At 44.2% G+C, this 60948-nt stretch overlaps 1 protein-coding gene across 3 annotated transcripts; it reads right to left on the bottom strand.

Annotated features, from left to right (window-relative positions):
• Positions 1-19558: 19558 nt before the first annotated feature.
• VLDLR (very low density lipoprotein receptor) lies at positions 19559-51420 on the bottom strand. 3 transcript variants are annotated; one of them, XM_060155020.1, is made up of 19 exons: positions 51261-51418; positions 39018-39137; positions 34542-34664; positions 33032-33154; positions 30759-31130; positions 30534-30656; positions 30321-30443; positions 29768-29887; positions 29538-29663; positions 28860-29031; positions 27954-28172; positions 26092-26210; positions 25342-25481; positions 24878-25019; positions 23884-24030; positions 22580-22663; positions 22112-22192; positions 21101-21270; positions 19559-20209 (listed from the first exon to the last, which is right to left on the bottom strand). In XM_060155020.1, exons 1-19 carry the CDS (start codon positions 51340-51342, stop codon positions 20174-20176), a joined length of 2622 nt encoding a protein of 873 aa, XP_060011003.1. In that variant the 5' UTR covers positions 51343-51418; the 3' UTR covers positions 19559-20173. The 3 variants fall into 3 exon arrangements, with proteins under 3 accessions (XP_060011003.1, XP_060011005.1, XP_060011004.1); XM_060155022.1 differs by lacking the exon at positions 30321-30443 and having other exon boundaries at positions 51261-51420; XM_060155021.1 differs by lacking the exon at positions 22580-22663 and having other exon boundaries at positions 51261-51416.
• Positions 51421-60948: the final 9528 nt, after the last annotated feature.

The following is a 60948-nucleotide window of genomic DNA, read 5'->3' as shown; positions in this document are numbered from 1 at the left end:
TCCATATGTCATATTGATTTTGATCTGGAAATACTAAAGTACATTGAATTCCAGCTAGTGCCCCGAAAAGATCAAGGAACCCCCGCACTGTGTTGCCCACAGACCAGCTGGGGCCGCACTCATCCAAGACTTGCTTTTGGGTTGATGCCAGTTACTGAACCCTAAATTCATGCCTTTTGGGGAAAACCTAATGCTCCAGTTTGCAATGGCACTGATGTTTTTCAAATTACTTCAGAGCCAAGAAAGACATGGCTCTTTCTAAAATAGCTTGCAGATTCCGCATCGTAGTATATATAGTAAAGCCAGAAATTTTTTAGAACTCTAAAAAGAAATGTATGAGGCTGTGCTTTTCTATGAAGCACAGTTGCAAAAGTCATCTTTCCTAATTTGTTAGAGTCTGAAAACTTCCTTTAGAATCCTCAGTGGATTCTGGGTCCAGCAGAAAATACTGCCTGTCATCTACGAAGGGATCCGGTAAAACCACTGGGGGACCTAAACTTTCTTTTTTTTTGACCTAAACTTTCAAACGTCATGATGAAAGCATGCAAACACCATCGTAGCTTGCTCCTGGAAATGGGACTTATCAAAGCGAGATACGCTAATTCTAGAACTAAGGCTCTTGCCGCATCTTCCTTCTTTCTCCGCCTACTTTTCTGCTTTCCTGAGGATGGCGGGGGGGGGCGGGGGGGGCGGGGGGCAGGGGGTGGGGGAGTGTCAAGGAATCACTCTATTCCTTCTGAAGAGATCCAAATCTTTCAGCAGGGCCATATCGTCCATCAATTTACTCATATTTAAGAACTGCATTCTGAAATGACTAACACTGCTTGTCTTCTTCTGTCCCATAAAAACCATTCCTGTGATTTGGAAATATTCTGATAATCTTGGGTCAGAAAAACCAATAGGTGGAATGGAAGCTTAATGATGGCAGAGATCATGAATTGAAGTATCCCAAGCGCTGAGAAGAGTGTCAGGCACAGAATGAGCATGCAAAATATTTGGTAAATAATAACAGAAGGAATGAATAAAGATGCAAGTGCGTTGGTCATTAACTAAGCGAGTCCAGAGAGTGTGAGGTGCTATTGGAAAAGTGTAGTTTCCTCTCTTCTTCCCTCTTGGGTTGAGAGGTGTGAATCATGGAATGCGGGTGGAAGAATGGGTGAGGAGAGGTTTGAGAAAACTTGGAACTTTCAGAGAACAAGGTGAAGGGAGAAGAAAAGGCTTAAAAATGAACAAACAGAGCTTCCCTGGTGGCGCAGTGGTTGAGAGTCCGCCTGCCGATGCAGGGGACACGGGTTCGTGCCCCGGTCCGGGAAGATCCCACGTGCCGTAGAGCGGCTGGGCCCGTGAGCCATGGCCGCTGAGCCTGCGCGTCCGGAGCCTGTGCTCCGCAACGGGAGAGGCCACAACAGTGAGAGGCCCGCGTACTGCCAAAAACAAACAAACAAACAAACAAACAAACAGTAAATACCCTAAGGAATTGAAAGCAGGGACTTGAACAGATATTTGTTCACCAATGTTCAGAGTATCATTTTTACAATAGCCAAAAGATAGAAGCAACTCAAATGTTCATCAACAGATGAATGGATAAACAAATATGTTATGTACATATAATGGAAAATTATTCAGCCTTTAAAAAATGAATTTCTGATACATGCCATAACGTAGATGAAACTTGAACACATCATGCTAAGTGAAATAGACTGTAAACAAAAGAACATACTGCATGATTCTACTTATATGAGGTAGAGTAGACAAATTCATTGAGACAGAAAGCAAAAATAGAGGCTACCAGAGGCTGGGAAAGGGGAAGCGGGGAGTCATTGTTTAATAAGTGTGGAGTTGCTCTTTGGGATGATGAAAAAGTTCCAGAAATGGATAGTGATGATGGCTGTACAACATTGTGAATCTACTTAATGCCACTGAATTGTACACTAGAGATGGCTAAAATGGCAAATTTTATGTGATGTATATTTTTCCACAGTTAAGAAAATAAACAACAACAAAACCTGACATTTTCATATGCCCAGGAAGCAAAGCAAACTCCATCTTTTTCTCTGACTCTTTTTCTCTGCTGTGGTACAGAGGACTTTGGCATCAGACAGAATTGGCTCAAATTTAAGCCACACCCCTGGTGTGGATTTGGTCAAATTAGTTAACCTCTCAGAGTTCTGGTTTTCTCACTGGTAAAATGGAGATGACAGAAATACTGAATTATTATCATGTGAGAATAAATGTTATCATGTATGTAAAACTCTTTAGCACAGGCAATAAATGGTCCGTTGATCTCTCTCTCACTCTCTCCCCATCTCTCCATGCTCACCACCCTTCCCAGCATCCTCTTCTATCTCTTCCATTTTACAACATGTGGTGCCCTGATCCAGGGCCTAGATCTCTAACAGATGATGTTCTCCCAGGCTGGGCTCAGCGAAGAGTTCCCATAGAGAAAGCCATTCCTGATCCAGGTGTGTGTTCTGAAAACTTTCCGTGCAGCTATTTCAAACTTGAGCTCCCATTCCTTTTGTTGTGCCTCTGGCATTGCCGACTCAGCCTACACATTCCTCATTGCATCAGGGAATTCAGAGTCCAACCTGTTTCTTGGAACATCATCTTACCTTCCTTACACCAAAGTGTAAAAGGACTTCCTCAATCCTACGGGTTGAGGTCATTGGAGCCCTTGCTTCATTCTCTCTTTTACAGTTATTTTTATTTAAAAAATTATGTAGGTATAGTTTTGAGAGTCAAAAAGTTCTACAATGATTATGATGAAAAATAGTCTCCTCCCTCACCTCTGATCCCAGCCACTCAGAAGCAGGTGCTATTAACTATTACTGCTGTTATTGCTAATCTTGCACTCCACTTTATAAATGATAAGACTTTATTGCTGTACCCTGTTTTTTCCCTCAAGTTAGATATTTTCAATTGACTTCTTAGAATAAAAGATGAATATTTTACTCACTTAAAAATCTTTCCCAATTTTCTGCCTCCACTTTCTCCCTCCCTACATCTTTCCATTATACAATTTTGGATTATATTAACATTTAAAGTTTAGATTTTTAGAATGATGTAAATCTTATTCCCAATGGTAGTATTTTTATTATTTTTCTTGTACAACTTATAGTATTTTTATTATTCTTCTTGTGCAACTACTTTTAATTTCCTTGGAAATAATAATCACTTAACTTTTTATTTGTTTGGTAAATCTTTTTAAGACTTTAAATGTCTGAAAATGTGTTAACTTCACCGCCATGTTTGACTGGTATCTCGAGTAGCGAATTCTAGATAAAACTAATCTTTCTTCAGCATATTAAAGCCATTATTACATTTCTTCTAGTTTTGGCATTGTTATTGAGAAGTGCAGTGACATTGTGATGTCTGATCTTTTATTTTTGACCTACTTTTTTTTCTGGAAGTAATTATGATCTTCACTTTGTCCTCAGTTTTCAGAAGTGTTGTGGTGCTATATCATGCGGTGTGTGTGTGTGTGTGTGTGTGTGTGTGTGTACGTGTGTACGTGTGTACTGTGCTGGACCTTCAATGGGCCCTTTCAACCTGGCAACTCATGTCTTTCTTTTAGTCAATACTCATAAATTATTTCTTTGCTAATATTCTTTATTTCATTTTCTCCAAACTCTTTCTGAAACTCTCTCTCTGAGTGTTGGATCTCCCAAACTCATCCTCTAGTTCTCATATATTTTGTCTCCTATTTTCTCCTTTGTCTTTTGTTCTACTTTGGGGAAATTTTTTTCACCTTTATCTTTGAGTCCTTCTACGGACCTTTTAATTTTGGTTACAGTGTTTAACTTCCAAGAGCTTTTTCTTATTCTCTGAATGTTCTTTTTTACAGCATCCTGGCTTTATTTTATGCATGCAATAGCTTTTGTCTTAAAGTTATGAATTATAGAGATATTTTTGGACAGTTTCATCTGTTTTCTCCATTGACACTTTCTTCTGAAGTTCTTTTTTTCCTGTTTGTCTAATTTTGTTCATTTTTCATTGTGGGAGATTTTTCAAAAATTTTTGTGACCCTTGGTCGTTTATTCATATGTAAGAGTAAGGGGATCAAATGCTGATTAAAGCTCTGTGAGCAGTAGGTGGGCTTGCTGGCTGGAGGTTTTCCCCGTCCGTGACTCGGTCCAGGACCTGGCCATTCTTAGAGGGAATTCAACCATTGGCAACTAAAGATACTTTTTCTCGGTTAAATTAAAACCTTCAAATTTTTGGTGTGTGTGTGTGTGTACAGGAGTATAAATCTACCTGAATCATTCTGGGAACTAACACAGTTGGGGTTCTTAAGATGGACAGTGTTGACTGCCAACTTGATTACCCTGTTTTCATCCAAAGTCTTTCTGGTTGATTCATTCCAGAGTATAAGCTTGCAGATTTCTATCAGGATTAGGGAGTAAGTCATCTGGGCTATAAGAAAAATCTAAGGGGTTTCTTACTTATTGTATAGGTGGGAAGTAATGGAAATACTCTTTAAAATGGCAAATTTAGAAAAATTGGATACAAAATGAATGCTCATCAACAGGGACAAGGTTAAGTAAATTGCGGTACAGCCATATCATGACATACTATATAGCCTCTAAAATCATGCTTTAGACAAGATAGATTACATAGGAAAATTGTCATCTTGTATGGCTACGTGAAAAAAGGTGAAGGCTATAAGAGATGTGTAAAATGTGATTGTGTTTTTATTAAAACAAAACTAAAAACTGCCTTACTGTAAACTTTCTATCTCTATAAATATTTTAGTAGTAAGACGAGGAATGTGTTCATAAAATAATCCAGAGGATAGAGCTCTTTAAAAATAAGATGGAGGGCTTCCCTGGTGGCGCAGTGGTTGCGAGTCCGCCCGCCGATGCGGGGGACACGGGTTCGTGCCCCGGTCCGGGAGGGTCCCACATGCCGCGGAGCGGTTGGGCCCGTGAGCCATGGCCGCTGAGCCTGCGCGTCCGTAGCCTGTGCTCCGCAATGGGAGAGGGCACAACAGTGAGAGGCCCGCGTACCACAAAAAAAAGAGATGGAAAAGTTTCCAAAAAATTTTTGTCCCATCTGATAAATACAGCTGTAAGGAAATAGTTTTTCCAATTAGTCTGGCTATTTATTTTCTACTTCTAATCTTTTCATCTCTATGGCTCACAGATGCTTCTGCATCATTGTTTAGCCAAATTAGGAAGTGGGGTACAAGCTCTCTGATACCAAGTTATCCAGGACCCTGCAGCAAACTTTAGTGGCATGAACTCAGGAAACCAAAAACCCCTGAGGCCAGGAGGCGAGACGTATAAAATGAAGAACGAAAGTGAGCAAGTTGCAAACATCTTTGGAAAAAAACAGCATTTAGGGGGAAAACATTCAGCCTTTTATTATTAGGATGTTAGCAATAAGCCTTTTGACAATGCTTTTTGTGAGGCTGAGGAAGTTCTATTCCTAGTTTGCCTAGAGTATTTATCAGGAGTAGATGTTATATTTTCTCAAATGCTAGTACTGGATCTATTGAGACAATCATGTTTTCAAAAAAAATCTATTAATAGTGTAAGTACACTGATTTATTTTCAAATTGTAAACCAGCTCTGCGTCCTTAGAATAAATCCCATGTGGTCATGATGTATTAACTTTTTAATATATTGTTGGGTTTGATTTGCTAATATTTTGCTAAGAATTTTTACATCAATGTTCATGAGGGTTATTGATGTTTTATAATGTTTGCCTGGCTTTGGTATTAGAATCTTTTGAAATGACTTGGGAAATATACCTTCCTCTTCAATTTTCTGGAAGAGATCAGGTAGAAATGGTATTTTTCTTTCTTCTTGAATGTTTGGTCGAATTCACTAGAAAAGCCATTTAGAGGACCTTGAATGGCTACGCTCAAGAGCTTGGCCTTTGCTCTGAAACCTTCACTGGTCCCTATGGTAAAGAGATGATGGCTGAAAAGTGTGTTTTGGGAATATGGATCTGACAGCTGTGGGCAGGAGATATGTTGGCATTGAGGGCCTAGACAGAGGCAGCAGGAAAAACATTATAATTTCCAAAAGTTCTGCAGATAAAGCTTTGCTCAATTTTTCACAGGCTTGAGGAAACTCCCCACATAAAAAGGAAAGTGACTCCATTTGATGACAACTGCAGATAGGCTGGAAGGTGCCTTTTCTTCACCGAGAGGCTCTAAGGGTGGTGCAACTGTTGTCACTGAAAAATTTATCTTGGTGCCCAAGGTTTCTCATTAGGCTAAATAAGTCCAGTCTGGCTTTACGCCTGCTTTATGACGTCCCCAAACCAGAGTTAGATTGCAGCATTTTTAAGTGATTGAAAGTTTTTTTAAAAGGAAAGTGATTATTGTGGTCTGAACGCGGTTTGGAAAAGAGTTTCCAGACACAAGGCAGAATGTAAAGAAGATAGAATTTATTAGAAGGAAGGGTCGCTGCCAGAGCAGCGAGCTGACTTCCTAGTGGTCTGGGAGAGTCGAGCCCGAACATGTGCTATTGATCAGTTTTTAGAGCCAGAAAACAAAGGAATGGTCCGAGGTGAAAATTTCGTTTACTGACTGGTCGAGGCACATATACCTTCCTTCTGTAGGGTGGGAGTGGGACAGGCCAGATGCCTTTCCTTATTTGGGACAGGTCCCAGGGCCCAGGTGGGCGTCGCCCAAGTGGTCTCAGGAATTTCGTAACCAGCGCAACATGGTGGGGAGGGGGATTAAGAGTCCGGTAGGGGGTGTAACACTGAAACTTTTCAGGCAGGGTCGTCCTTTGTCCTCGAAGCATCACTGTCCTTGGAGCGCCACAATTATTTCACATTTTCTTTTCTTTACAGGTTTAAAGAGTCATAAAAGAAACACACATCTTAAGGACTCGTTCATAACACAACTCCGTAAATTTGCTGTCTGCCCTCAACACTGGAGATTTGTCCTTTTGAACAAGCACAGTCTTCTGTTCTGGGCATGATATTCTACATATGTCCTTCTACACTGTTAATTATTTCAAGAACAATATTGCAATTTGATCATCTGATTGCAGTAGCCGCTCTCAATGAGTTTCACTTTATTGCATCAGCTCTAGGGATAGGATAGGCCAGTGCCAACCAAGGAGCTTAGTAACTCAAACTGCAAAAATAACAATATGTTATTTGTTTTAAGACTGAAGCCATCATATTTTACAAGCTCTTTTCAACTCATGAGTGAAAATACTTCCCCAAATATAAGTTTCATGAGAACATTGTTCAGCATTTTCTTCTGCACGGCAACTCAAACAATGCCTATATGTTAGTAAAGCAGGCACACCTTTCTAATATAATGCAATGCTGTTGGGAGGGAGACACGATTGACATCAATGGAAAATTCAGTGGATTAGGGAATGACTTTCATTTGGCATCAGTGTGAATGACTTGGCATTGTCAATATGGGTGGTGTTATTTTAAACACAGAACATCGTGCACAGTGATTTTCATTGTAAACAAAAAGTCCGTGATGTCGGGGCTTCCCTGCCGATGCAGGGGACACGGGTTCGTGCCCCGGTCCGGGAAGATCCCACATGCCGCAGAACGGCTAGGCCCGTGAGCCATGGCCGCTGAGCCTGCGCGTCCAGAGCCTGTGCTCCGCAACGGGAGAGGCCACAACAGTGAGAGGCCCGCGTACCGCAAAAAAAAAAAAAAGTCCGTGATGTCAAGCTTCAGTAAAATGCCCTTCTGGGAAGTGAACCTACAAAATGTACACAAGACAGAGGTCTTTTTTTCAAACATCCCTGAAAAAAAAAAAAAGCTCACGTTTGGATAATACACATTTGATAATCTCATCTGGCCCTTTAAATAACTATGTGAAGTGACTTATTCAAATTTTATCGTTGACTCATTTTACAGATGAAAAATTGGAGGCTTGGAGATGCAAGAGAATTTACCAGGATTATAAAGCAAGTAAGTGGCAAAACTAAGATCGGAACTCAAATCTCTTAACGCTGCCTCCCCTGCTATGACTATTAATGGCACACTGCCTCCCTGGCGTGAAAACACAGATGTGATGATGAAGTGATTCCTAGCTTGCAGAACTCAAAATACGCACACCTGGTATGTAACAAAGGGCGAGCTAATATTTCACCCCTCGTATTGAATAGTTTGTAAATCAACTCCCGAATGTTATAGTTCCACAGAGAAAAAACTGTTAGGTTTTTGTTATTAAATAAGGTTAATTAATTCTGTCCATTAATATACCGTTTTGATGATATCTCAGAGAGCTTATGTGTAGAATCTTAGGGAAAAAGGAGACAGTCATGGAAAATGTGAATGTATTTAAATGTATAAACAGGGGTTTATAGGACATTTTTAGAATCCATAGATAGGTACCAGGAGATACAGGGATCCCTGAAATTAAATGTAAATTTTCGTATGTTTTTAAAATTTTTTTGTTTTGTCTTTTTCTGGGCAGATCCTTTGGTTTCATCAAACTTTAAAAAGGAATGTGATTATTCTTGAAGAACAATTACTCTAATAGACACAAAAACAATTGCCCCTTTCCCACACCAAGGCAGCCCCCAAAGATTTCTCCATCTCCTAAGCAATCAGAGAGCCTGTTGTCTGTTTGCCACGTTTATTGGGTACCCATTGAGCACAGCTTTGCCTTGTTACCTAACTGTGTCTATAAATAAGAGAGAGTTCATCTTAATCATCTGTGTTTGTTTCAGAGTACCCAGAATCCTCCTGTGTGTAGTCGTAGTGCTTAGTAAATCACGGATTCGTGAGTGTTGACTTTCAACTCTCTGATAACTAAGTCGGATTTTATCATTGACTCATTTTACAGATGAAGAACTGGAGGCTTGGAGCTGGAAGAGAATTTACCAGGATTGTAAGGCAAGTGGCAAAACTAAGGTTGGAACTCAAATCTCGTAACACTTTTCCCGGAACACACGAAGGCTTGTGGGATCAAGCTTTTTGTAGCCATGCTATGTAAGGTACTTCGTTAGCAAATTAATTCTAAACACTAAAATGAAGTAACAGTTGTGATTATCAAGTTACAGGATAACTTTTTAAATTGTCTTAGCAGTATATAGTAACCTAGATGAGTGTTACCCTAGTCAGTGTAATTCCTTTGGCTGGTTATGTGTTTATTTCAGAGATGGTGCTATTGGCTGGAAGTATGTTCTGTTAGAGTTCCTCATTAGGACGGCCAGGGAGGGTGTCAAAATGGTTTTAATCAACATGACAAAATTACTATGGTCCCTGACAGAACGCTCAGTGGTTTTTGCTGTTTCAGAATATTCAGTCTATCCTCAAGGATGTAAGTTTTGCTATAACAATATGTGAGCAAAAGACCGCCGTATGCCCCCTGAACCTAAGTCCACAAAAGGACCTCCAACTTGTGTGGGGTGTAGGATACGTTGGAATAGGTAAATAACCTCTCAAGGGTACTTCTTTAATGAGATTATGCTCACCTGAAGGCGTCATGCTTGTATGCTCGTTTATAAAATATTGCTTGCGTTTGTGGGTTTCAGATTAACGAATGGTATTCGAGCATTAAAAAGTGCCCAACTTTGTGCTATACATGGGGGGGAGGGGGAGGGTGGGGGGGACAAAGATAACCAAGAGCGAATTCTTACATTAGAGAAGCTTTTATTTCATTCAGTCAGGAAGGTATACACATAAAAATAGATAATCTCTATATAACGGGGTAGATAAGAGACACATGAGCCAAATTGGGTCAACAGGGAAGGCTTCCTGGAGGAGGTGACATGTGAACCGAGTCTTGAAAGAAGAGTAAGAGCCAAGTGAGGAGAGATGAGAAGAGCACACAAAGCAGAGGGAAGAGCATGAGCAAAGGCACAGCTTTGTCTGAGAAGCAGCAGTTTGTGGAGTGGGGTGGAGATTACAAACAGTCAGGTGTTACCAGAGCGTGGAGTTTGGGCTGGGGAATTGCAGGATAGAAGAGAATTGAGTAGCAGGGGTCGGGTCATGGTGGTCTCGAGCCTGAGCCTAAGAATACCGGCTTTCATTCTGTCGGCAGGCAGCAAGAAGTCATCTAAGATAGGGAGTGCCACAGTCATATTTGCACTTTGGAAAGATGACTCCATGGTTTGAATTACTCCAAGCCCCTGCAGGCCATTGCTGTGATGAGTTCTGTACACTGACTAACTAGCAAAACACCGAGCAAGCATCATCTAAAGCCACCTGACCCCACCTAATACATGTCACAATTTGCGGCATCATCTGGAGAGACTCTGTCCCTTAAGCTCCAGATAACATGGGCTTGAACTTCCATCTCGCATTCTGTAGAAAGTCCACGGTCCCCGTTCTAAGCGTCCCTGGGGGGCTTCTGCTGTCTAAGCTCTTGCAGCTACTGAGTTCAGTTCAGTTCCTGGATTGTTCTGTAAGTCCCTTCCCTGTCCTGCTGCCACGTCTACCCAGATCTGGGACTGGGCTCCTTTCCAGGACATTCATCAAAAGCCACTCACACAAGGTGTGAAGCCACACACTTTCCTGAAGAGCTGAAGAGGTGGAAGGGTTCACAGTGCAGAAAATGTCAGCGGTCCCAAATTGCCTGTTAGACGTTCCTGCTGTTCGGCACCTGGAGCCCCAGAGGTCCGTGCGCGCCACGTAGCTCCACCCTCTTCTCCACCTTACTGCTTCCCAGCACTTCCCCACCCCACTCCTGAGGCCTCTTTTCTAGAATGCAGAGCAATTCAGCAGTCTGTCGCTCACTCCCCAAACCCAGCCCAGGACTTCCTTTGTCAACTCCAAAGATTTTCCTTCTCTCACAGCAGTATAGAAATTTCCTTTCCCAGGACATTCCCAGCCCTCCTGCCAAGGCAAAAGAAGCTACAGTTAGTTTGGGTTTTAAGTCGTCTTTTTTTTCACCTTCATGTCACTGGATTTCTAAGAGAACTAGAGATTCCGTCGAAACCGGTGTGCCGCTTTTGGCGAATTGGCACTATTAATGAGGTCCATGGAAATCTTATTTGTTTCCTAGTAGAGATAGTGCGCAGAGTGCTGGGCACGCAGTGCCCACTGCAGGGGAGGGAGAAGCCAGGGAGAATGGCACGTAGCCTCTAGTCCCAGCCTCGTCCTCTCCGGAGGTGACCGGATCCTGAGATAGGAAAGGTTGCTTCTCTTTTCTGAATGGAAACAGGTACCGGGGCTGACGTCTGGGAAGAGGCTGTTTTCTGTTTCTAAGCTGTTTGTTAATATTTGGCTTCTGTTCTGTGACATGCATGGGTGCCCTTCAGAGACCCACCTCACTTAAAGAGCCTTTCCTCGAAAAGAGGACAGAAAAAAACATTCCTTTCCTCAGATTTTGGGTCCTAGGAGGCACTTGTCTTTCAAAACAATGTTCTTTTTTTTTTTTAATATATATATATTAAGGCTCACGAGCTCTTGTTGAATTTCGAGGCACATTAGGAGAGTAACTTACTCTGTGGGTCATTGTCGGATGAATGGGGTCTCCTTGCTGGGTAGATATAGGCAGACATGTTCTGCTTCCCCAGCTGGGACCTGTTACCAACGGTATCAGACAAGTACCTGACTCAGTGACCTTGGGATCCCTTTCAACCGAGAAATACCAGGATTCTGAAATTTGTTGGGGGAAATAGTTCCGATAATCTGCCAATGCCTTTAAAGACCGGGTGGGTAACAGGGAACATATCAATACATAGCAGTTGGATAGATGGAAAATGCTGGATCCTGTCTAAAGCCATTACATTGAAAAAAACATTGTGCGACCCATAGAAAACATGCCTGTAGAGGACATTGCTCAAGAGCTAGCACAGAACTCTGTACAAAAAGGACCCTGCCAGATAGGAGGACTCCCTTTGAATGCGTGAAAAGCTTGCACTTCTGTGGACTGGGATTTATGCTCCAGGCTCGTACCTTCTTCTAGATGCAGACTTCCTTTGTTAGGGAGGAGAAGCGTGACTTTCCCTCCGGCTACCATGCAGCCTCATTGAGTTTCTCCACTGATGCTGCAGTCATGCCTGTCACCCCTGCCCAGTCAGGGGGCAGCCAAACCGATACTCGCAGGTAGAGAGCACAGCTGGGATGGAAACCAGCTAGCTTTTCCTGGAGGAGGGGACCAACTATCATGACGCATTCTCCACTCCAGAGACATGGCTTGTACACGTACTGTGCCCTCACCATCCCCATGGCCGCTGCATGTGGAGTAGAGCTTTCTTCCATCCCCCCCAGCCCAAGCCATGGCCATCTACCTGCCCTACTGCCATAGTCTCCTAACTTATCTCCCTGTTTCCACCCCTGCTTCCCTGCAGCCTATTCTCAACAAAGCAGTCAGCACGATCCTTTTAAAATGAGATGTCCCTCTACTGCCCCCAAACCCTCTTAAGTGGTCCCATCGCTTAAAATCCCAAACCCCAACCACATCCCTAGAAGTCTACATCACTTGGTCTTTGCTGCTCCCTTCTCCCCTCCCTCTCTGCCTTGGTCACCTCCACCTACATGGCCACCTTGCTTTATCATAGATGAAACAAGCATGCTCCTGCCTCAGGACTTCTGCTTCTGCTCTGTCCTCAGTAGGCCACTTCCACAATTCTACCAGGTTCTCTGCCCAAGTCACCTCCTTGGAGGGCTTCCTTGATGGCTGTTTCTAAAACAGCTCATTCTATCATTCTCTGCCCTCTACTCTGGTTGTTTTTCTTTGGATTTCTTATCACTCCCTGACATATTAAATGTCTGTTCCATTCCTGACTCCCAGCTAGAATGAGCACCACGAAGGATGGGGCTTTGGCCTGTTTTGTCCTCCACTGGTTCCCCAGAATCCAGAACAAAGTATGTCACATAGGTGGTATTGAACAAATGCATGAAATAAGGACAAATGAAGTGTGTGTGTGTGTGTGTGTGCGCGCGCGCGCGTGCGTGTGCGTGCGTAGAGGCGGTACCTTTTGAAGGGGTTGGTGCATTTATATCTTTCCTCAATTTCATTAAAAGTTCAAGAGCTTTTTGAGTTCCCTCCTGATGATCAATTTAGGATATGCCAATTATAAAACTGTCCTAGAACCTTTCAGAAACTCTCACTGTAAGTACCCTGACACCAGAGAAGGAATGCCAGTGCTTATCTAGTTATCTAAAATCATCCTCCAGCATTTATGAGCCCTTCTCAGGAAATCACAGGGCTATTTGTTTGGGGTCAGGTAAAAAGGAAAATTTGCTTTTAGCTTTAGAGAAGTAGTCCTTGGCAAATATCACATGTAAATGGACGAATTTAAGAAAACATACATACATGACTATGGGTTTAAACCATACTCTCTGCCCTCGATCAACCAGTAGGCAAGAAATACCTCTAAGTAAGAGCCTAGAGCATTAGTTAAATGTTCAGACCCAATATTTAGCATTCCTCCACATCTCTTAGGTTATGGGCCCATCACATTTGCTGAGCGTGATAAATCCAAAGATCGTGCTAACCTCACCTCCTGGAGTGGTACAAAGTTTAACATCGTTCCCCCCCCCACTGATTAAACAGACCTCTCTGCATAACCGGTGAACTTAAACCAGTCACCTGTGCGCTTTAATCAGCAGAGGGTCACACATACAAGGATTTCTGCAGAGCTCTTGGGTACAGCACGATTGAATTTGATTTCTTGGAGTGAAGAAAGATCTCCAAATGCTAGCAGTTCGAGGGGAGACCTAAGAGGGAACGCTTGCAAGTGGGATTGAGTATGAGTGCAGACCGAAGTCAGATCTCCAAATGGACACAAGTCAAGAATTTTAACTTTTTAAAGAAATGAATTATGATTTTTTTGGCACTGGAGAACAGCAGCTGTTACTTGAATAAAGCACTTTATAAGTGTTGCCTCTCTGTCTTAGGAAGACCCTATGCAAGTAGGTGTTATGATTTTCAGAGGACAGAAGTTTGGATGATAAGCAACCTACCCGTGGCCACAGCTAGTCAGGTGGAGGAGGGAACAAACTTACATTCCTGTCACTGCAAAGCTGGTATTCACTCAACATTTCACTCATTAAGTGAATCTTAAATTCATTAAGGACTCTCTGTTGAGCTTTTAAAGATTTTTTTTTTTGACGGTTTATCTTTCCCTCAATTTCCTTATTTTCTCCCCACTACTCCCTGAGCCAATTCCAAGGTTGAGCACCCAATATCACTCAGACATTTGGGAGCCCTTGCTTGGAAAAAGTTTCGGATGGAATATCTGTGTCTAAAGGCTCATAAAAATTTAGCCTTATCATAAATGAATTTCAACACAGACCACTTAAGAGCTGATGAGGGGAAAGTATCAAAATGATTTTTCTTGCTTGTCAAGGCCTGTCTTGTCCTGTCACCCTGGGGCTTCCTACCTTTAGGGCCTGTTCTCTGTCATCCACAGGGAGGAAGCTCTGGCCTAACATTCTTTGGTAATAGTGGCTTTGATTTTCGTTTCTCTCACGGGAGGGGTGGAAAGGGGGAGTTTGAGAGGGTGGCACATTGGCTGTCTATGGTGAGGCACTAACTATACTTCTAAAGATGGCCAGAAAAGGGACATCTCTCATTCTTTCAACTTGATGGGCCCAGATCTGGTGGCCCTGGTTGCTTCCCAGAAAGGGGTGACTGAGCCATATTCAGTTGAGAAAAGGAGAAAGATTTGGGTAAAAACTTTTGGAAAAGTGCTCTAGGAAAAGGGAAGGCTCACAATAATTCTCTCAAAAATAAACTTTATTTAGGTTAAACGTACAGTTCATTAATAAAACAATGTTTATCTACAGGTCAGCAGGATGGGATGTGTCCCAACATGTGCCTCTAGAATTCTGAAGATTCTGAGCGTGATAACTGGTGGTACGCTCTGGACTCCTGAGGCCTTACGTGCTCTTAAGTCACATTTTGGTATCAGGTGACATTTTTAAAAGGGCAAGAGAGTTTTGTCAAAGCCAGTCATTTCGTTCAAAGAATTCTTCCCCCTCCTTGCGTATGTGTGAAATGTGAGCAATGCCCAGGTCTCAGGGGTAGATTCCAGAATACCTAAGATCCAGTCTTAGAGTTACAGCATCATCACTCCGTGGACTCAGGTTCCAGTTCTTTCTGTCTTCTTGGGCATGTATCTCCTTATAATAACCGTAAAATTTAAGATTTGTTGTGTTATAGCTTGTTTTCCCCAGTGTCTTCATACACAGGAATGATGTTGCATGTCTATAAATTCCTTTAGGGACTCTTTATCTTTCACTTTGCAATCCAGTAATCTACTCCTGCTTCTGTGATGGCCAAGGAAAATAATTCTGGAACTTCTAGCATCTTGTAGGCGTGGCACAGAACTAATACACTTATTCTGTGCCAACCTGATGTGGAGGTGCTAGCGTTCCACCCCTGTGTGCCGCCATATTGGAAGTCAGCCATCGTGGGCATCTGAGAAACTGTGGAAGCATCCTAAGGTCATTAGTAAAGGGAACTCAGCAAACATACAACGTGACATTCACCTTAACCTTTACACAGCACTGCCTCCTCTCCTGAGAGGAGATGCCAGTAAGCACATAGGGTTTGGAATCATTTGTTATTTGTAGCCTCAGTTTTCACATCTATAAAATGGAGGTAATACTTACCTATTCAGTTTGTTGTGAAGATCAAATAAAATACATGAGAGCATTTATGTAGCACGTTATTAAACGTATGATGAGAAGTTGAGATTCAAAGTGCTTTGGCTGCCATCCAAAGCCTGTGCAGGCCCCCAAATATTTATTTCCACGTCTTAGGCAGTGAAGTCAGAAGGTTGAGGCAGAAACACACCTGCTCTGTTTCTAGGGTTCAAAGCATGTAATCCTTTAAGCCTTTTTATCTACATAAAAGGTACTATTTCTACCTGAATTTCAGACTTCGATCTCATCAGATAGGTATAGTGGAAAACAGATGGGACAAGGTCTAATGCGTGTTACACTCAATGAGTTAAGTTACCTGTAATTCTCACTGGGCAGGTCGCTTACTAGTTTCTAGACCGTGCCACCATAAATACAAGTAGAGGCATACGTCTGAGAGTGACATAGAGCAGTGACGTGTGCCTTGCACCCTCTAAATGCCAGAGGCAGGGATGAGCTTTCGTGTGCTTTCTCACTGAATCCTTACCGTGTCATAGCAAGAGAGTCCGCAGCACCTCTGTGTACAGAGTGGCTTAGTGACTTGCCCGAAGGTACCACATGCAAGGCTGACGCAGCAGCCAGCGCCCTTAACCTCCTTGCTGCCAATCTGACTTTGCCCTTGAGCACAGTGAAGAAGAAAACTGTTTCTGATGTGCCACAGGGTCGCCCGCAGAGCCTGTACCTCCACCCTCAGCCTGCCTTCCTTCTGCCTCAGTGACTGTGGTTGGAAGGAGACTGACAGTGGGGCTGTTGGTCGGTGGTCCCGCTTCGTTCCTGTGTCTCAGATGAGCCGGGCTCAGAAACACTGAACGCATTTGGGGGACAGGACAGAGAGATGGGCCACTCCTGTGGGCTGTTTCTTAGTAGCTTATCCCTGGACCCCGACATTTCACATATAGGACCCCACCACTACCTCGCATTCAGCTTTTCATGTAAAAAGAAGGCTGATCACACTTCCCATGGATTTATTTTGAGCTGGAAAGCTTCTATGCTTGATTTGAGAGAAATAAGTCCGAAAAATGCCATCGTTTAATCTTCAAATTTGTTCCTGCTGCGTTTGGAAGATACCTTTGAAGCCTTTTTCGACTTTTATGTATTCCTGAACTTCCACAGTTTAGGTCCACGATATGGCTGAAACATGGACATACAATTCTCAATTTTCCCAGAGTCAGGCTGAACACTTGATTATGAAACTGAGAGCCCAAAAATCAATGATAAAAACTAGCAGGTTGTATCCTTCATTCTCAGACCCAAGTTGTCGCAGCAAAAGTGTAGATGCTTTTTGAAAGTTTCCCCAGCATTAAAGCAAGGAATCAAGCTTCTACTGGGTTCAAAATAATAAACTGCTTCCCAAGGTAAGAACTCTAGGAAATTACTCATTGGGCTGCACGACACGGGAGTACACCCCATCAGAATCTTCTGGTTGGGTGTGAGGATAGTTAAAAGGCAAACTTCTGTGGGAGGGAGACGCAAGAGGGAGGGGATATGGGGATATATGTATGTGTATAGCTGATTCACTATGATATACAGCAGAAACTAACACACCATTGTAAAGCAATTATACTCCAATAAAGAGGTTTAAAAAAAAGAAACTTCTATTTAGGTTTCCCGTTTCTAAGTGTTAACTGAAGAGTTAGTTCTTTAAATGCCCTATAGTTTTGCTATTGAAAGCCTGTCTTCTCATTTTTTGAGAAGGGCTATCAGACTTCCAAAGATATAAGGAACAGAAGCAAGTGTCAAAGTCGAAGTCTCCATCTTTTTGCCTTGTGTTCATCAAGAATTGAATACCATAGGTTCGGAAATGATACCAAGGCTTTAAAATAGCTGTAAGAATGTTTTAAGAGAGCTGGTTGATCAACTGGGACTGTTTCTTGCCGAGTAGATAGCTTGCAAAGGCCACTTAAAAATCTGGACTCAAAGACTTGACTGGATTTCCTTACCAGAGGCCACAAACCTGTTTATTCATCTATCAGTATCAGTCTTTCTAGCAGTTGGTAAAGCCTCTGGAGGACTTCCTTTCTGTGACTTGTATGACAGGCTCATTTAACTTCAAACAGCCTCCTTTAGCGTTTGCTAAGCTTCATATTTTATCTCTTGATTCATTCTCATTTCCCACATTAAACTGTAGAGACACAGCAAACTTACAGCAAAAGGTTTCACGTAGGATTCTTAAAGTTCTTGTGTGGGTACTGATGCACAGGCTCTGGCCTCCCATGATCTCTTAATTCATGCTGAATTGGCTAGCAGTGTAACTATTCTAATTTCCATAGAAATATCTAGTTACGTCATTTCTTCAAGTGAGTTTGTACCTTTTACGTTAGCGTTTCTGTCCTTGGCTAAAAGAATGAGATGCTTTAGACTCTTGGAAGGTTGGAAATTGGGACCTAGAACCTGGAGGAACACACTAGGGACTGGAATCCAAGAGATGATGGAGAATCTGCTTGATTTTCTTAACAACTATGACTTTGGGTGTTAAGAGTTGATTAATACTGTATAATCCCTGTAATGGCGGAGAACACTGGTGTCTTTAAGCTTCCTAGGAGGGAATTCTGTATTGCTCCAAATGAATAAACCAATCAGTGGGTTTTGTACCAGAGCAGGGTCAAAGTCCCAATCAACCAAATGGCCTTTAGAGTTTACATAAGATGAATGCTCATCTACTTATCAAATAGGCACTCCAGACACGTCACATCAGCAGGCCACATCCTGTTTAGTGTTATGACTACCCGAAGATGAAGCAACAGGTGGCCAGAAGAGTCCTACCTCCACAACTACGTCCTTTTGCTCTACATGTTTGACCTCCTCATCTCCCAGAAAAAAGGTTCACGCCTATTCTTTCTTTCACTTTCATCCATTTGACCAAAATCTCAAGAGGGTACCTATTAAACAAGACGACAGAAGCACCTTCTTCATCCAGGATTATTGATCTCTTTGCCTGAGCCACAAGCCACATGTCCACTGTCTTATTTATGTTCCATATGAAGGTGTACTGACTCATCCACTGATCCATTTAGCTACTCAAAACATCTCTTCATCCTTTGGCTACTGTGCTGATCATTCAGTTCATGAAGACTGCTGCACCTTTTGCACTGGACTCTCACCTAGAGCATCTTCCCAGGGTTAAAGCGTTGTATCTCCCCTTGCTTGTTGGCTTCCTGTGGCTTTAGAGAAAGAAATGGCCAATCTGATGAAAAATTTATGCAAGCTCTGTGCTACTTTTTCTTCTACCCGAAGTTCTTATCTACTCTTCATATTACACGTTTCAAAAATTGTCCACAGAAGGAGTCCATCCTATGCCAGCCAGCCTGACAAATTAGATCATCTTACAGATTCTCCAGGAAGTCACTTTAGAACCGTGGTTTTCAAATTTTAGTTCACATCAGAATCACCTGAAGGGCTTCTGAAAACACATATCCCTGGACCTTACCCTCAGAGTTTCTGATTCAGCAGGTCTGGGGTGGGGCCTGAGAATGTGCATGTTTAACAAGTTCCCAGGTGATGCAGATGCTAACCTTAAGTCCACTGAGAACCACTGCTTTAGACTGTTCAGGAATGGCGTTTCTGCTTGTTACCTCCCTAGCTCTCCTCAGAGTTGACTGTCTAGGCGTGTAAAAGGAGGAAGTCCTTACCCATGCTTTGCAAGGCGCTTGCCCTTGAACACTATATAATGATAGGACACGTAAAACAGAGACTTAAGCACAGAGAAGCAGAATTGACAGAAATCTTGGCATATGTTTCTGGATCAAGCAACAAATGAATGAGAATAGGAACTTTCCTCAAAGAAGAAGAATTCCAGGTGCAGGTTAAGCTAGCTTCTTTTACAAAATAAATATTTGGGGAGGCAAGTATAAGTGGTACCTCATCCTTTTAGCACTTGATTGTAAGAGAAACCAGCCAAATTGTAGGCTTCCTTATATGATACAATATCAAGATCCATAGCGCATATATTTAGTTAGAACACCTGCTACTAACTCAGCTTGTTTACAGAAGTTCATCCTAGAGGAATAGGCACAAACCATGGTTAAGCTGCTTGGTTTAATTTTTTTAGCACTTGGAAAAAAAATGTACAGTAGTTTGAATACTTAGTTCTTTGCAAACCTCCACTGAGGTCAAAGATCTCATTCATACGTACAAAATTAGTTTACAAATTTTTTGGCGATTTCATCTTAGTAACCCGTTTTATCCTATTGCCATTGTCCCAACCATTGAAAAAGTTTACAATAATTTACATAGAAATATTTTCAAAGTGCTTAAGAATAGTGATTGTTCTCTGGGATATTTACAGATGGCCTATACAGTGTATGTACAGGTGGTATACGCTATAGCGCAAGTTTCGTTGCTGGAATATGGCTTTCTAGGGAAAGTGCATGTTTGGCCAGAGGTGGCAATACTGTCTAGAAATTCAAGGGTTACAGATACTTTTGGTAACCACATCCAAAGCTGAAGTAGAATGTGGACAGGAATATCTACAAAAGTAATATAAAAATGGTTAAGTATACAAGCTTGATCCACGCAAAGATATTTCGATGTTCTTCCCAACTGGAGGAAGAAAGAGGCTTCAGCTGCTGGCTCGGTTACCATTCCGAAGTGGGTTATTACTGGTTCAGACCTCAGAGGTCACAACTTGTCTCAGAAGTCAAGCTAGATCATCGTCTGTGCTTACAACGGATATCTGTGGAAGAGAAAAAGCATGGAATGTGTCTGGGGATTCCCTCACTGGTGGTAGCAACTTCAGTCTCTAAAATGAACCTTGCTTTTGCGTTGGTCATCCAGAGACCAAAGGTGCACAGGAGGGAAGCCAGATCCCAGACAGTATTGAGTTGCATCACTAATGCACGTTAACTTGAATTCAACTCTATCTACCTGGCAGAGAGAGAAAACAGTGTGACTAATTCTGCCTGTTCTACTTAATGATTTTAGAACCTGGAGAAAAATGTGAAAAGACACACGTGTGCCGTGAACTGACCACACTCTTGTTTCACCAGAGCTTGAGGGAGTGCTCAGCACTTGTTCTGTTCAGAGTTCTGTAAGTGAAGTCCATATACTCCACGTGAGTTTCAACTGAAGAACAAGTGACTGACTCTACTGTTGAAAGGGAAGCTAGCTCTACGAGGTGTAAGAGGTCATTTTCAAGTATCTGGTCATTTTGGTTAAATGAATCTTGCTCAATACACTGACTTTAAGTCACCCCCCCTATCTATGATATGCTAATTTACTTTTAAGTATCCAGCAGGCAACTGATGGAACAGTTCAGAAAGGAGACACTTGGCTCCTAGATACATGCTAATGTTTACATGTAGTTTCTATAACCCAAAATATCTCAAATTGTATAGTGATGTCCTTAATTGACTTGTCATTCTGTTTGGGGCAGATACTTGTCAACTGACTTACTTAAGTTCTAACAGCCTAGACTGTCTAATCTCCAGGTAGTAGATGAAGTTTTCGGTGGCTCCATGATTCTAATGGTTCTTTCTAGCCCAGGCAGCCATAGCTTGAGTTGTGGTCTCCTTTCCAAAAAGTCCTACTGCGAGTCATGGTACATAAAGACACAAAGCTGACTTACTGCTGGGTACGTGTGTCCGACAGAAGCACTGTGTCTACCAATGTCTATTGACAGGTCCTCTTCAGTGGTCTTCAAGTACACAGGATTGTCAAAGTTCATGCTTTTCATGTTCTTGTGTTGCCAGTTCCGCCACATCAAGTAGCCACCTACTGCTGCCATTGCTAAGAGCACTGAAAAAAAGTTAGAAGGTGACTAAACAAGGTCTAGTTTCAAAACATACGAAAAAGATCATGCTAAAGAATCCACGATAATCCGAGCTTTTAATTAATAAAAGCTTCACGTTTTAGGAATCTGGGATGACTAGAAGTTAGACTATAAATGGGCTGGGAGCTTAAAACAAGTTCAGACCAGAGGTTGTGTTATTCTATAGACTCTGGTGCTCAGCTCAGCACATCCATCTGGGCAAATGTGGAGTCCTGGGCCCCTCCCCAGGCTGACTGAATTCGAACTGCAGAAGCTTCTGGAGGGCTCTTCAAGTGGTCCTCCTGGTTTGTTAGCCAAGCTTGGAATCCCATAATTTAGGATAAAGAGGCCATTTGGCATAGTGCTTTAGAATTCACACGCCCTAGAATAGCTTTAGAGCGTTTGAAAATTCTTAACTGTTTTTAATTTACCCTCTACAAGTTCTATAACTCCTCAAGAAATCATTTTAGCATTTGTGTAGCTCCTCTGTATGAAGTGTTATACATATTTCGAAGGGGAACAGAACAGTGCTCTTCACTGGAAAGGACTTATTATGAAAGGGGATAAAGCCGGATGAACAGCTCTGAAGTAGAAAGCAGTAGGCACCATTCATCACTGCTGGTCGCTGTGCTAAGGATACCACTGTACAGAAGGCTGTGGACTCTGAAATCAGTGTGCCGGGCTGGTGAGGGGAGCAAGGGTGATTCAGTGTCACGAGTGCTATGACAGTACAAGGGGCCATGGGAAGGGCATCTCTAGATGAACTAGAAATACCCATCGAGTATTTAAGAAGTTCCTTGGATCCAGATATGTGGGGAATCTACTTACAGAGGGGAAGGATGGCCCAGGCAGCAGAAGTCCCTTTTGGGGGAACACTGACCTCCGATACTGCTCTGGTCACATTGATCTCTACAGGGGAATAAAAGGAATCAGTTTAGAAGGATCTGAATTCAGACTTAGAAATTCAACCACCTGGTAGAGAGAGCCTCATGCCCTTTTGCATCCATCACTGATGTTCAATATCTATTACAGTCGTGTACCAAGAATAGCCGGTCTAGAAGTATTTGTGATTCTCCTGCTATAATAGCCGTTTCACTAACAGCTGTCTCAGAGAAATCTTAATGAGTCAGGTCAGGCTAAGGGTTGCAGGTTCTAAGTCTTTGGAGTTTAAATATAGGTTACCAATTAGGGGCAGAATGAGTAGTTAAAGGCTGCATTAATGATTTAAGGAACAGGTAGGTACAAAGAGTGTGGCTGTTAGCTGAGATGAACAGTTTGCAGAATGGAACCCAATACCTCCAGGAGCTAGTCCACTAGTTGGTGACATTTCTGTTGTGTTGGTATCTTTTGTCTCACTGTGAGTCACAGTAGTTGCAGTACCTGAATTACAAAACCAAGAACCAGGTCAATGCCAAGGTTCCAGAGTGGCTATAGCCGTTTAGCCCAGACAAGCCATGCGATGGGTTATTTGAACGCTGCGGGAAATTGACGAACCACTGCCAAACCGAGTTGCAGGGTGGGTGTGCCATAACCAAGGGAAACAGCAGCAAAACCAGAGAGACACTGGGGTCTTCGGGCAGAATCGCAAGCATCTGGAATTAGACAATTCAAAAGGACCGACGGCCTCACATAAGGACCCCTCTAAGCAAAGTCCCAGGCTCCTGGAAGCTGCAAGAAATGCTCTCAAAACCAGACCACCAGGCATACCAGTCTTCCTGCCTAATTGTCTGATAACTGCTTTCTCAGTAAACAGAGCTAGTCCCCGTAGGGACTCAGTATCACGCTAATAAAAACCTCACAATATGAGATCCTTGCTCACAACCCGCGGGTTTAATTTGCCGGTTAATCAAAAGCTAAGAACAGGAGACTAAAATGCACGTTTCGTTTAAGTAGGAGTTTAAGATAATGTCACCCACGGGGGCCAGAGGGTTTCCTGTAACCACGGCCTTTTTTTTTTTTTTTTGGCTGCGATGGGTCTTCCTGCTCTCTAGTTGCAGTGAGTGGGGGCCACTCTTCATTGCGGTGTGCGGGCTTCTTACTGCGGTGGCTTCTCTTATTGCGGAGCACGGGCTCTAGGCGTGCAGGCTTCAGTAGTTGTGGCATGTGGGCTCAGTACTTGTGGCTCGCGGGCTCTAGAGCCCAGGCTCAGTAGTTGTGGCACACAGGCTTAGTTGCTCTGTGGCATGTGGGATCTTCCCGGACCAGGGATCGAACCCATGACCCCTGCATTGGCAGGCGGATTCTTAACCACTGAGCCACCAGGGAAGTCCCCCAAGGCCTTTTTTAAGACTAATTTCAGGCCTCTCTCTTTGGAGGAAAATGTTAAGACTTTGTTTAATTATCTGGAAGTTGGCTGGCTCAGTGCTGTAATTGGTATAAATCAGCATAGTCACCTGTAGACTCATCTAATGTTCAAATGAGTTAGTCCTGAAGTAGTGATGTGAACTCCTGGCATGCAACAGTAGCAGATATGTTCTCCAATCTATTCCAAGAGTGAGTTAAAACAGACTTCTTAAAATCCAGGCTAGTTTCTGTAGCTAGTGTTTTAGTCTAATGCCTGTTGTATGTCCTGCTTGTGTTTGAAAAGTAAAAAGCCTTACTTTGGCATTCTCGGCCATTGTCCTCTAGACTGTAGCCATTGGGACAGGAACAGGTATATTTTGGAGAGTGGTCATTAATCTGTGGGGCTGGCAGGCAGAGGTATTCACATCCTCCATTCTCCATGTCTTCTTTGCACCAATTTTTACCTGTTCAGAAAGAAAAGTCCTTTAAAATGGGTCTTCCAGTGCCTGTTGTACATAAACTTTGGTTCTAGATGCTGAAGACATGACTCCTTGTCTCCAAGGAGCCTAAACTCGTATATTCTGTCAAACCCTAAAGTTAAACCAATACCAGTGAAGGATAAATGTAAGGGTACAGGCAGCATGCTCTACGGACAGCAGAGTGCCACAGAAACTTCTTGGAAGTAGGACAAGAGTTATGCCGTAAACAGATGGGTGGTGAGGGAAGAGGTGGGGAAAGGAGATGGGTGACCGGACCTGGCCTCCCTATTGGTCCAAAGCTTACAAACTGGCTAGTCTGAGGCTCAGAGGAAGGAGAGAAGCATGCTCTGCGGCTTTGCCTCACTCCCACAAAACAGAAGGAACCCAGCTATGGGGAGGTTTAAGGGTTTCATTTGGGTAGAACCAGTCAAGCATTCTGAGCAGGAGACCACAGTGTTTGAGGAAGCACACAGTTCCATATACGACGTGCCACAGTGGGGAGGGAGGAAAAGGCTGTGGCATAAAAGCGACTTTGGAGGCTAGTGCAAAAGTCCTAGCAAGAAGGAATGAATGCCAAGGAGATATGGAAGGGACTGAAATAAAAGACAGAGCACTGATGGTTGGGAGGGCAGCTAAGAGATGAAGTTCTCAAGCTCTTTGACTTGGAAGTCAGAATAAAATATACCGAGCACCAGGTTTGAGGGAGGGTCCAGGAGGGGAAAGTTCCATTGTAGAGCAAGCTGAGTTGCTAGGGAGCTACAGATCCCCAGGGGCACTGTGTCATGCTGCTACCCTGAAAGTAGCCACGAGGGGCTCTGCTTCCCCACAGTACCTGATGGCTGTACAAGTGCATGATAGACGATGATGTCTTGGGCATCGTTAAGGTTGTTGACTAGAGTGGCCAGCTCCGATCCAGTGAATTTATTGGCGCCGTAGACGGCTTCATTTTCCCCATCTATCCAGTAGACACGATCCTAAAACAGAACCCCCATATTAGTATGTACGTGTAGGATGAACACGAGTCAGTCTCTAAGGTCATTATTATTTACTGGCAATTTAATGGACCAAGTTTATTTAAAGCTGGTCTGGGACATCGGATGTAAAACTCTGAGAGAAGCATGAGTTCAGGTTTCTTAAAATGCTATGAGGAATCAGTATGTCATTTGTCCCAGGTTTTAGGTGAACGCAGTTTCGCAAGTCATGCCCCTCTGTCCTTCCCTCCTTCCCCTGTTCCTTCTCCCCAGGGTGCTACAGTAACTCAGAGGTATACACTTAGATGTGAGACACACGTCTTACCTCAAATATTGTGAGCGCGAGGGGATGAGCTAGGAATTCCAGAGACTTTAGGACCACCCTGCGATCTTGGCCGTTCAAGTCCACACTGGATAACATGTGCAATTTGGAATCCAGCCAATAGAGGCGGCCCTTTATGAGGTCTGGGTAGGAGAAGAATGGTCACTGTATAAGAAGTCAGTACTGCCCTGCTTCCATTTAAAATAGCTAAGGAATCCAATACTCTACTTTCACGGTTCCTTCTCCAGCAGGGGCTGTTAACAGGGTCCCACCAACCTTGTGAAGCAGCATGCAGAATCTGTACCCACATTCATTTGGGGGGACTCAAGGGGTACCTGAGATTGTCAAAGTAACTGACTTAAGAAGTGTTAGTGACATTATAGAAGTATTAAAAGAGGTGAGCATTTTGTTGCTCTCCCCTTAGGAGCCAGAAGAAAACCGTTATGAGCCTGCAATTCAGGAAATGCTGCGACTCCTAGGCCAGGAGTATGTAGGATGAGAGTTCACAAGGCCCGAGAGTCACCTAATTCATGTCACATGTGAGCTCCAAATGGATAGAAAAGCTAGTAATTATGGAGCATGTCATCTGTTAAGTCCACCATTCCACTTGTACTGTTCGGTTCCTCTCATCCTAAGTCCCTGCTAAAGAAGGCACCATGAGAGTTGTCTGCTGTAGTCCAGAGTTAACGATGGAGATGAGTTAAAACTCTGCAGACAGTCGAATCATGGTCGAGGAAGGAAGAACATACGTACCAAGCGTAATTCCGTTAGGCCACTGAATGTCCGCTGTCACCAGCGCCCGTCTGTCAAATCCATTCATTCCGGCTTTTTCGATTTTAGCTGGTTCACCCCAGTCTGACCAGTACACAAAGCTGGGAAGAATTAAATTAGAAATAAGCCTTGCTGGTTTAGAAGGAATAAAGTTGCAGCTTGAGACAGACATTTTCAAAGAGAGCAGAAAACTCTAGGGTACAAACTGTGCCACTTAAGGGTCTAAATTATGTTCTGGGTAAACAGAAGTTAACACTGAATCTCCAAGCTCATTATTAACTATAGTAAACTATATAAGTCTGCTATTTAAATTTCAGCCCAAAGTCACAGGTTATATATTTCCTGTATAAAAGGCCAATTCTTTCAGTGGAGTAAAAGATGAATAGCTGTTAAGTTTTACAGTAGGGGCTGACTGTGTCCTAGTGAGGCTTCATGGGGGCCAACTGTGATTACTGCAGCCTTAGTCAGATACCTTTTTTTTTTAATTATTAATTTTTATTGGAGTATAGTTGCCTTACAATGTTGGGTTAGTTTCTGCTATAACGCAAAGCGGGTCAGCTATGTGTATACATACATCCCCTCTTTTTTGGATTTCCTTCCCATTTAGGTCACCACAGAGCACTGAGTAGAGTTCCCTGTGCTATTCAGTAGGTTCTCCTTAGTTATCTATTTTATACATAGTAGTGTATATATGTCAATCCCAATCTCCCAATTCATCCCCCCCCCTTTTCCCCCCTTGGTATCCATATGTATGTTCTCTACATCTGTGTGTCTATTTCTGCTTTGCAAATAGTTCATCTGTACCATTTTTCTAGATTCCACATATAAGCGATATTATATGATATTTGTTTTTCTTCTCCTGGCTTGCTTCACTCTGTATGACAGTCTCTAGGTCCATCCACTTCTCTGCAAATGTCACTATTTCATTCCTTTTTATGGCTGAGTAATATTCCATTGTATATATGTACCACATATTCTTTATAGTCAAATTCCTAATAGCTGCTTTTCTATATTATTTAGGGGCAGTTTGGGGGAAGTCCTCAGTGAAATGTTTCTAGAGAGGTCTGTTTATTTCCACTGGACTTTCAGACAACTTGCACATTTAGATGAAAGCCTAGAGGTAATGTGGTTACCAAAACCCTTACAACTCATGCTACTACTTAGGTTGGATCATCCAGAGCTGACCTGATAAAGTGTTCAGACAGAAATTAAAAATCATTTGCATAGCGACACAAACTTATCTATGAAAGAGAAACAGACTCACAGACATAGAGAACAGACTTGTGGTTGCCAAGGGGAAACAGGGGTGAGGGAAGGATAGATTGGGAGTTTGGGGTTATCAGATGCAAACTATTACACACAGAATGGATAAACAACAAGGTCCTACTGTATAGCATAGAGAACTATATTCAATATCCTGTGATAAACCATAATGGAAAAGAATATGAAAAAGAATGTATATATGTATAACTGAATCACTTTGCTGTGCAGCAGAAATTAACACAACATTGTAAATCAACTATACTTCAATTAAAAAAAATCACTTGCATAGAAGCTGGGTGGGCATAAGGGTTTAGATACAGCTTTTGGTGTACCTCAAATCAGAAATGTTGTTCCACTAATGTGAACCAGCAGTCATCTGCTCAGGGAGGGCCTGTCGTATAGATGAGGCCATCCCCGGGTTGCTCAACAGTGGCACCACTGACATCTTGGACTGGATGATTCTTTGTTGTGGGGAGCTGCTAAGTCTTGGGATATAAGTACTGCTTTAGGCATGAGGAAAGCTCCTGACCTATGCAGATAGCATCCGAAAGGCTACGTGATGAAAAACACAGAATACAAACCCAGACAACGGGTCCACAGCTATGGAGGCAGGCTCTCGCAAGTCAGAGTTAAACAGGAACTTCCTCTTGGTTCCATCTAGGGTAGCTACTGAAATAGTCTTAGAAGCCGCATCAGTCCAGTAGATGGTCTTGTACACCCAATCAACAGCAATGGCTGCAGGATTATAGACATTGTCGATCATTTTAACATGTCTACCAACCTTGTCATCAATTGAGGCACTGAAACAGAATAGGTCACAAGAAATTTAAGAGTTTGACACCATCGGAGCCTGGAGAATGGACTTTCTGCTCACAAAGTGGTCAACAACTTTGTTCGTAAAGAACTCTAGCAAACCCCATGGCTCAGCTCACCACTCAAATTATGTAACCATTTTGCTTACTGATCCTAAACAATACTGTAGGTTATCTCATTGTTGGTCTGTACTCCACATGCAAGAACACCACACTTCTAAGTGAAGCTATACTGATTCTAAACAATACTGTAGGTTATCTCGTTGTTGGTCTGTACTCTACATGCAAGAACACCACACTTCTAAGTGAAGCTATTTGTTTCAGTAACCATCACCTGAGTTTCTATAGTTGCCGTTAAGAAAAAGCTATCACTACCATTTCTGTTTGTAGCAACTATGAACAGTTCTCAACTAACTGGAGAGAAAGGGAGGAAAACTGGAAAAATTAAGATGTTGTCTGTTATAATCTTATAGTTGTAGCCATCTTTTATTTTACAGGCGATTGTTAGTTTCTAATGAGGAACTGACAGTAATTTAATAAAGAATCAGTGTTTAGAATTATTATTCCCAACTAGTTAGATCCTAGATTGGAGCAAGACACAAGAGAAATTCTTCCAAACCTTCCCAAAGGCCAGTGACGATGACTTAGGCGAAGACACCAAGAACTGAAAGTTACCTGAAGATGGCCTTTTGGCTTAGATCAGCCCAGAATAGTTTCTGAGCAGCAATGTCAGCATCGAGAGCCACAGTGTTTCTTAGCTGTTCAACTAGTTGGATATATTCTTTCCTCTCCAAGCCAATCTTCCTGATGTCCCGTCTATTAGTGAAGATCAGACTTGGCTCTTTGCCTGCAAGACAGGAGTCAGGTTAATTTAGTTTTGCTGTAAGAAGGCAACGTCCTTCCAAGTCCCCTCCTCCCAACAGAGGAGCACTTAAAAAGTGAGGGCACTGCTGAACACCTCAGGAGTACTCTTGCTGAAGTCCATGCCCTGGGACCTGCAAGCACTTCAGCACTTCCTACGGTTTAAGAAGACAGCCCTGGAGTCACAGCATTCAGTAAGAGGGCGGCCGATGATAAGTTACTTATTTGAATTATTTGAATTGCACTCAAGTTCTGGAAGCAGAGAGTAAGTAGATATTCAAGGTACCATATGCAAAAGGAACTGACCAAGGCAGGAGTCTGGGGCAACAATTTGCTATTTAACCTATGATATTGCACTGTGCGTTCAGTACCATTGCTCTCAAGTACTTTTTAAATTTTACATTTCGTTTGACTGTTGTAGTCACTGGCTGTACCTTTCATAATCACGTACTCAGAAAGATACCAGAGCAACACCAGTCCAAGTCCATTTACCTACTGCCTTGCACACGCCAGTGGCAAGATCCATTTGATAGCCACGACTACATTCACACTTGTAACCGCCTTTTAAGTTGATACAAATTTGACTGCAGATTCCCGGATTTTGGCATTCATCAATATCTAGGAGGGAAATTAGAGTTAGTCTTGCCGTTCCTAGATAACCTACGGAGATCTACAGACCTTTCCCATCACCCCCGGGGCTTGGGCTCTGTTCTTCGACTCACCTCCACAGGTTTTCCTATCTATCAGTTCAAACCCAGCTGCACAGTCACATTCGTAGCCTATAACTAGGTCTTTGCAGATATGGGAGCATCCGCCATTATTAACCAAGCATTCATTTACATCTGAAATCAAAAGGTAGTAGAGTAACTCAACACTCCAATTGATATTTGTCCTATTAACATTTAAAATCCAGGCTGTTTGTCTAGATAGTCTGGTCAAGCCCATGATTTTTCTAAGATCTAATTATCCGTCTTATAGATATGCATCTCAGCGTGTATTGGGGGAAGAGTAAACCCAATCTCCTTGGCACGTTACCAGTTAGTTAAGCAGTATTTAGTCAAGTTTCTCTATTGCTGATTGGTTACCTTGAAGGGGGTGAAACTAGGAACTGTTTGTCACTACTTCTAAGTCATAGAATTTCACTTTTAAGCCCAACAACTGAACCTAGTTCATCAAAGTAGTTTACCCAGGCATTAGGCAGGCTCCGAACCGCATCAGCTCTGCCGGGTCTAATTAACCTTCCCAAGTCTGTCCTCAAGCCACCCCTTCACTTACGACATTCTTTCAGGGGCTCATCACTCCAGTCCCTGCAGTCCTGCTCCTGGTTACACACTTTACTGATATCTATGCATTCCCCGCTTCTGCACTTGAATTTCCCGGGGCCCAAGCACTGATTGACTACAAAGAGAAACACAGAAGAGAGATTCCATTCGTGGGTCTGATCAGAGCAGTCCTTTGACTAACACCCCACACCTAGGGACCCTTTACCATTTTTGCAGTTGACTTCATCAGAACCGTCGACACAGTCTCGGATGCCGTTGCACTGCCTGCTGCCGTGGATGCAGCTACCGTCCTCGCACTCAAACTGGTCAGGCTGGCAGGTTCGGGAAGCTACAGCGGGAGGGAACGGCAGGGGATGAAGCCAGCCAAAGCGTCCCTGGTTGATACGTGGGAGAGAACCGAACGTGCCGTACTGATAGGAAAGCTACTTACGACAGTTGACCTCATCGCTGCCATCCTTGCAATCAGGATCCCCGTCACATCGCCACTTCTTGTGGATGCACTCGCCAGAGCCGCACTGGATCTCGCTGGCTGGGCACTTGGTGTGGATCACTGGCTGGCGGCCGCACTGCTCGAGCGACTCATCCGACTGGTCCGAGCAGTCTGCGTCGTCATCGCACACCCAGCTGATGGGGATGCAGGAGGAGGTGCTGCACTGGAACTCGTGGGCCCCGCAGGTGGGTGGGGTGCAGTCAAGCTCGTCGCTGCCGTCGCTGCAGTCATCCTGGCCATTGCACACGAAATTCCTGGAGATGCAGCGGCCACTGGAGCAAGTGAACTCATCAGGGCTGCACGTCACGTTGCCTATTGAGAGAGAGGACGCCCCACTGAAAATGCATCCAGACCTGTCCTTTCAAGCGTCTTGTCCCAAAATCTAACATGCAGATCATGGATCATGAATCCAAGCTTTCTTGCCTAACTTAAAAGCTAAAGTCAGGGCTTCCCAGGTGGCGCAGTGGTTGGGAGTCCGCCTGCCGATGCAGGGGACACAGGTTCGTGCCCCGGTCCGGGAGGATCCCACGTGCCGCGGAGCGGCTGGGCCCGTGAGCCATGACTGCTGAGCCTGCGCGTCCGGAGCTTGTGCTCCGCAACGGGAGAGGCCACAACAGTGAGAGGCCCACGTACAGAAAAAATATATATATAAAAAAAAATAATAATAAAAAAAAAAGCTAAAGTCAGATTATATCAATAGGCAGTTCCCAGAATACTAGGAAACAGTCTTACCATGTAAGAGATGCTAGGACATTTGAATAAGAAGAGAAATGTAGGACCGAGAAAAGAGTTGAAGACTAGAAGTTAATTTGAGATGAGATGCATCTTAAAGGTACAGTGATTAATAACTTAAACTGTCACAAGAGACTTCATTGGGGAAGGCAGACATGAGTTATCTTTAAATGGATATACTGCTCATCAGGCCAGGCCACATATCATGAGATGAGATTATCATGCATCAGGTATATAAGCAAACATTCACTCATAATAAGCATTATGACACCATCACCAAAAAGCAGCCCCCGTGTATTATAACACCATACACCGTTCCTTCTCTTTTGGTCCTTCCAACCAGGATCAGGAATAACAGGTCTTCAATACTTTCAAGTTTTAGAAAGTCACTTCTGGGGCTAGAACAGCAATCTAGCAGCCAGGTGCAATAATAACGATAAGCTAGTCAGACTAGCCAGTTTGTACTTTGACTCAAGTTCCTGCCAAATTAATTAAGGTCAATAATTGGTGGTAATTGGGGTGGAGACCACGACTCTCTTGGGAAGCAAAGTCTGGATTTCAGAGGGAAACGTGGCAGCGCCGCAGCTTACCAATCCATAAAGCTCAGTTCTAGGATTAAATGCCAAAACTCATTGGACTAGGTGCAGTGGTAATGACCTCAGGAGGTGACTTCTACGCGCAAGACTGGTGTTTCCACTACAAGTACCCTCAGCTCATTGTACACTTACTGCATCAAGAGGCCTGTGCTTGTCAGTCTCAGGAGGCCCTATAAAAAGGGCGGTAGCTTGAAAGAACATTCAACGCAATGTTCGTTTAACCTAGAGATTTTCCCAGGGCCTCACCTTTAACACTGAGCATTTTATTACATATTTTCCAAGAGCAGAAACATGAAAGGCTAGGAAACAGAGTTCGCTTTTACAGGCAGGAACTGTGTGATAGGAGACAAAGGTACCACCGGCTGGGTAGAGTTAGCTTTGGGTATCTGCCAGCAAGATGTTAATCCTACTTCTGTGCCAGTTGAACTTTTGGAAAGGTTAAAGGAAAACTAGTTTGGGGACTGAGAAATGCTTGCGTGAGACTCCAGTAGTTTATTCCACTAAGCAGATCCAATTTTTGACCTAGGGATGGGTTCGCTGGCCCTAGTCCCTTTCTAGCTTGATTGAGCCCAAGTGAGGAAGGCCCACGAGTTACTGTCCTGGCTGAGACAAGAGTCCACAGAATTGCGGCTTCACTGAGCTACTTCTACATGGAAGTGCCTCGGATGACTTACCTTCTTATTTCTATTTGCCTAGAAGAAACACCCGAGCAAGCAATGGTCAGTTACCATGCAAACTTCTCTCAGAGTTTGAGGGCACTTAAGAAGGACAAGTAGTAGAGCAGAGAGTGAGGTCATTAAAAGGCAAGTCAACTGCACCTTCATGCCCACCCTTCTTTGAGCAAAAGGGTCTTTGGGATAAGCCACTCAACACTGATCTTCTTACCACAGTTTTCTTCATCTTCTCCACTGTCACAATCATTTTCACCATCACATCTCCAGGACACTGGGATACACTGAGTGGAACGGGCACCACAGCTGATTTCACTTATGCGGCATGTTCTCATATCTGTTGATGATATACAGTCTCAAAAGAGCCTCCAAACTCATGAGTGCAGAGCTGCTGCTCCTGTGCTGCCTGGAAGTGGTGACATCTGTAACTCAGTGGCCGGGCACACGGGTGAAATTCGACTTACTAGCTGAAGCCTGGGCAGATCCTTCGACAACTCCATGTCTCGGAAGCCATGCCAACCTAGGCTACCTGGCAGTCCACCGGAGAGCCTTGACCGTGCTACTCCGTCAAGGTTCCGCGGTGTGCGCAGTCCTGGCTTTTGTTTTACTTGGCGTGGTTACGTTCATTGGCTGGCCTGCTCCTTGACCATTATTTATCTGCTGGGTATCAAGTGACAGACCCAGATACTGGCAACCTAATCCCAACTTCATTAAAAGCCAGATGCTCTATCACCTATGAAGTCTTCCTTTGCCTGGATTCCTTCACAGACCTCCTTCACAACCTCTTTTCCACTGACATCTTGCAAAGTAGGGACACCCCCTAATTCTTGACTTTATGGGGTCATCCCCCACTAAAACTTGGGCTGAATCTTCATGGAACCTGTCTTCACCTATGGTAACTCACCTCCCTTGGCCAATGCTCATATAACTTCCCTTACTTCTTGCCTGGAAAACTGAAATTCACACACATCCCTTCCTTTCTGCTTGATTCCAGACCTAAACTTTGTTCATGTTAGACTTCCACTTTTAGTGCTTTAACAGGCCTCTACTGCCTTAAAAGGAACACCGAGACTTTCTTCACCAGGACATGCAAATGATTCTAATTTAACTGTCCCAAATCATCTTCCTCTATGATCTCATAGACTTTTTCCTGAATATCAGCTTGAGGATACACACGTATTTGCATACCTATGAAGTTTCTCTTATTTCAGAACAAGCTGTAAGCTCCCTACTTTAATAACTTTACGTTACATGTTTCTTAAGAATTGCTCTATCATCCTATTTCTAGTCACCTTACCCCTTCGGTAACAGATTTTTTTTCACAACATGAGAAGCTGTGCATCTAAAAGCTTACACGTGGCCCACGGGGGGACCCTCACATCTTGACTTAGCTTCCAGGACCAGAGTACCATCCACTCAGAGTCATTATCATCAAACATTTGAAATCTATGCACCTAGTCAAGGAGTTCTTGAATCTTCTGGCTTCAGTCTTAAATGTTCAGTAGCGAAGCTACCCAAGAGAACGTCAGTCTTGTTAGACTAGGAAGAGCATTCTTTATGTTTTTAAAGATTGGCTGTTAATGATTTGACTGACCTCGGAGTCAACTGGCCTAACTTTAAGGGAGGCCAAGGAAAACTAATCAAGTTTTAGATTATACAATACTTAGAGCTATGAGACACGGAACAGCCTGGAAAAGTTCAAGTCCAAAGCAAGTCACACTCACGGCACTGCTCTGGGCTTTCATCAGAACCATCTTCGCAGTCGGGGTCCCCGTCACACTGCCATCGGCTGGGAACACACTGGCCATTGTTGCACACAAAGTCAGACTCGGCACACGTCTTCTTCACTACGAAAGTTGATTTGCAGGGTTAAAGTTGAAGTCACTCACCCAAGAGCCCTACATTCCCACTGGGGGTACCACTGCATTTGGATGTGTTTTACTCTAAAAAATAAATCTGAGTCAGTTAGCACTCAACTGCCAATATCCCAGAGAATCTTAGAAAAATTTTTTTTTTTTCCCTCTTTTTCCTCAGAGGAGGAAGGTGATCATTTGAGAGACTTAGAGGACGCTGAGGTGAAGGGATCCCTTATAATGAACTTCTTGCCTGCTTGGTAACATTGAGATTAAGTAATAATTTTGTTCTTTTCACGCATTTCTTCCAAGTCATTCAAGTTTAACAGTCAAACGACTGGATCATAGTATAACTGTTCTAGCGGCATCTTGTAACAACACATGGGTTTAGTGCAGAGGCAGAAGACCCAGCTCCAGTACTGAATACTGTCACCCCTACAGGTCTATTGGGGCAGAGGAACCCACTGGGTAAGAAATAGAGAAAGCGCAAACCTGAGTATAAGAGAGGTTGTATTTTAGCATCCGAAGGGTGGGCTCACATCCACCAGCTAAAAGACACTGAGCCTGCCGTGGAAGCTGCCAGCACCCGCAACTGACTACTAGACTTAAATTGCCTAAGACAAGGTATCAGTTCTGCTACTAATTCTTACTAGGGCAGCCTTTTCTCCTCAATTAGGGAGACCATGCGATCTGTTGTCCAAATTGACACAATCTCAGTAGAAGGGGGACAGTGTTAATTTTCCCAGGAAGATAAGCGTTGACCAGGACGGTGCTAAGCAAAGCAGGCAGCTTGGTCATCCTACCTGTGAGGAAGTGAGGGAGTAAGAAGGGGCTTGACATGGAGCCACATCGGGTATTCTAGGGTCATCCTCAGATTCTACTCTTCTTTGCCCGTGTGCCTATACTTTCTACTTGAATTTCCAGTTTAAAACATTCTTCTCTGACGAATATTCTGTAATGGGAAATCAGCTAAAAGCCAACCATTTGCTGAAAAGATGAAAGGGACCACCTCAGGTCAGGGGTTTACGCCAGGTACAGCACTCAGAGTTCAGCCACTCTGGGTTAGCCTCAGATATTGTTAATGGGGAGACAGTGATTATAGTCAATTTCTAGAACTCAAGATGGGATGATCAATTATGATGATCTGAAAAGGATTATTTACCTCCTAAAATTGTGTAGCCAAGGGAACATGAAAGGCCACATTACCTTTTAGATTCATAACTGCTTCTAAAATCACTGAAATACTCAAACGCCAGTGTTAACAGTTTAAGTGATATCCAAGGCCCATCTTCTCCTGAGCATGTAGGAAGGTGCCAGAGGGTCTCAGAGTCAGTTATTGTAATTCACCCTGTGATACTCTTCAGAAGTTGCAAAAGAGAGAGTACGGAATGGTTGTAAAGAGACCTCATGAATTTAAGAAGTATAAGATGTTACAGGGATAGAAGAGACTGGTTATACTACAAAGTGAACAAGATACACAGGGTCAGATAGATTGCTAGGGTTCCTCTCTCTCCATTCTGAGCACAGACTGGGAGGGTAAAGATAGGCTGTTTGAACTGGGCCTTGAGCGATGGATAGAAATTTAGATGTGCCACCCGGGAAGAGAACTACCAGTTCCACTCTTGGGGTATCCGAGTTACTGATGTATCAGTTCAGCCTAACACTTGTAGAAGAGTGAGTTACTAGGACTGATGGAACACGGCTTGCAGAATCCAAGCTGAAGTTGACTAAATATGCTAGTTGACATGCTTGAAAGAAAAGGCCCTGCTGAAACTGTAACCAAGTTCAACATCAAGAGGTTGGACAGGAAAAACAGGAATTGGCTTTGGAAGTTTTAAGTAATTGTGTAGCTTTTCCCTTCCATGGAGGAACATCTCAAAATAAGCATTCAGAGCTTCCCCGAGCAAAGCTCCCACTTTCCTTCTCTACCTTCATATCTGAGAGGCAGAGACAAATTCTGGCCAAGAATATATTTACTTTTTCCCGCTTTGCATGATCTTGATTGTAGGTACATCTACCTCCTTACCTCTTCCAAACCTTCCTGTTACGGGGCTAGAATCGATTTATGCAGAGACTATTTTAGGAAAAGCCAGCGATGACCCCTACAATGACTCAGGTTAGTTTCTACTGAGGTAGTCAAATGGTAAAGTAAGACTTCACACCATGGAGAGAATAATTACTCTCTTAAAAAAAAAACAAGAAACAAATGGGTTTTGCCAAATATAGTTTAGCACAGAAGAAGAATGGCTACTTACACCAAGAGAACAGTGGACAAGAGTGAGGTCCTTTAGTGAGAAAATTAGTGAGAGAATTATATCATCCCGGTAACCCAGAAAGAGCATGGAACTCAGTATCTTGTAGAATAGATTAAAATCTTAGTGTTAGGATGCAAATGATATAAATGTGTCACATTGGAGAACTATTCTTGGTCCTGAGACTGGAGATAAGCTTCTTTTCTGATATTGCAGCATGGGTTTACTCTGCTTCCAAATGAGCTGCTAATTTACATATTGGCATGCAGACATCCATGATGCTGCTCTGAGAGCTCAAGCACAGGACTGTCTGCCAGTATGTTTATACTATAGCAGTTAGTAATGATGCATGAAGTAGGTAAGGGCATAACAAGATGGCAGTTGGTAAAATCTACATCTAGCTTCTATTTTTCTTCTGGATTTTTAGTTTGTATAGTGGACATCTTTATGTAACGTCTTTTATTTATTTTTTTGATTTTTTTTACATCTTTATTGGAGTATAATTGCTTTACAATGGTGTGTTAGTTTCTGCTTTACAACAAAAGGAATCAGTTATATATATATATACATATGTTCCCATATCTCTTCCCTCTTGCGTCTCCCTCCCTCCCACCCTCCCTATCCCACCCCTCCAGGCGGTCACAAAGCACCGAGCTGATCTCCCTGTGCTATGTGGCTGCTTCCCACTAGCTATCTACCTTATTATGTAACGTCTTTTAAAAGGCAAATGGCAATGTTATCACCGACATTCATGAACAACCTTATTTCAAGAGTTTTACAACACAGAACAAAGGGATCATAAAGCAAACTTCAGCATGTATTCAAGGTACCTAAATGCCATCTTGACATGTAGTTCTCAGCTGTCCTGGCTTAATGAGAGGTTATATAGGTTGCAAAGACAGGCATTTCTCATAATGATCTTTTTTTTGTAAATTTAATTTTGGCTGTGTTGGGTCTTTGTTGCTGCGTGCGGGCTTTCTCTAGTTGCGGTGAGCGGGAGCTACTCTTCGTGGTGGCGCGCGGGCTTCTCATTGCGGTGGCTTCTCTCGTTGTGGACCACGGGCTCTAGGCGCTCAGGCTTCAGTAGTTGTGGCTCGCAGGCTCTGGAGCGCAGCCTCAGTAGTTGTGGCGCACAGGCTTAGTTGCTCCGTGGCATGTGGGATCTTCCCGGACCAGGGCTCGAACCCGTGTCCCCTGCATTGGCAGGCGGATTCTTAACCACTGCGCCACCAGGGAAGCCCTCATAATGATCTTTTAATAGATGCTGATCAATGGGTATGATGGCGTATCCCTATTTTCTTGGGGAAAGAATGTCTTCCATCTTGCCTAGTGCTTTAAAATCAGCATCTCTGTAGACAGGGAATTAAAAAAAGAATCCTTATCTGATCTTTGATCTGGGCTGGCTTATAGTTTCTATACCAGGAGTTAATTAATTCCTGAAACTGCAGGGGATTTCTTACCGTCCACGGCTTGCTTTTTGGGGATTGGAACCATTTGAGAATTAAAAAAAGAAAGTCTGGGGCTTCCCTGGTGGCGCAGTGGTTGAGAGTCCACCTGCCAATGCAGGGGATGCGGGTTCGTGCTCCGGTCTGGGAAGATCCCACATGCCGCGGAGCGGCTGGGCCCGTGAGCCATGGCCACTGAGCCTGTGCGTCCGGAGCCTGTGCTCCGCAACGGGAGAGGCCACAACAGTGAGAGGCCCGCGTACCGCAAAAAAAAAAAAAAAAAAAAAAAAAAACTGTTCAAAGCAGTCTTCTGTCTGTCTCTATTTCTGGTCCTCCCCTTCCTTCCTCTAGCTTCCTATACCAAAATTTTGTCTGATCTAAGATCAACCGCGTCTACCATTTGAAAGGAACTCCACTGTATCTTCAAAATTCCATACTCAAGTCGCTAACTTCACATCAAACAATCATATCCCTCCAGACCAGGAAGTATAGAATCTTTGGACTCGAGTTCAAAGCAGTTTTTAGGAGTGGATTCTATTTTTCAGAATCTCGATACATTTGTAGACACTAAGATATAATATCATCATCTTTCAGTACAATGTGTACGTCCTAGTGAGGTGGCAGGTGAGACTGTCCAGCTCTTTACTCACCACAGTTCTTTTCGTCACTGCCATCAGCACAGTCTTCGTCCCCATCGCATTTCCACAGCAGCGTAATACAGCGGCCATTTGTGCACTGGAATTGGGAGGGTTCACATTTGGCTTTTCTTCCTAAAATCAGGAGGGAACACTTAGCTAAGCTGGGACACAAGGATCGTAAGTTAGAGGTGCTCGTTACCTGAAACCCATGGATAGGAGTCCTCTTGGAGGGACAGCTGCAGACTCAGAGGCCATAACACTGTAGGGGCCAGAGCTGGATGGGCCTTGGGGCAGTGACTGACAGTAACTGAGTTCTTAGCTGGGCACACTCCATCTGGATAAGACTAGATTCCCCAGCCTCTCTTGCAGGAGGCATAGCCATGGGACTAAGTTCCGGCTAATGGGATGTAAGCAGAAATGGTATATACAACTTCTGGGAAATAGACTCAAAGGCACAGGGGATCCAGCTTCCTTAATTTTATTCCTTTCTGGTTCCTGAAAACTAGGCATGGTGGCTGGAAATAGTAATCTTGGGTCAAGGGAGCCAGACCAAGATAGAAGGAACGTAGATTGCCCAGAGACTGCAGGTGGCAGGGCAGGGGATTCACCTGTGGACTCATTTCTCCCATTCCTTTAACTCATTTGTGTCATTATAATCATGCAGCCAAATCCTGATCTTTTAATGGCATTTCTTGTCCACATTCTATACTGTTACTCATCAATGATGCTTCTATTACGAGCAAAGTAAAGGATATTTAGAAAAGGCGTGAGGTTTAATACATGCTTCCTCATCTCAGAATTGGAGGTCTAATTGGAAAAAGACATGTTTACAAAATGACTCCAAGATAAGATAAAAAGCACGAAGAAGGTACAGTTAAGAGGTGAAGGGAGATCATTTTTTAAATTTAATTTTTATTTTGTATTATAGTTGAGTTACAATGTGTTAGTTTCAGGTGTACAGCAAAGTGATTCAGCTATACATGTATATATCTTCATTCTTTTTCAGATTCTTTTCCCGATTCTTTTCCCACATAGGTTATTACAGAATATTGAGTAGAGTTCCCTGTGCTATACAGTAGGTCCTTGTTGATTATCTATTTTATACCTAGTAGTTAATCCCTAACTCCTAATTTATCCCTCCCCCCCTGCACCTTTCCCCTTTGGTAACCATAAGTTTATTTTTGAAGTCTGTGAGTCTGTTTCTGTTTTGTAAATAAGTTCATTTGTATCACTTTTTTAGATCCCACATATAATCGGTATCATATGCTATTTGCCTTTGCCTGGCTTACTTCACTTAGTATGATAATCTCTAGGTCCATCCATGTCGCTGCAAATGGCATTATTTCATTCATTTTATGGCTGAATAATATTCCATTGTATATATGTACCACGTCTTTTTTATCCATTCCTCTGTCGATGGACATTTAGGTTGCTTCCATGTCCTGGCTACTGTAAACAGTGCTGCAGTGAACATTGGGGTGCATGTATCTTTTTGAATTATGGTCTTCTCTGGTATGTGCCCAGGAATGGGATTGCTGGATCATGTGGTAGATCTATTTTTAGTTGTTTTAAGGAATCGCCATACTGTTCTCCATAGTGGCTGTACCAAGTTACATTCCCACCAACGGTGTAGGAGGGTTCGCTTTTCTCCACACCCAAAGGGAGATCGTTTTTAACTTAGTGATGTGAGAAAAGCAAAGCAAGGTGGGAGCCACAGACCTGGATTCTATTTTTCTGAAACTCAGTTTTCCTATGCTCAGTGTATGAATATAATTCACATAATGGCATGAATGAATACTTGGAAGTAGGGCACTTAGTTTTTTTTTGCCTGGAATGGGACAGCTGATATTCAGGTGTTTCCTATCATTAGCAGGTCTATCCTTCTGGAGGACGTAATTTCTTCGAGATAAAAGGCAAAGATGTGGTTGCTTACAGCAAATACACTGCAAATATTCGAGAAAAACAGTGGAGCCACGTAGTTCATGCAGATTCCTTAGGGAGGTCTTCCCAGCAGAAAGCCTTGCGACTTCCTGTACCTTTCAGCATCTGCAGCTGTGGCATGTGGGCATAAGAACAGATGCTACAGTGACAAGCACAGACTGGAACTCTTGTGTCATGTACACAATGCTCTAGTTGGCATCGTACTATCAGCTACTCCCTACTGTCTGGGAACGTTCTATACTTTGTGGCTAATTCCCAGGGAGATTAAAATCTGGTCCTAGTTTACCATATGGGTGTGTGGTTACTTAGGTACTAAATGTACTCGTCTAAGAACTATATATGTAGCACTCTGCCCACAAGAGTGTAGTTAAGCTGGGACCCAGATACAAAGCAGGATGAATCAACGGCACTTCCTATCTGTAGTTCATTTTTTATTTTTTTTTTATAATTATTATTAGTTTTTTTGGCCACACCACGTGGCTTGCAGGATCTTAGTTCCCCGACCAGGGACTGAACCGAGGCTCCAGCAGTGAGAGTGCTGAGTCCTAACCATTGGGCCACCAGGAAATCCACCCTGAGTGGCCAACCCCCCTCCCGCCCCGGCATTTTTTAAAGTTTACCATGTTAACCATTTTTATTTATTTGGTCGTGCTGCGTGGCTTGAGGGATGTTCCCCAACCAGGGATTGAATCCGGGCCATGGCAGTGAAAGCCTGGAATCCTAACCACTAGGCCACCAGGGAACTCCTCTTCCTACCTGTATTTCATACTATTCATTCAATCCACAAATATTTTACTGGGCATAAGAAGGGGGAACAAGGAGAGGGTAGAGGCTGTCAGGAAGCATCGCACGCTAGTTTTTATACCGCGAAACCAAGTATGAAGTACCTGGCTGCCTCTCACCCTCCCCCTTTTATCACTGGAGTCTCGATATAGTCTTAATATTCTCAATGCTGGGGTTATCTGTTCCAGGGCCCACTGGCTGTAGTTCTTTATCCCCGTGACCTCTGACTGTTGTGGGAGTGGTAAGAATCTACTTAGAGTACTTTACTTGGAAAGTAAAAAAAGAACGATTTATGATAGTCAGAGAACAGAAATATACATATACTTGGAAAGACAAGTCAGGTTGCAATTAGAATACCTTTTTAAAAGGTGTTAGTTACCAAAGGTTTTAGTTGTTTGGTCAAAATGAGACAAAAACATCGACGTTGATATCTATGCTGTCAGAAAGGTAACCATATAATCCGACTTGTACAGGGACTTAAAAGTAGGCCTCAGAAAAAAAAAAAAAAAAAGTAGGCGTCAGATGATGGTTTTCCACTTGGGGTTAGGTACCTGGCAGATCTCTTTGACAATGAGCCTTGATTGTAACTACAGATTTTATAGACACTCAAGCTGGCCTGGGATTAACTATGGGCGCACAGTAGCCTAAGGCTGGTGTTTAGTCCACTGTCACCTTAAGGAAGCTCTCTGAATGTAACTGTAACACACAGGCAATCAACAGTCATAAATGCTGGGTTAACATCCCAGCAATGCTGCTTTAAGAGTCGCTGTTGAGCGGGCTCAGGACAGACACTCAAGACAAAAAGGAGTTTAATTTCTACCTCTTATCTCAGACGTTTCCACTTCACCCAAGCTTCTGCCCGATGGTCATAAAGCTGTTTTACCATGACACACACGGCTCTCCGTTAAGAAAGGAGCACAATGGCGTTAGGAATGGAGTAGCTGCTAACCAACCATCCCTGCTTCTTTAAAAGAGGAGAGTGGTGGGAGTGGGGGTGGGTAAAGCTAGCTGGCTTTATAAAGGGCTCTTTCTTTAAAGAGAAGAGAAGAAAGACCCTAAGCTCTATGGCCGCGCCTCGGTTTCTTAAGTTTCCTAAGCACCTTGTTTTGAAAGATTGCTCCTGGGTAGAAAGGACTCCCTAGTTCTGTTTAATCCCCTGTATCGTGCAGAGCGGGGAGAGCTCAGCCACCTGTTTGCAGCATGGTGGGTTTTCTGCCCAAGTTTCAGGAAGATTCTCCCTTTACACCTGTGGTGCCTACCTGGGAATGCTGCCGTACAGAGCTCCAAAAGAATCGAAAACACCAAATGAATTAAGCTTTCGGTTTGCAAAGCTTTGGGGGATTACAGGATTGTGGGCCTGTAGTCTATTTCCATCCGTGACAGTTAAGTCTCAAGTTCAGCATTATACTTTCAAAAAGAGAACAGGGTGAGCCTGAAATGATCGACACCCAGGGTCCTTTCAATGCTTAGGCTAAGCTAAAGCCAATGATGCCTCAGAAAATAAATTACAAGTAGAAGCGCTCGGCATCCTACAACCCAGGGTCTATCTGCTCAGAAGGGTGAAAAGTCGGAGTCAATGTGATTTTTAGCGGGTTCCTCAAAGTCACGGGGTTCACAGGAATGCCTTGGCAGCATCGGGGTGGCTGCAGTCAGGGGAAGGGCTACGACAGCAGGGAACCTGGGTATTCCGCCTCTGTTTCAACCAGCATTTCTTTTCAACATTGGAGTTTTGTGTAAGGATTTGAAAAGCGTTCCATAACTTTAAGAAATCAAACGGTTGGACTAGATCTGGGTTTCCTTTCAGCTCTGATACTTAGGATGAATACCCCTACCCTTTTGGGCCAGGGGGTTGGAAGTCACTTGTACCTAGTCGTCTGCACGGCTGTTTACACTTGTAATGAATGACTGAAGGCCCAGAAGCGTTGAAGATTTCCTCACTAATTCTGCGCTTACACAGTTGATATCAGACTCTGCAAACTTACTTCAAGGCACCCATGTCCCAGGAGCCTTGCTTACCTAAATAGTTAACGTTGCTACCCAGACATGTTGGCAGTTCACTGGCTCCAAGCAACTCAGGGGTTTTAATGCATTTAGAAGTCAGCCTGCCGTTGTTGTCTAATTGTCCCTGCAACGGTTAACATGGAAGAACAGTACGTAAGCTTCGGTTAAAAAAAAAACAAAAAAAACTGCATAGATCTTACGGTAAATACCAAGCCTTCCAAGTGGGCTACGAAGTTCCCTGTAGGGCTTCGAGTGGCACCTTTGCAGGAGTGCTCCAGAAGGGATGCCCACAGTAAGATGTTTCTGCGTGTCAGGCTCAGACATGAACTTCAGCCTGCACAGAGGGGCTGCGGCTGCCACACTGCTGGGACCAGCAAGGCCAAGTGTTCACATCTTTCACAGCCCTCCCATTTGCTTGAGTGTACGGGTGTTATCATCTCCTGGAATTTTGTTCAGTCCATTTGTTTTGGCACTTCTGGGGCTGCCAAGGGCATTTATTTTTAGTCCAGCTCATTCCTACTGCTTGCCACTTGAACGCCAATCTTTCTATTCATAGGCTAAAACTCCTTTTAGGACAAGCAGCTTTTCAAGTCAGCAAAGAAGTTTTCCTACAAGGGAAGAAGGTTAGTAAGAGGAACTGAGGATGAGGGACTGAGCTGTATTCTGGCCTTACAGACAGCCTCTCAAGCCTTGTGAGAACCAGTCGGGGGCCAACTAAAAACTGTGAAATACCTGGGTTAATCCTGATTCACTCAATCCTACAGTTCAATTGTCAGTTTTCCCATTTACATCAGATTGAGATGATCTTGGGAATCATGGATAAATAACTTAATTTTTATTCTTAGCCAAACACAAAGACCTCAGTTTCTTAATTGATTTAATTCTCAATCCTACACAGTCAGCGCTACTGTTCTCCTTTTACATACCAGGGAACCTGTTTGGGGAAGGGAGGACAGTATTTGCCCACGATCACCTTGGGCAGAACTAGAATTTGAACTCAGGCAGTCTGGCTCCAGATACCATGTGATTGAGCACGCATACCCACTAGAGCACCTGACTCAGGACCACTTCCTTCCAGAATATTCTGCTGACTTGTGATGTGGGTAGTAGTGTCAGTTTAAATTAATCCAGAATTAGGTACTATCACTTGTCAGGATGTCACTGTCCTAACACAGCCTTATTGTTGAGATAGAGCCCACCCTCCCATCCCCATTTTGATTTTTAAAAACTGCTGCCTCAGTATCCCTAGCAGGTCTTTTCCTAGAAGGACTATCATGCTTGGTCTTCTTGTCTAGAAAGAGCTAGGGCCCTCCTGATATATTTGGGAAGTTATTAGTTTTGTGGGTGGTAAAAGTCAGTGGTTCTCAAGGTCGAGTTTGTATCAGAAACCCCTGAAGGACTTACTAAAACAATGCTGCCCCCTCACCAGAGATTCTGACTTTGTAGGTCTAGCATGGGGCCCAAGTCTGCATTTCTACTGAGTTCCCGGAGGCTGTTGACCTAGCTGGTCCCTGACCACACTCTGAAACCACTGCGGGAAGGTTAGGAGGCTAAGATTCTACCCACAATGCGGGTGACTACTTCATTCTCAGGGTTGGACTCTATAGTACTCACCCCATAAGTCGTGTGCATCACTGAATGGACATAGGTGACAACTGCCAATCGAACAACAGAGATTATGATGACGACCTTTGTGCCATTAGGTAAAATCTACTTGGATATCTTAATAGGCATACACGGTAAAGAGGTTCTTCTAAAATCTGTCTTCCCATCCCCATGTGCCTGATCTTTGACTGACCCACCACTTACTCTAAATCAGTAGTCCAACCGTGAGCCTAGATTCTTCTCCTCTGACATTTTGCCATCAAGTCCTGGGCATGTCCAAGCACTCATCTCTCACTGGATCTAAATTTGTCTCTTGTTCCTCTGCCTCCAGGCTGCCGTGTTCTCTATCCACATCAACATGGTGAATCAGGCAGCCAAGAATGGCCCAGAGTGCCAGGGATGGGATCACTTGCAGGCTTCTCACGGGCTCTAGGATTGAGTCTAGTTTCCTACCCATTTCCCCCGGCTTCTTCCTATTGCTTACCACCCGTTCAAATGTCATCCTTGAACGAGCCCCTCAATTGCTTTCTTGACCAATTAGGTGTGGTCTGGCTGCTTTCTCACTGTCTCCTGTGCCTGTCACAGAGGCGTCACATACTGAGATGTGCTCACCTACGTGTTTCCATCTCTACAAGCGGAGATCCCCTATGGCAGGGCCTGGAATGTGTCTTTGTAAGTTGGGACCGGGTGCCTGACGTCTAAAATTTTTTTAGGCACTAGCGAGTGCCATCCGTTGATTTGTTAGTTCACTAATGAAGTTGGTCTGAACTACAGATTTTTTTCCCAAAGCATTCTTCCCAGGTTTTCTGAACTTGAAACCAAGTATGAGCAGTTGTTTCACTAGTTAGCATACTTTGAAAGACTCTTAGGTTACAAAGGCCACAGTTCTCAATGCCTACGAGGGTACTTTCACCTCATCTTCAGAAACTTTATCATTTAAAAACACAGCACTTTCCTGCACTTATATATCAGAATGAGTGTGTCAGTGTGGGTCCGTTAGCCTCGTTTCCACGTGAGGAGAGCGGTTCCGGCACGCAGGGCTCACTGGTAAAGTTAGAAATTTAGGGGCTTTTTACCTCTGACGGATTTTAGCGCTCTTTGGTAACGTTGGCAGCCATCCATTGTTGATTGAGTGCTATCACCTTTGTAGGATCATCTGCAGAGATGGACTAATTCCTGGCTTTGTCACATGAGAGTCTAAGTTCTCGGTGAGTTTTGAGAAATCTTCATAAGCTGTGACCCGTGTGGTGTGTGGGACCTCCAGCAATCTTCAGCTGCTACCTGCCTCTTTTATGATTAAGTCTTGACCACTGGGTCTGCTCGCTCCCATCCAGAGCTTCTATTCCAGGCTGTCTCTGGATCACTGATTTCCTGGTTTGACTTTCCCACTACACTAAATGTCATGAAGGAAGAGCCCAACTTCTTGGTCGCTGTGTCGCCTATGCCTGGTGCTATATGGCATGTGGTGGGCACTCAGTAAATGGAAGTCAAGTGCTTTTGAGCAGAGGTACAAAGGATGCTGGCATCAAGCTACCACCTACTTAGGGAACCTACAGATCAGTTAGTAGCTCAGACCTTGGAAAGGTATCTTAAGAAAGCTAAAGATTAGAGGCAGTCTATAAAAGAACCTTATTTACTCATAGTATCTGGGGGAAGAATTATAACACACGATGTAACTTGCAAATGTTGTCTATCACCAAGGGTTTTATCGCCTCCCTTGTTCGGCAAATTACAAGCCCGACCCGATAGCCCACCCCTCCCTCTCCCACAACCATGGTCCTATCTTATAGTTTCTGCCCCCAGAGTTCTCTCTTAAATACAGGGCCATGAATGCCCTTTCCCTGCTCCGCCCACCCATGCAGCATCTTTAAAATACAAAGTGGGCAAAGGATCTCTAAGCAGATATTAAGCCACTTCTAGCAGAATCGCTGTATTTATTCTCTCAGCACCTGGCAGGCATTCTCTCGTTAATTTAGAGCCACCATCTAGCCATCAGGCCCAAACTTTTCTAGGAAACTTCGCATGAAGGGCAACGTGTGCTAAGTTTAAGTTATCACCTGCCATCTCATTTAGTCCCTGCAGTGCATCTAGTGTATCTAACTAGGCAGTGTTAACAATGTTTAGAATTTTTATTGAAAACCAACAGAAAAGCTTAGCAGAGACACCAATTCGGACTGAAAAAATGCGGAGTGAAACTGAGGTAATCGTCCTTTACAAAGCCAGATTCTCCTAGAGCTAAGCCATTCCTCTGTCTTTAAGTCCTACGAAAAGCTATCAGTCTTCAGATTTCCTAGCCAACAACTCTTTAGGTGGGCCAGAAAACTGCCCCTGGACCACTTACTTCTGCTCAACAGGTACATCTCCTCCATCTCTGCCCAGGTATTCTTGGACTCTTTCTCTTGAAAGCAGTCTCCGTGCTGTGGCTTAACCACAGACGGGAACAAACGAAGCAATGTTGAGTCTATCACGTAACCACCTGGAGAGCAGCCGTATTAGCCCACCCTGAGAAATGCTTCTAAGGCAGGTACTTTTATCATAAGCTTCATTATAGAGCTTATCATAGTCCTTCGAGGGATTTAATTTTTTATAGACTAGTAATGTGAAGGTGGCTTTCCAAAGAAAGGTCAGTATCCAAAGTAAATTCAATTATGACTCGAAATTGTATAGATGACCACCTAAATTTGATCACTATTCCCTCTAGAGAGGGACAACTCTATTCACATTCTGTAAGAACTAGAAAATGGTCTAAATAGCTAATAGCTACATTTCTATGTGGTGCTCCAGGTCTTCTGGTCTCTGGACCAAAACCCGAAGCCCTACGGCTGGGGGCTGTTCCCTTGAGCTTCTGGTTGTGCTCTACTCTAGGAGTTCTTGCTAAGTCCGATCAGTTTGACATTCCTCCTGGAACAGAAGGGGCTTGTGACTATTTTTCACCTCTCCTAGAACTGTAACGAAACTACTCAAGTGAGATTGGGTTTATGGGTATCCAATTTTATAAAAGGCAGAAGCACTTCTTTTGAGCACGGAGGCTGCTATAATTAAAATATACAGTATGGTTATATTGAAGTCCTAACATTTGGCAGCCCTACTGAACTTGGCCTTTATACATGCTTTAGGTATCTAGGGACTCCAAACAATTCGAGCAAAGAACCAAAATGAGCCAGGGCAGGTACACAGCTAAATGTCACGTGAATTGGGCAAAGGGGCGATCTGGGGAGCAATGCTGCTCCAGACCACGGGCAGCCGTCATTGCCAATGAAGGCCTGACTGGTGACCCTCCTTTAAAGAGTCCCTGCTCACATGCTCATTCTTGGATCTAGATGAGGATTACGATTATTGTCATATCTCCTCTTGGTGCTATCTGGATAAGTCAGGTTTATTTTCCCTCTGCCCTCCGGTCTCCTGTCCCTCCAGGTACTGCCAATTTCACCAACCCACTCCCCACAAGAGGAGAAGTTCCGTTGACTCTTTTGTTGGTGGCTAGCCATATCTGAATAGCTCTCACAAAACCCTGGTTCTTCTAGGCTCTGGCCTTAATGAATATATAGTACCCCAGATCCTAATCTTGGCTACCTAGGCTGGAGGAAAATGTCCTGGAACTCCCAGGGATTTTTTTCCATCAGGTATGCTCCATTACTGAATTTTAATTTCTCTTGTTGGCCTGACTTTAAGTTCCTTGGCAGAGTCTTAAAGCACACGTGCCCTGTCCTAGAGTATTTTAGACCAGCATCATGCGTGTGTATGGGCAGAGTGTAGAAGACCAGGACCAGAAAGTCAGTCCATATGCCTTGGGGCTTTGAACTTCAGACAGGAGCCAGCCTGGGTTAGCTTAGGGTCAATACCTGCCTCAGCCAACCCCCAATTTCCTCCAGCTCAGAAAGGATGTGTCTCCTTTCCTTCGAAGAATTTAAGTCTTACACGGGCTTCTGTTTTCCGCTGTTCATGGCATGTCACATATTTCACATGTGACCTAGGGGAGCAAAAGGGAGGCTCACCTACCTGATACAAGGTGAACATATGGCTTCGACTAACTCATTTCGACAATTTAGGTGCATTCATAGCGTTCTATAGGATAAAGTTAACCTCCAGTGGAAAGTTATTATACATTAAGTTAAAAGAATATGAAAAGAACGCAGCAAAAACGAATCTTCTCTCCCACCTTTCTGGACAGTCATCAGTGGTTTCTGGTATATCGGAGTCTTTTGAAATGATATGAAAGGTGTAATGTAAGCCATGGCACTACTCTGAGAAATCGTTTAGTAAGTTAGTATTGCTCAACCATTAATGATTAATGTTAGAGTCTGAAAACTTTTCAGGGCTTTTCCAATCTCTTAGTTTGGCTACACATCAGGGGTCATCTTCACTAGACACTCGCCGTTTTTCAGGGAGTCCAGGCAGGGGAAAGCATTTGAGAGAACAGTCCATTGGAGCCTGTCAGTTTTTCATGTTCCCTTAAAGATAACATTTCTCAGGCTGCTAAATTACGAGCCCGCGGAGCCACGTGACCAACCTAAACGTGATCGGGCGGCCAGCCAATCGCAGAGCGCAGAAAAGCCCGTCGCAGCTTCTCACGCTCGGGACAGTCAGAACCTAAGGGCAGGGGGCATTCGGAGACTCAACCCCCACAAGTATTGCTTGAGGGGCTGCTTGACCATACATTAAAGTTCGCTCTCACTTCAGGAGCCTCGTGACTGCGGGCAGGCGGGTCTCCCAAGCCACCGGGCGACAGGAGCTAGGGACTCTGGAGTGGGTACTTAGGACGGGGGCAGTTTTCCGTCCCATTTCCCCAGAGGTGGCGAGCCAGCCCCTTGGTGTCATGTCGAGATCACTTCAGGGACCTGCCAGGATTCTCACCGAATCCTCTTAGAAGGGCTTCCTGTCGCCTGCCTGAGAAAGTTGTGCGGCCCCAAATGAGAGAGTGGCTGAGGACAGGGCTCCCAGGCCCAGTGCGGCACACCCTGGGGACCCGACAGTTGTCCCCACCGCCCTCCCCAACAAGCCACAGTCACACACCAGCTCTCCCAGCTCTCGTGCTACTCCATTTGATCTACTGGTTAGAATGAAGGCTAATTACAGTCACCAGATAAGGACCCAATTCCTCTCGAGGAAATCTCACCGGGAACGAGGCTCAGCAAACTAACCTGATTAAGTCTTCGTTCCACTCCCCTCCCCCGTTCAGCTATCCTGGAGACCCGAGAGGTTTACAAACGCTCCCCGGAGAGCGGAGAAACATCTAGAGGTGAGTCCTATTTGATTCAAGTCTCACTCTTCCTCTAACCCGCACTACACAGAGACTGCCCGGCGCCCGCGGGGTCGCAGTCCGGGTGCGCAGGCTGCGCACTTCTAGCCGCTCGGCGGAGACTCCCGGCGGCAGCCCACCGAACGTGCGGGTTCCTCACCGCCGCGGGGAACCCCACTCCCGGTCGGCACCCGGCGCCCCGCATCGCCGGAGGCGCCCTTCCTCACCCACCGCCCGCTCCTACCCTCCGTGAAGTCGAGGGGCGCTCCGGGGGCTGCCGTGCACGTCCCGGCCCACCCGGCCCCCTGCCTCCTTCCTAACACCCCGCCTGGCAGAAGAGACACAACCATTGTTCAACGGCTCAGAAGCCCATATTCCCCATCCCCGCCAAGCGGAGTGAAAAACGAGGCAAAGCACAGGTTTTAGGGGAGGCAGTGTAAGGGAATGAAGACTAGTTCGGGCAAGGCTTTAGGACACCCCAAATCCCACTATCCCCCCAGCCTGGCTCCCAGGAGCCGCGATGCTGACAGCTCAGAGGCGCCACCAGGGTGGGGAGGGAGAGAAGGCGACGAGAGTGAAGAGGCGCCTCCTAGGAGGGGGGTGGGCAAAAGGAGACCCGCGCCTCGGGGCCCCCTGGCGCCCCGGCTGGGTCCGGGCAGGCCGCGGAGGGGCGCGTCCTCACTCACCCGCTCCGGTGGTGCCGCTCTCCCGGGGCGCCCAGCACAGCGCGAGCAGCAGCCAGAGCGCCCAGCGCGCGGACGTGCCCATGGTGCCCGTCTGGATGGTGCCGCCGCCGCCGCCGCCGCTCGCTCCGCACAACAAGTTACCAGCCCTTCGGAAAGGAGGAAGGAGGTGGGGGCGGGGAGGGAGGAGGGGGAAGGGGAGGAGGGGAAGGAGTTCGAAGGGGGGTAAAGGGAGCAGGGAAGAAGAGGCGCACCCCCTCCCCTACAACTTGCACAATCTACCCCCCACCAGCCAACCCACCCACCCACCTACCTCCCCGGCTGCAGTGGTAGTGCAAGCCGAGCCCGCGGGCAGAAAATAATGCAGGCGCTGCAGAGGAGGGGAGGGAAGAGGAGGGGAGAAAGGGAGAGGGGGTGGGGAGCCAAGAGCGGAGAAGACAGAAGAGAGAGGAGCCGGCCGCGGAGCACCCACCCTGGCGGCCGCTGGAGCGCGGGGTGAGGAGCGAGGAGGGGGCAGGAGGGGGAGTGGTCAGCGGGGGATGGGGGCGGGCGCGGCGGCTTCAGCCCTCCCTCCCCACCCTCGACGCGCTCCTCTTATAAGCTCGGGGCAGCCAGGTTCCTGCGTCGGGGTTGTGTGAGTGTGCGTTCGAGTGTGAGCGTGAGTGGCCGTGGCCGTGGCCGCCGCTGCCACCCGGAGTGCTCCCGGGGCTCGGCTGCTCCGCGCGTCCGCCCGAGGCTCACGGGGGCCCGGGGCGGCCGCTGGTTGGCTCGCGCGCCGCCCTCGCCTCCAATCCCCGGTGCCTGCCCTAATTTCCTGATCCAGGGAACCTGCCGCCGCAGCAGCTGTGCGCTCCCTACAGTCATTACTGTACCTTCCCGGCAGCCGCCAACCGTAAATGCAGCAGCAGCAGTGGCAGCAGCAGCAGTTAGCACTGATGCAACTACTGAGGCTATTGCCACCGCCTTCCCAGTAACGCGGCTTACAGCCCGGAGGGGGGGACTTGCAGTTTCCAGGGGCAACAAGCGTCTCTCTACCACCTTCTCCTGCGCCTCAAAGAGGGCTGGTCCTGTGAGGCTGGTAGGTAGCTTCTTTCTTGGGCCTCCTCTCTCCACTTAAAAGTGATGAAGAGGAGTGGATCTAAACGTTTGGGCTACTTTGGTGTGGGGTTGGGGATGCCTGTCTCAGTCAAACGCTAAGATGCCATTTTTGCTAAAAATTAAATGTGTCTTTAAGTGAGAGCGTGTGTGTAAGGAGAGTGCGCGCGGTTGTGGTTGGTCCTCTGTAACAGAATGGGACGAAAGTAACCCAGTCTGGGCTGAGGAGGAGGGGGATATCGCTAGCGCAGCTCTGCATTCTCTCATCAACGATTATAGTTAATGGCTAATTGCACAAATGATAGTCAGAGGGCCTGTAATTAGAAGCTTAACCTTTTCTTGCTTGGGGGAGGGGAAACCCGGTTTATTCTTCTTGATATAGTTTGCAACATTCAATTACAAGGCTCAAGGAAAGAAAGAAGGAAGCAAAGGCAAGACTCCTGTAAAGGATTGATTCCTGTTTTGTGTCTGGCAATACTGAGCCTGTAATTTGCTTTTGTGTACTTCAGTTTTCTTGCACAATTTCCCCTGGTTGTCCCCATTTAACCAGACGGGGAGGACACACCGGGCTATTTCACCTTCTTAAATAAAGGGTTTGTATATTTTAAAGAAGTAGTTTCGATCTCGAATGACTCAAACTCCACCGATTTCAATAGGACCAGCTCTGACGCTATTCTGTCGATGATGTGAGAAGTAGAGGGCTCCTGGCTAGCTATATTCCTCTTGTCTTGGTGCTCCAGGGCATTAGTCAAGGCTAACCATCAGATGGGATGTTAATTAGGAACTTACTGGATCCAGGAGATGGAGAGGAGAGGAAAATTCCAGGTCAGGATACACTTTGGGGTGGGGTCAGAGGATACCCAGATTGTGAATGGTCTCCACGAAGGGGCTTAACTCTGTCAATATGTATTGGTGGAGACTTGCACTACAGTTCATTTTGAACTCTGTTTTGCTCGCTCTGTGGTTACACGTTTGATACAAACTGCAGCAGACGCACATGTGTTGCGTGTGAAACAGTTGAGCTCTGCTTTATGCCATTAGTAGTGAAGATGCATGCAGGTGTTGCTCACCTAGCAGGCATTAAGGGATGGTGGTAAAACAGGTGTGTGGCATTTTCAATATTCTCGGGGTTCTGAAAGAGCACATTAATATAGTCGTGTGGTTTGTTTCTAATATTTTACTCAGAGATAAATATGTGTACTATAAGCTGAACACTGATATGGTATAATAAGATTTACCTTTGACATACACGTTATGCTTTCTATCTCTCCAAAGGATATAAATAACCTGTTGGTGCACTTAGCTGCGGCTCTGTGTTCAACCCTGTAGCTCTCTTGTTGGATCAAAAGGAAGCATAACTTTTGGCTCTACCTCTCGTTGGCTGTGTAACTTGGGAAAATCTCAGTGCCTGTCTGTGCCTGCCTTCTGACCTACAAACTGGACACAAAACCAGTTCACATAAAGTCAAAGTGCTCTGTGGCCTCAAGGACCAGCTCTCTGCAAAGTGTTGATTATCAGAAGGAAAGGTTGTAAGGAAGAGTGAATTTGATTAATATAGAAAGTAACCGAATAACCAAAATGATAAATTTATCATGAGTGGAGATGGGTGTGGTTGAACTAGGCTCAGAGAGGCTGACACTGCTGCCTACAGAGCCTTCAGGTAAATGCATAGGCAACCCCACTCCCACAATCTACCACATTCGTTAAGTTGTTGAAGCAACACACACTGAGCATCCCTGGGTAGCAGGCGCCGTGCTAGGCAGTAGGTATACGGAGATGTTTGTCTAAGGAAGCTCAGGATCTGGTGGGGGAGGCAGAGAAGTTGGCAATTGTGGTACCCTATGCACAGCACACGCTTAGGCTTCAAGGTGCTATAAGGTTATAGGCAAAGAGTAGCTAATCTGACTGGGGGACCAGAGGGTCAGAAAAGGCTTTCCGGAGCACTTGTCTCTGAGCTGAAGTCATGACTTTTACCAAGCCATTCCAATTCTCTGTACCGCTGGACACATGGTAGGATTGCACTTCCTGGCAAAGTGCAGGTGGGGATGAAAGACCAATTTTGGCCAATTATTTGTGAGCAGAAGTTCTAGGGTGTCACTTCTGGACTGGGGCATTTAGTGGGACTTGCATGAGACCCTCTCTTTTGGTCTGCATGGTGACTAGAGATGCCCAAGAGATGGCTGCTCCATTAGCCTGGTCTAAATGACTAGACTGAGTAGTTCTCTGCTGTCTCCATGTCTCTGGCAATGATCATGTAGCGTAGAGGTCAGCAGATGGCCAGTGACCTGTTTCTATATGACCTATGAAAGAGAGTGGTTTTTACATTTTTTAAAGAGTTATACAAAAAAGTGAAGAAGAAGAAAAGGCAACAGAAATTGTACGTTGCTCACCAAGTGTGTAATATTTACCGTCTCGGTCTTTAGAGAAAAAACCACCTCCTGACATTGAGTGAAAAATAAACCTTTGCTGTCTTTATCTACTGAGCTTTTGTTACCGCAGCATGACCTCTCGTTCGTTAACTTGACTGATACTCTGGGTGAAGGGGGAAGGAAGACCTTGGTGAACAGAGGGAACAAAGGCAAAGAGAACATCAAGTGTTGAGGAAATGCAGGGGCTTCAGGATGGTTCCATAATGGGGTTGCAGTGGGCTGACAGCAGGAGGTAAGGCTAAGGAAGAAAGTCAGGGCCTGGATTATATGGAAATGTGTGTGAAATGCCAACACTTTTTTTTTTTTGCATTTAAAAAAATTTTTTTTAAATTAAAGTATAGTTGATTTACAATGTTGTGTTAGTTTCAGGTGTATAGCAAAGTGATTCAGTTATACATAAACATATATGTGAGAATATGTATATATTCTTTGTCAGATTCTTTTCCATTATAGGTTATTACAAGATATTGAATATAGTTCCCTGTGCTGTATAGTAGGTCCTTGTCGTTCATTTATTTTATATATAGCATTGCATATCTGTTAGTCCCAGACTCCTAATTTATCTCCCCCCCTTTCATGCCAACACTTCGGACTTGATGCTGTTGGCCATGGTGAGGACTTGTGATGGATTTCTACCGTGATAGATTGTGATCAGAGGCCTGACATTCCGTGTGTTTTAGAAAGTTCACTCTGACGTGAAGTGGTCTGTAGGGTGACTTCTTTGGGAAGCAGTGTAGGATGAGACTAGAGGAAGAACAGTTAGAGGCCCTGGTAGTGACGGAAGGCACCAGGAAAGGACAGGAAGAAGCTATTATTTGCAGTCAGAAATATTCATGTAATTCTTTCATGAGATTTTTCTCCCCAGTCCTCTGCATATAGCTTCAATTAATTAATTAATTTAGTTATGTGTTTTGCGGTACGCGGGCCTCTCACTGTTGGGGCCTCTCCCGTTGCGGAGCACAGGCTCCGGATGCGCAGGCTCAGCGGCCATGGCTCACGGGCCCAGCCGCTCCGCGGCATGCGGGATCTGCCCGGACCGGGGCACGAACCTGTGTCCCCTGCATCGGCAGGCGGACTGTCTACCACTACGCCACCAGGGAAGCCCTGCATCAGCTTTTAGAACAGTGTTTTCCAACCATGGTCAATCCGTAAGAATCCCTGGGGATTTCCCTGGTGGCGCCGTGGTTAAGAATTTGCCTGCCAATGTGGGGGACACGGGCTCGAGCCCTGGTCCAGGAAGATCCCAGATGCCGCGGAGCCTGCGCGTCCGGAGCCTGTGCTCCGCAACGGGAGAGGCCACAACAGTGAGAGGCCCGCATACCGCCAAAAAAAAAAAAAAAAAAAGAAACCCTGGAAATGTGTGTTAAAAACACAGATTCCCAGGTCCCTCCCTTGGAGATCCTGACTCTGTAGGTCTAGTCCAGCCCAAGAGGCTGGACTTGTAACCTTACTCCAGGCGACTCTTAGGATTAGCCATGATTAAGAAACCTTCCTAGAGAATGTCTTCTTCAATGCAGTCTTAACTGCTAAGTAGCTTTACTTCTCTCAAACCTGTATGTATATATTTGTCCAATTTCCCCAGGGAAAGTGGGTTAGGGCCCACAGAGAACGGGAGGGTTAATGTTGGGCATTTCTTTTTCTTCAAGCCCTGGAAACCAATAAATATGGGCAGCAGAAGTCATCTTCAAACCATGTTGCTAGGCTGAAGCACTCATTACTGTGTTTTCTGCTTCATAGCCTTACCATAGGAAGTAAGAAGTGAAATGAACTGTCCCCTTCTGGAGCCTTCTCCTTCTACAGTATCTTGACGGTACTTTCTCAGGCCTCCACTCCACCATTTTCTAATTGTGTGGCAGCCAGTGAAATAAACGGGATTCACCCCACTCTAGGCTTTACACGTAGGATCTGATGGTTTAAACCAGTGGCTCACAAACTTTAGCTTTCGTGAGAATCACCTGCAGGACTCGTTAAACACGGATTGCTAGGCACCATCCCAGAGTTTCTGGTTCAGCTGGTCTGGGGTGGAGCCAGAGTATTTGCATTTCTAACAAGTTTCCAGGAGATGCTGATGTCACTGGTCAGGGAACACATTTTGAGAACCATCGCTCTAAATCCATCAGCATAACTTCCCCCCTCAGCCACTGTGATCAATTCAAGGGTCTCAACCAGTCAGCCTGTGGTCTTCTGGCCACACTGATTGGATACTTCAGTCCTAAGCACATTATTCAAGTCGATCCAGTTATAATGAAGTTCAGGATTTTTGCTTGGTTAGAAAGGCACCCTTTTTTTCTTTTTCTTTTTTTTCCTTTTCACTGACTTCTTATTTTTAATTTTTTTTCCAGTGTCGTTATTTTTATTTTTAATTAATTTAATTAAAAATTTTATTTTATATTGGATCATAGTTGATTAGCAATGTTGTGTTAGTTTCAAGTGTACAGCAAAGTGATTCAGTTATTCATATCTATGTATCTATTCTTTTTCAAAGTCGTTTCCCATTTAGGTTATTACAGAATATTGAGCAGAATTCCCTCTGCTATACAGTAGGTCCTTGTTGGTTATGTGTTTTAAATATAGTAGTGTGTACATGTCAGTCCCAAACTCCTAACCTATCCCTCCCCCTCCCCTTCCCCCTGGTAACCATAAGTTCAATCTCTAAATTTGTGAGTCTGTTTCTGTTTTGTAAATAAGTTCATTTATCATTTTTTTTAAGATTCCTCATATAAGCAATATCATATGATATTTGTCTTTCTATGCCTGACTTACTTCACTTAGTATGGTAATTTCCAAGTCCATCCATATTGCTGCAAATGGCCTTATTTCATTATTTTTAATGGCTGAGTAATATTTCATTGTGTGTGTGTGTGTATATGCGTGTGTATATATATATATATATATACACACACACACATACATATACACACACATACACACACATATAAATACATGGAATGTATGTACCACATCTTCTTTATCCTTTCATCTGTCGATGGACATTTAGGTTGCTTCCATGTTTTGGCTATTGTAAACAGCGCTGCAATGAACATTGGAGTGCATGTATCCTTTTGAACCATGTTTTTCTCTGGATACATGCCCAGGAGTGGGATTGTTGGATCATATAGTAGTTCCATTTTTAGTTTTTTAAGGAACCTCCATACTGTTCTCCATAGTGGCTGTACGAATTTACATTCCCATCTACAGTGTAGGAGGGTTCCCTTTTCTCCACACCCTCTCCAGCATTTACTGTTTGTAGATTTTTTGATGATGGCCATTCTGACTGGTCTGAGGTGATATTTCATTGTAGTTTTGATTTGCATTTCTCTGATAATTAGAGATGTTGAGCATCTTTTCAGGTGCCTCTTGGCCATCCGTATGTCTTCTTTGAAGAAATGTCTGTTTAGGTCTTCTGCCTACTTTTTGACTGGGTTGTTTGGTTTTTTTTTTTGATATTGAGTCATATGAGCTGTTTGTAAATTTTGGAGACTAATCCCTTGTCGGTTGCATTGTTTGCAAATATTTTCTTCCATTCTGTGGGTTGTCTTTTCGTTTTGTTTGTGGTTTCCTTTGCTGTGCAAAAGTTTTTGAGCTTAATTAGGTCCCATTTGTTTGTTTTTGTTTTTTACTTCCATTTCTCTAGGAGACAGATCCAAAAAGATATTGCTGTGATTTATGTCAATGAAGAGTGTTCTGCCTTTGTTTTTCTCTAAGAGCTTTTATAGTATCTCGTCTTACATTTAGGTCCTTAATCTGTTTTGAGTTTATTTTTGTGTATGGTGTTAAAGAATGTTCCAATTTCATTTTTCTACATGTAGCTGTCCAGTTTCCCAGCACCATTTATTGAAGAGACTGTCTTTCATCCATTGTATAGTCTTGCCTCCTTTGTCGTAGATTAATTGACCATAGGGGCGTGGGTTTATTTCTGGGCTTTCTATCCTGTTCCATTGATCTATATTTCTGTTTTTGTGCCAGTACCATACTGTTTTGATGACTGTAGCTTTATAGTATAGTCTGAAGTTGGCGGGGGGGCGGGGTCTGAGTCCTCCAGCTCTGTTTTTCTTTCTCAAGATTGCTTTGGCTATTTGGGGTCTTTTGTGTCTCCATACAAATTTTAAGCTTTTTGTTCTAGTTTTGTGAAAAATGCCCTTGGTAATTTGATAGGGATTGCGTTGAATCTGTAGATTGCCTTGGATAGTATAGTCATTTTGATGGTATTGATTCTTCCAATCCAAGAACATGGTATATCTTTCCATTTGTTTGTGTCAGCTTTGACGTTTTTCATCAGCATCTTATAGTTTTCAGAGTACAGGTTTTTTTGTCTCCTTAGGTAGGTTTATCCCTAGGTATTTTATTCTTTTTGATGCGATAGCAAATGGGACTGTTTCTTTAATTTCTCCTTCTGATCTTTCATTGCTAGTGTATAGAAGTGCAACAGATTTCTGGGTATTAATTTGTATCCTGAAATTTTACCGCATTCATTGATGAGCTCTAGTAGTTTTCTGATAGCATCTTCAGGATTTTCTATGTATAGTATCATGTCATCTGCAAACAGTGACAGTTTTACTTCTTTTCCAATTCATATTCCTTTATTTCTTTTTCTTCTTTGATTGCCATGGCTAGGACTTCCAAAACTATGTTGAGTAGAAGTGGCAAGAGTGGACATACTTGTCTTGTTCCTGATCTTAGAGGAAATGCTTTCAGCCTTTCACCATTGAGAACGATGTTGGCTGTGGGTTTGTCATATATGGCCTTTATTATGTTGAGGTAGGTTCCCTCTATGGCAAGGCACTCTTTTATAAGCAATGTGGTGTATGGACTTAGGCCAGGACTTCTGTAGCCATTGTGCCACTGTGAAGGAAGCCAATCTGAAGACCAGCTGACCCATGGAGAAGAGGAAGCTGAGAGAATCAGGGAAACAGCACCCAAACTGGAGCTGGAGCCCACGTGCGATTCTCCTGAAAGCTGCCATTTGTAGGACTTTCACTTTTCTTAGCAAATAAATTCCCTTTGTTGCTTAAGCCCAGTATGGATTGAGTTTTCCATTGTTAACAAGTAATTAGCTGATAGAGGTGCCCTCTTGAGGGAAGTAGCGTGTATATGGTAAAGCACTGGGCAAAACTCCACCTGTGGACGTATTTACAGTGGAAATAACACGCCCACCCCTTCTGGCGTGGTTTTGGAAGAGGAATGCAGGTATCAGTAAGGACCGTCTTAAACAGTTGCTCTCTTGGGCATCCTGACCAAGTCGACTCCCGCCATACCTCAGCCCTGAATCAAACACTCCATGTGGGCTTATTACAAATGAACCTTTATTGAGGGTTACGATCTAATAAGAACACTTTTTTTTGAAATCCCAAGGCCAAAGACTATTTTGCAGATAGCTTTTGAAGAATTTCAGAGAGTAAAAGTGTGGCCAAATGTGGTAAAAATAGAGTTATGTTTAGAGAGAAGCTCCAAAATGGGTTGAGTATGAGGGTGGACCAGTGATGCTCATCTGGGAACAGTGTTGCCCCCAGTGAACATTTTTGAGTTGTCATGCCTCCCTGTAGTTGTTGAGCCCAGGGCTACTGCTGCTTACCCTACAGTGCCCAGAACAGCCCCCTCAGCAAAGAATTATCTGTATCAGTGGTGCCACAGTTGAGATATCCTGGGCTAGACTAGGTAAAGTCAGACGATTCTGAAATGTATGAGCTTTTTACCTCGAACAGGGTAGGAGAACATTATTTGGAACTTGGATGGCCCGTTAGAAGGATGTTGTCCCTTTGAACAACGAAAGGACAAACTGGGTTTTGTCCAGTCGATGACAGCTGTGAATGCAGTATCAAAGGGCAATGTGTAGATTTAGAGACCTGGGAGATGTAAAGCAAACGACAAGTAGATTCCATTCAAATTGAGGTAGACCAGTGTAGGCTATCTACATTTTGGCTGCATTGTGAATTCGTAGTGCCCTTTAGTTTGCAAGGGTTTTGTTCTGTTTTTCAAGGCAGGGATGAAGTCCTTGACCATTTCTACTTTAATTCTGACAGTTAATTCCTCTGATCCTTGTCCCAAATTTGATTGCTTTCATTTGTCATAAATGCAATTTACAAGAGGTTTTAGAATGTAGTGCTATAGCATTTAAAACACTCTTACAACTGGAGTGTTTTTGGAAGTAGGGGCTTTGTGGTCCCTAC

The sequence above is a fragment of the Lagenorhynchus albirostris genome, chromosome 7 (assembly GCF_949774975.1).
Source record: "Lagenorhynchus albirostris chromosome 7, mLagAlb1.1, whole genome shotgun sequence".
In the NCBI taxonomy this organism is placed as follows: Eukaryota; Metazoa; Chordata; class Mammalia; order Artiodactyla; family Delphinidae; genus Lagenorhynchus; species Lagenorhynchus albirostris.
Note: the sequence above shows the minus strand (reverse complement) of the source record. Positions and strands in the feature narration are given on the sequence as shown.

Bases quoted from the DNA above. Each gene is read 5' to 3' on its own strand.
- VLDLR (XM_060155020.1), bottom strand. From the start codon at position 51,342: ATGGGCACGTCCGCGCGCTGGGCGCTCTGGCTGCTGCTCGCGCTGTGC. The intron at 31,131-33,031 runs GTAAGAAGATCA...CTCTCTCAATAG, and splicing joins AGAAGATGAAGAAAACTGTG to GCAACGTGACGTGCAGCCCT. The intron at 26,211-27,953 runs GTTTGTATTCTG...AATTCTTCCCAG, and splicing joins GCTGTGGACCCGTTGTCTGG to CTTTGTGTACTGGTCAGACT.